Here is a 72,089-nt window from a genome sequence, read left to right as displayed (position 1 = left end):
ACACCGTTGTCAGGATTTTCGCGTCGTAGTTGAGCATTGCTATCGGACGGTACGAGTCACACCTGTCAGGGGGTTTATTAGGCTTAATTATCGGGATCAGGAGGGTCTCTCTCATGCTATCAGGTAATATCCCTGTCTCGTGTGCTTCTTGAAAAACCTCGAGTAGCAGGGGCGTTAGGGTGGGCTCGTACGCCTTATAAAACTCCGTGGGCAGACCATCGCTCCCAGGCGTCTTGCAAGTGGCTAGCGATCTAATGGCTTCTGTGATATCCTCAGTTGTGATGTCTGCATCTAGGGCCTCCGATTGCTCTGGGGGCATCTTGGGGAGTCCTATCTCTTCAAGGGTGTCCATGATTTTTTCTATGCGGATCTGGTCGCTATGAGAGTAAAGGCGTTCATAGAAGCCCTTAAAGGTATCGTTTATGGCTTGCTGTGTCTGTGCTAGCCCCCCTTCCTCGGTTTGTACCCCGGTGATAGTGTGCCTGGGGTGCTCTTTCTTGCAGAGCCAGGCTAGCATTCTGCCTGGTTTGTCCGCCTCCGTGTGTATTCTATTAGTTTTGGTGGCATAATCAAATTTGGCGAGCCTATTCCAAGCTAAGGTAGAGTTAGTTCTAAGTACTTTGAGATTGTCTTCCCTTTGTTCTGTGGCATCCGGGGCTGCTTCCAATTGTTCTATTTGTTGCTCCCAACGGGTCAGCTCACCCCTGAGTTGTCTTTTAATGCCCCCTGCCTTTGCTATTATTTCCCCCCTCGTCACTACTTTTAGGGCGTCCCACATCGTGCTTAAGCGGTCTACGCTTCCGGTGTTTCTTTCTATGAAGGATTCTATGAATTCGTGCAGGTCTTCTCTAAATGTTGGGTCTCCCAGGGCATCTATCGGCATTCTCCACATTGGGATAGGAGGTCTGGGGCCAGTGTGATTCCAGCCCACCAGGAGTGGCGAGTGGTCGGAAATGGTTCTGCCCAGATAATGGGCTTCTTCTATTTGTGGCATATGCTCATTGCTTATGAAAACGTAGTCCAATCTGGTGTGTAGACCGTGCGGAGCGGAGAAATATGAGTACCCTCGGGCGTCAGGGTGACACTCTCTCCAGGTATCTGCCAAGTGTAACCTATCGACTAATAGGGAGAGAGCCGTTGTAGCCGCTGAGGGCCCTTTTGGGTGCGGGAGGGACCTATCGTGTATCGGGTCGTGGACACAGTTGAAGTCTCCCCCCCAAAAAAGGATTTCATGCCGATATGGCGCAATCTTAGCGTACATGGAGTTTAGGTACGATGGGATGTTGGTATTGGGGAGGTAGGAGTTCACTATGCAAATGTCTGTTTGTTCTAGTCTGCCCCATAGTATTACAAACCTTCCCTCTGGGTCTGACTCGGTCTTAGTTATCTGGAAAGGGAGTTGTGGGTGAATCCAAGTGTATACCCCTCTTGCATACCTAGAGTACGAAGTTCCGACCCCCTGGCCTCCCCAGTGTTCACTTAGCCTCTCTAGGGATTCAGCCGTGCAGTGTGTCTCTTGCAATAACGCTATCTGTACTCTCTTTCTGTTCAAATAGGACTTGACTCTATTCCGGCGTAGGTATGAACCCAGACCCCTCACATTCCAGGTCAATATCTTAATATTTGTTTTAGCCGCCATGATATGGTAATTGAGTAACACTCACAGTTGTCCAACCCCTGTTGGCCTCGTTTGTCCTTCCGTCCTGTCCTGGTCTTCTCCCCACCTGTCCTCTCGTTCCGGGCCCTGATCTTTCGTTGGTTGGAGATTTTCGAACTTGTGTAGATCCCATTGTGTTCAATGGGGTAAAACTAAACAAAACTTTCCAAACTGACCCTAGCAGCTGCTTATAACTTGCAGCGCTCAGGGGCTCCTGAGCCTTCCAGGCCACTCCTGGCCTTCCGGATCGGGTTGCGTGTGAGCAAACTGCTTACACCTTTTCTGGTGGGGTGGGCTGCTTGTCCGCCGCTTGTATGCTCCTCCGATCTCGCGTCCGGTGTTGCGAGACTAATAGTAGGACCTACATAATGATTCGTTCGTCTACGGTTCGTGTTCATTTCCTTTTGTTGTCTGTGGGGATTGCCCATTGCTTGCTTTCACCAGGGGTGGGTGGTCATCCCCGGTCTGAGTTCAATGATTCTTCCTTGTCGTCCGCCAGATTGTTATGCTCAAGCCACATGTTAGCTGCGGCTGGGGTCTCTAGGAACGTCGCTTTCCCTTTATATAGAATCTTGAGACGTGATGGGTATAAGAGCATATATTTCAAGTTGAGCTTCCTCAACCGGGCTTTTATTGGAATGTAAGAGTTTCTGGCTCGTTGTACTGCAGGGGTGTAGTCCGGGTATATAACTATTATGGAGCCGTTTCTTTTTATCTCCCCGCCTTCTCTAGAGAACCGCAGTATGGTTTCGCGGTCTCTAAAATTCAAAATCTTTGCTATGATTGGACGTGGATGAGATCCAGGTGGGGGACGTTTCTGGAGAGACCTGTGGGCCCTTTCGATGGAGAATCCCTGGGAGAGGTTTGCCACCCCTATTTCTTGCTGTAGGAGGGTTTCAATGAAGGTCGTCGGGTCTGGGCCTTCTAGATCTTCGGGAACCCCCAGTATGCGAATGTTATTGCGGCACGCCCGACCTTCTGCGTCCTCAGAGCGGGCCTGTAGCCTTGCTACCTTTTGCTCCAGATCTCTGACCGTCGTCTGTAGATCTCGGGTGTTCTCAACATTTTCCTGCAGGGCAACCTCAGTCTCCGTAACTCTTTCTGTTAGGTTGCGGGCGTCCTGCCGCATGAGCTGCATATCTGACTTCACCTCTTCAAGCCGTCCCTCGAGTGATGTGCGGAGGGCAGCTATTGCTTGGAGGACTTGCGTGTGTTTGAGGTCCTCCTCTTGTTGTGGCGGATCGTCAGGGAATTCTCGATCTTGTTGTGATGACTGCCTTTGGGGTCTGACTGTCGTAAAGGAGTCCATCATGACTAGTTTTGGCTTGGTCCTGGGGGGAGACATCTCCTGGTTTGAGGTCTATAAGTGCAACCCCCTGCAGAGATCTGTGGACGACCCCTGTATCAAGAGTTTTGTGTGGGCTACGAGGGAGCTATTGGCCCAGGGATCCCACCCTAGTTTTTCGGTTGTTTCCGGCAGCTGGTGTCTGCACAATTAGGTTTCAAAATCTTGACCAGTGGTTGTGGGCTCAGGTTGTGTGGGGAGCCTTGTTCTGGAAGTCGCTGTGGTGCCAACAGGTCCCGGGCTGCGCCTCCGATGAGCTGCCGGCAGGCTGATGTCGTCCCGCCACCTATGGGTCAGGCTCCCAGGGGCTCCCAGTCACTGTAGTAGTCGCCCTTCTCCCTCTCGGGCCTTAGTGCCATGAGTGGGTTCCTTCCGCTGGGGACTGCCTCCCACGAGTCTTCTCGCGTATCAGGCAGCCTCTAGGGCGACCGCTTTGCTCCCTCAGGCCGCTGGGGGACCGTATGAGGCGTTTTCAGGTGGTCCCGTTAGGGAGCGTCGTGAGGAGGGACCCGGCCCCGCTTTTTGCGTTAGTGAGGGGCCCGCCGCCTTCTGTACTGTTCCCCGTAACTCGCTCAAGTGCAGGCTGTGAGCGTGAACAGTCTCACCTTCACGCCGCCGGGACTGGTAAGTGCTCCCAGTTCCAGCGTCCGCGGCGGACACGACCTCCTCCTGACCGCGCCCATGCAGCGGTTCCTCCTACTTCCGCGGCAGTCACCGGCGCCGGTCTCCCCCCGTCGAGTATCCACCAGCGGGGCAGGGAACAGGTTCTTCCGCAGCGGCCACCCCAGCTGCAGCGGTCCGCAAGATGGCCCAGGGGGCCGAGGCTGGCTTCAACCTACTCCGCGGCGGGCGCCGCCATCTTGGAGTCCCAGGGGGCTCGGCTTCGAGCTTCCCGTTTTCCGTCGTCCGCACTCCGATTCAGCTCAATATTGTCGCCGGGTGTTGGCAATCGGTTCCCCCACGATATTCTGGCCTCAGGTCGTGTCGTAGACCTTAATTCAGCGAAAGTAAAGCATTAGTTTCAGGATCACGGACGGAGCTCCGTGGAGGTCTGTCTTTACGGCATGCGTGCTGGCCACGCCCCCCTTACAAATTTCTATTAATGATGTTTAATGTTCATTGTGATTTATAATTTATAATCACACACAAATATCACTGAAAATGTAACCCCACTTAAAAAATCAAAACTTCTTCTCTTTTTTAAGCTTAAATTATGTGTTTCAAATTGATTACCTCTGTATGGTATGTAAATATGAAGACATGTATAATTACAGTATTTGAATTGCAATGTGATTCTTATTCAGGAGTTGTTGGCCACAAAGCAAACACATTATGTAAGGTGTTTACAAAGAATGGCTGTGCACCTCTAATACTAATAAGTATACAAGCCTTCCACATGTTATGGCAAAATATCTACATGCATCAAATGCCTGTGTTATGCCCATTCTGTGGTGCATGTCGAATCATTCTTACACGTTGCACACAGCACATGTCATCACTCTGGCCTCACTGATTTCTGCCTATAACCCAACAACACCAAGTCAATGGTGCTGCACTTCTCTTTTCTATACTATTCTCTTATTTGGTATAGATTAACTGTCATGTTGTTTTCCATAGAAGTGATATGTTAGCTGAAGTTATACAATGAAAGAAACCACAAGGCTTACTGATGGCCCGACTCAAGCTGGAGTCATGGAGTCAAGCCAATTTTTTTTTTTTATATTAGTGATCTTCCTATATGAGGTACGGCCTATGTGTAAAGTGCAGAGGTACTTGAGACAAATCTCGATGACTTGTGATGCTCTCTCCAAAGCTCATCTGTCATTTGTGAACCTGTTTATCTTATGCATAATAAGAATTGTTTATCTACCAATCCGTGCTCATCGCATGTTATGCCTTGGTTGTCTTTCATGTGATTCTTGTATTCTTTATGATCACTACACTTACATAAGAAATCATTTGATGTTCTGTATTGGCTTGGCCAATGCTGGCATTGTTAGCACTCCAGTGAAACCCGACAACAAGATGATCTCATGTTCAACTCACAATTGTTGTGGGGTGGTTACTACCCCTGGGATTAGCTGACATCATGAGAAATCCATAACACCCCTACACAATCACTATGTTTCACATAACAAGGATGATCTTGATAAGCCTTCAGTTAATTCTCCCACCCACATGAAAATATTCTAAATAAAATACATGTTTAAATTCCAGAAGCCTGAATCCACAGTGTTTTGCAAATATTACAATCTGAACTGACCACATACTCAGAGTTCTGTCTTCCAAATTGCCATATTCAAAGAGCAAGAATGCACTTCAAGGGTCACAACTTGACATCAGTTAAGGAAATAAAGACAACCAGATGCCCGTAATGGAACAATGAAGAATGGCACATCAAAGAGCTGTTTGAATGAATTATGCTTATGATGCTGCATGAGGGTTTCACAATTAAAAATAATGGAGTTTAAAGATGTAACAAAGCCTCAGAAATGACTTAAAATGTTTGATGTATACATCAATAACTATATCATGTTGAATTAAAAGGACAATTGTGCCAAGACCGTGAGAGCATCCTCTATCAAATTAGTCTAAATTCTACGTTTGTAGGAAGACTAATAATTGATCACATCAGAAATATTAATAATGACCCTAACTTTTAACATGTTTTGAAAATATGATCAACCTCTGAGGATTGGGAGCTGTGTTGTCTGGGAGTGTTTGCCAAGTAAGCAAGCCAATTTGAAATATTTGACAAATCAAAAGGTATGAGATAATGATGACAATTATAAATTACAGTTATTAAAGTCGCAATGCGCTCGCTTTGGATGCAAGACAATGCGGAGCAACACAGGTTCGACTCCCGGGTCTGTGCTTAGATACCTATGGGTATTAAGTGTGTTATAAATAACCAATTATAGTTATAATTATAATAGTAGCACATCTGTGCATGGGGCTCAGTCACTTGCAACAAAAACCAAGTAAATCAGAATCCTCCAGTTTTCAAAGGTATAGTCAGCACCTGAGGCTGTGAACTGATGCACACTCATTATAGCCTGACAGAGAATTAATAAATCAACACCTGTGAAAGCCGTAGACATTTAAAAAAAAAAAAAAGATTGGAGTCAAAGGGAGGTTATCATTGCATTCCTATAGGAAATATGTACTTACAAATGAACACTAAAATCTCGCCAATGACCTTGTGTTGAACGGAGAGAAGCTCTAAATTAATACACCCAAATAATTCAAGGTAGCTTGGGGTGTATATTTGTTCTCCTTTCAAAAATTCAGATTATGTGGTGGAATAAATGTGTAGATAAATCAACAATTTGTGTTCTAAATTGATAGTACAGTGTCCTGAAGCACATGCCTAAAGATCCTAATTCAACCAAACAGAGTTGTAGTTTTTACATGATTTGGCTAGTAACCAACTACATCACACTACAATGTACATGGAAACACATTGCTAGTAAGAAATATATAGCAAATGTATTTGATGTGTATTTATGTCTGATACCACTACTTGTTTTTGATATTGGAGAACATAAACTAAAATATTTTCAATTGACATATGCAAAAATAACATTTGAATACACTGACTGATTAGTGCCAATGTTGTCATAAAATGAAATGTACTGCTTAGAGATGGCATTGTATTATTTAGGATTAGAAATACAATCATTTTATATATTGAGTGACTGTGTGTATTCTACATTTAGTGAGACTGTTACAGGCAGGGCGATTTTAGTTTCTTTGGCCAGCCATTGTACTACTACGTTATATGGTGACTTCCCCCTGCATAAAGTTAGAATACCCACTCTGATGTTCTTTTCTTTAAAGAAATGTGAGTTTTAGCTATAACTACATTAAATTAGGGGATGTGCCTTAACCATATCCATAATTGAATCCATGAATGTTCAGACAGCATTTCCAAATGAAAATATTGGTCTTAATAAAAAGAAGCATAATATAAAAGGGTTACAAAAAGACAATTTCATGAATTCGATACAACCTTGGGGACGTTTCCATTGTCAGTTGCAAATGGTGTCTACTGAAGCTTGCTGCAACGTATCCTGTCTTCAGATAGGGCTAAAACAAAAATAAACAAGGCTAATACTACTTAAATAATCCAAACTGTAACACCCATATACCTTGACAAACCATGATTTGTCTGCCTTTGAGTCTCTATGCTGCATTTAATAATAAAAACTCACAAAACGTAACTTATTTTGAAGATCAAAAGCAAGAAATATATATTACAATGTTAAAAAAACGGCATAGATGTTAACAAAGTACATGTAGCTAAAATATTATGCCTTTTATTAAATGCATTTGGAACGTACACCTATGTTTTATGAATACATGTTTTAATTATTACTTTTTAGCAAGTACATATTTAATGTATTAGCACCAGAGTCCCCAACCCATCGATCACAAGCCTCTAGTAGCTTGCCTGGTGCTTCCCAATATCTGCAGCATTTCATGATTATTCATCTATCATTGTAAAATCAAGAGTGTTTCCAGCTGAGGATATACAGGCAATGCTTCAATTATGTTTATACTGACTGCAGCCTAGCAGTTCATTTAAAAAAAGAATGTTGCTTAATTTACCACATTTGGTCTCTTTTTCCTCCCCTGCTTACCTCGGTGAAGCAAATGGGCAGACATGGATTCTGATGCATGAACCTTGGTAGTAAGGACTACAATTTAGCAGCAGGCCAGCCATGGACATCATTTGAGGTTGCCCTAGGCATCAGCTGCTACCCCTGTCTTCCTCCTTGATACCTCTGTCTCCGTTCTTGCAACTTCTATATCAGACAGAGGTCATAAAAGAAGAGCCAATGAGAGAAATCAAAACAAGACTCAGCCATCAGTGCACAAAAAATATTAAGGTATTTGCTTCTTGTATTTTATTATCTGTTTATGCTGTTGGTACGAGCATCCTAAGGAAATGTGAGATCCACTACATACATGCCAAAGATCACATATTTGTCATGCAGCATCTATCTCGCAGTCCTAAACTACATTATCAAAAATCTACATCGAATACAGAACACAGCAGCAAGAGTACTCCTCTGACTCACCAAGACAGATCATATCACACCAGCAATGAGAACCATACATTGGCTAACAAATCAAAAACAGATCTTCTTCAAAACACACAGATCAATCCCTGGCCAAAGAGCAGAATTTTTACAGGAACAAATCTTGATCTACAAACCAAATCGAATACTAAGGTTCAGCAACAAAATTCACCTTAAACCTGAATAATATTTAAAAGCTAAATTTGGGGAGCAGCATTCTCCTGAATCACAGCAAAACTTTGGAATTGGCTCCCTAAGGAATTATGCACAACAGAAGACCACCTGAAGTTCAGAAAACTGCTCAAAACATGGCTCTTTAACTCACTGAGCTAAACTGGAAAAACAAACAAAGGAAACTGCCAACACAACACAATGGAAACACCAAAAGAACCGAAACAAAATGAACCACAACATAACAACCCAACGAAATAAAAAGTTCTACCACAAATCACCACAGAATAGTATGAACTTGACAGATCGACATAACCATTGAACACAAGGACCCAACTCAATTTCAAGTAACATTAGTAAAAACAATGTTCGGCATATACACTGTCAAACTCTAAACAAACACGCTCAAATGCTAAACAAACACGCTCAAACCTCTACCTCAGCAAAAATCTAAACCCACCACAAACTGCACACACTCTGCATCACCCAGCGGGATAATAAACCCACTACACACAAATCACCCATACACACTCATACATCAAACACCACATAACAACTATCAACTAAAAACAAACCAGCATACAGTGACTGTTTATTCTGAACTCAAGCTACCTACAACACATCAAAGTTCTATTGTGCTTTTTCCTCTAAATCCCACTAACTCAGCACTCCCAGCCCTCCTTCCTTTTCAGATCTGCCAGAGCTCTGGGAAATGGCAGTGGTGTCCAGTACAAATATCAACAACACAACATGTCTGAACGGCTCATTAATAGCTTTCACTTGTAGATTAGGGTTGTCCCATTTATGCAATGGCAGCAAAGCTTTTTCTGAAGCATTTCAATAAGGAATATATAAAGATCTTCTCTGTCACATTAAAAAAAATCTAACTTTTCTTTTCAACATGAATAGCTTGCATTGGAGGGAAAACATACTTCACAGAAAGAGGAACTAAAAGCTGATTGAGAGCATGCATTTGTTTTGCATTGGCAAATATTTGCTACTGCATATATGTGAACCAGCTCATCCATTCCTATTTTTTCTTTGCATTATGGGACTTGTAGCACAGGATTTATAATGGGAAAAGCAAATTCCCAGAGTATAAAAAAAAGACTTAATGAGCATCTACCAAATTACAAGGGCTTGCCAGGCTGCATACTGCTAATGCATTCTACTGATAACAAGCATTGGCAAAGCCAACAGTTTTGGCTTTTGTTTTGGCAAAAGGTTCTGCACTGCCATGATGTTACTACATGGTTATAAGCCAGCTGTAAAATGGTTCTAGTACCTGGGTATATAATGGCAATGCCTAGCAAGTGCCTCTTTGATGCGTATACAAGAGACACCGTTTTTTGGTTTCGTGTGTCGGAATAGGAATTAAGTGCAAAATATCCTCTTTTTCTTGAGCTTACCGGCACCCTTGTTTCCAGACCATCAACAGTATAATGAAGCACAGTGTCTTTTTCTAATTCATTTGGGGGTATACTTGAGGCTTTTACTGTAAGATTCAAATCTGGTCAGTATTCAATTAAATATTAGCACACACATGTCAATGTGAAAGCAGTACTTTTGGAAGCTACTGTTTCATTAGTTCATAATGTTGAGTTTTTTGCTAAAAAGTCATCATGTAATGTGGACTTCAGTTAAGATTTGATAAACTAGAATGGTCAAAAGTGGTGGCCCAAAAGTGAAACAACTTATTGAGACGTCATGTTTTGATTTTAAAAAAAAGGGGCCTCATTACACGGAAGGCGGTAATGGTTAACGGCCACCGTTAATGGTAACGGTGACCGTTAACCATTACCGCCTTACTACGAGGTCCCTTAGCGGGTTGGTGCTTTAACGCCTGCTTTTTGCAGGCGTTAAAAACCAACCCGCTAAGGGACCTCGGAGCTAATTACGGCACCGCAAAATTGCGGTGCCGTAATTAGCGCCTTCCCCATTCCCATAGAGCCCTATGGGGCAGAAATGGGAATGGGGAAGGGCAATGGCGGAAGGGGGATTTACCGCCCCACCAACCTTGGAATGGGGCGGTAAATCCCCTTTCCGCCAAGGCGGTGCCGGTAATTTACCGGCATGGTCCAGGGTGCTAATAGCACCCTGGATCACGCCTTCCGTGTAATGAGGCCCAAACACATCTATGTTACCGCATAGGTGCTGCACTTTCTTCCTGGTCATGTTTTCTATGATCCGTGCCACATTCTCATCTCACCTTGTGATTTGCAGTCAGGCTGCATGTACGGGCTTAGCAAGGGATGTCTGGAATGACCATACACATCCTTCATAGCTAATATAGTTTTTTTCTTTTTTTAAAAAATTAGCTACAAGCATCATCCATTGGTTATCTCTTTAATCAATCGAACAGTGTACATCCTCTCAACAAATGTTGCCATCTTGTGGCAAACAGAGGATATAGTTGGTGGTTTCATGGCAGTCTTGGAATCAAAATGCTTTGAGTTATCCCTGCTTTTCTTGTATGTTCTATTTGCGTAGAATTCTCAAGTTCTTCAGGAAAATATGTTGGACTTTCAGTATACAAGATATCCAAATTGCAGAGGTTGGAGATTTGGTACAAGTGAAGAAAGAAGATGTGATAAAGAAGGGTGATATGATGTATTCTGAGCCGGTGCAGGTATCACAGGTGTTGAATGGGGCGGTTAGAGTATAAAGTGGACAGCTTGGGCACATCTCTAGAGTTGTTAAAGTGGGTAAAAGTGTGCATCAGAGAAGTCGGGTAGGATAAAAGATTGTTGTGTACTTCTGCATTGGTTTAGAACTTAATTGTTTTGCATTATAAGTTGTATTGTAGTGGAATATAAGTGTTATAGAACATGTATTTAAGAAAAAAAAGAACGTGTTCAATGCCAAAAATATTTGTAATTATTTATGGAAATGTTTATGAGTGTACTGTGATATTGTGTTGTTTAATAAAACAGGGAGGTATGTTGTGTAATGCTCTTGGTGAGGGGAGAGAGAAGTTAGTGGAAGGTTATCATGGAACATGGTGTTTAGATTCTTGAAGGGAATGTTCAGGAGCTGACGGAAGGCAGTTGGAAAAGGGAGTTGAGAGATGAGGTTGGGGGTCTTTACTTACGTATAATTCTGCATAATAAATCATAAGTACGCTTCACTCAAGTGTCACAGCTCCTCCCTACATTTCTCTCTCCCCTTGCAAAGAGCATTACACAACAAGAATCTAATCAGCTGCCATATGCGTGGATCTGATGTGCTAACAGTCATTAATGTCTAATATTATTGGAAACTAGCAGTTACAGAGTGCCCAGACATGAAACAGTCTACACCCAATATCTCAAAAAAAGTGATTATCTATATTTTCCACCACTTTCAATACTGTTCTACTACCACATTGACCAGTTAAATTCAGTATGTGGGAGTAATGATCTAGCCTCTGTTTTGATTAAAAACAATACTGACTCTGTCTTTCATCCATAAACGGTGAAGGAATTCAGTAACAGTTTCCATCAGCTACTGAGACAAATGACAATCTGCTTTTGTAGGCCAATCCTTACCCACACAGTTCTTCTCCTGGCTTTGTCAAAGCTTTGGGAGTACTCACAGATTCTGTATGTATACATCATCCAGTCGGAGTTGTTTTTAAACTGGCACTTCAAATACTGTTCTCGAGCAAAGGTATCCCCGAAAATGTGTGCCTATCCCAAGCCACCCCACCACCAGCCATGGTGTGTCCAGAGTGTGTAGTGTGTGTCAGGTTGGTGAAGAGGAATTGCATGAGGCAGTATGAAAATACAGAATATTCACTACCTATAATAATATTTATAAGCAGTTCTGGCATTTTTGTAGGTGGGCCCACAATATGTGTACACACTCAAATAACACATATCGAAGAAATACAAAAGCAACCATTTTTTGGGAACATTTCATCAAACTATTATGGTAAGTAAGGAATGTAAATATGTGAGTTTTGGAGGCTTCACATCCTGGTGCCTGGTTTGAGAAATGTGTGTTGTGTCTCACAATGAGCATCACCCTGGATCACTTTCTCAACATTTCAGATCTATTCAAAACACAAATATCTGTACAGAGAAAGAAATGCCCTTCAACAGTAAAAGGAATATGTATAATGTTACACATGCCAAATTTTCTATTGCCCATATGATACCATTTTATTCATGACTTCCAATGAAATATTATATTTCTTATTCATCCAGTTCTCGTACTTCTATTGATGTATTAGAGTCCAGCGTGTCTGCTGATGGATAGACACACACGAAGATCAGTTGCCTTAAGTAAATGACTTTGACTGTCATGTTCTGTTTGTTTATAGTGATTGCTTTTGACAATGTATTGCTTTAACAAATTGTTAAATGGCCCAGATGGCACATCATTTTGCAAGACACATCTTCATAGATGCCACTATACTGCTTCATGTGACATCTTAGATTTATGCTGTAAATTACTTACTGCTGTACCTTATGCTCTTGTTTTTCATTGCATACTAAAAGTATACCGACTTCAAAGACATTGCATAATCTGCAAGCACTTGCCACTAGACATCTTGGAAAGGGTGCATGTTGCTCAAAAAAGCCAGATGGTTAATATACACAAACATAAATGAATAGACCATCCAGTCTACACATACATGTCGAATAACTATGTCAAGAGAACACAATAGCAGTTGCTAATTGAATTCAGCAGGATGTCCCACTGGGTTATGGTACACGTCTTAGAAGATGGCACAGCAGTCCTCTCCATTTCCTTCTCAAAGGGATACAACCGTCAATGACATGTCAATATCTTCCCGCCCACAACGAGACACCTTTACATACCTTTACAGCTGTCATGATATTTGACACTCTCCTCCCTGAGGGCTATAAGATCCTCTCAGGGACCAGAACAAAGTGGCCCAGAGGTGGAGTGGCTCTGATCATTCTGGAGTGGGTCTCTGCATCTGTCGTTCCTATGCAGGCATACTCCTCCTTTTAATGCCTAGTCTGCAGGCTTTCTATCTCTGCTGGTCTCTCTCTGACTGTACCCACCATCTACAGGTCACCTGGCCAGGTCACCCTCTTCCTCTCAGAATGAGCTGACCTCTTTTCTTCTATACTTGCCTGAAGCTCTCAACATCTCCTCCTTACAGACCTTAACATCCACCTGGATGCTTCTAATCCCTCCTCTGAGCTCTTCCGCAATCAATGTGATTCTCTCACTCGTTCCTTTCTACCCTATGGTCCGACACACTCTGCTGGACACACCTTGGATGAGCTCATCTCCTCAGACATCCCCCTCTCTAACACTCTCACCACTCCTCTCTCTTGGACTGACCACTTTCTGCTCTCCTCTCACCTGAAACTTCTTACCCCTCAAGCAAAGCCTATGCCAGCACTGCCACCTTCCTTCTCGGTCATTCGGCCCTTGAAGCGAGTGTCAGTGGACACCTTTGCCTCTACTTTCTCTGCTCCTCCTATTCCTGTGGCTGATTTTAACTCTGACACAGCCCTCTCTAACATGCATCTTTCTATTTCCAACACTCTGGAAATCCTTGCCCCTGTCATCAGAATCTGTCTGAAACCTACCACCAAGTGCAACTCTTTGTATGACTCCAACCTTGCTGCCCTGAAACGCAATTGCAGGGTGGCTGAGAGTAAGTGTAGGGTTTTGGTTACATCCTCTGACAAACTGGCCTGCCTCCTGCTCCAAATGCTACAGAGACTCTCTGAGCTCAACAAGAAGAGGGTCCATATCCAAACCTGCATCTCTGCGGCCTCTAACAACATAGCTGAACACTTTAAAATCTGCAAGGAGCTGGCCAATCCTACAGCAGTCTCCACATCTCCTGTTCCCTCCCAGGCCCCCTGTATGGCTCTGGCCTCTTATTTGACCACTACAACTCAGGACATCCTGTCCTTGCTTTCTTCTTCCTCTCCCTCTCCCTCTCTCAGGCCCCCTTGGCCGCCTCTCCTTCTCCTCTTCCCTTTTCCTCCGTCGTTCTGATAACACCTGATAATGTCTCTAGACAAGTCTGATCTATGAAAGCGTTGTCCAAACAGGTGCTGCCCTGCTCCCCCAGAACCATCAAGCACCACATTGCCACCCTTCCTGCAGCCTTGGCCATTTTCTAAAATCACTCTTTCACCACTGGATCTTTCCCCTCTCTCCTCAAGCATTCCCTTGTGCACCCCCTCCTAAAAAAGCCTTCTGCCGATCCTACATATCCAGCAAACTATCACCTGATTTCTGTCACTCCTTTCCTGGAACAGTTGGCCATCTCCCAGCTTACCCTCCACACTGAATCTATTAGCTGTTTCCATGGCCATCAGTCTGGATTCTGAGCAGCGAGAGGCACGGAAACTGTTCTCCTGAACACCAGTGAAGATCTTCTCTCTAACCTCGACTCCAGCTCTCCCTCTATCCTCATCCTCCTTGACCTTTCCTTTGCCTTCAACACGGTCAATCATGGCACCCTGATCAATTGACTCTGTGTGTACCTCGGCATCACAGACCAGGCCCTGGCATGGCTGATCTCCTTTCTCCTGGATCGTCCCTCCCAGATCCAACTTGGGTCCTTTCTCTCCACCACCTCTCTCTCCAGATATGGCGTCCCCCAGGGCTCTATTCTCTCTCCCTGGTTCTTCAATGTCTATCTGGCCCCTTTGGCCCACCTGATCTCCACCTTCTCGTCTAACGTTCAGTGTTATGCGGATGACACTCAGCTCTCCTTCAGGCTTCCGTCAGCCTCATCTCCTCCCTCCCTCATTCCTGACTGGCTATCCGTGAATCAGGATTGGTGCGCCACCAGCGATCTTTGCCTTAATGCCATTAAAATGGAGATCCTTCTCATTGGGACCCCTGCTCCCACTTTCCCTCTCTCATGCTGGCCACCCTCCTTGGGCCCTCTACCCTCGCCTTCCTGTGAAGCAAAAAACCTTGGCGTCACCTTTAACTCCACTCTCTCCCTCTCGTCTCACATCATAGACCTAGCCAAAAAGGCCCACTTCCAGCTGCACCGCCTCAGAGGTATTCTGCCTTTCCCCCTGAAGCTCACTGTATCCAGACCCCTGGTACTCCCCAGGCTGGACTACTGCAACAGCCTCTTTCTCAATCTATCTACCTCTACTCTTCGCCCCCTACAACTAATCCATAGCAGAACTGCAAGACTTATCCCTGGTCTCAAGCCCAGGAACCATATCTCTCAGCCCTGAAATCTCTCCACTGGATCCCGGTGGCTGCAAGGAACAAGTACAAGACCCTCTGCATTGTCCACAGGGCTTTCTGGGACCGGGCCCTGAACTACATCCAACTCTCTCCTCCGAAATACCCTCCTTATGGAGCCGTTTGCTCAGCTACCTCCAACTCTCTGAGGGACAGACGCTTTTCCCGGCAGAGAGTTGGGGCTAGACATCTCTCCCATGCAGGTAACTCCCTCTGGAATGGTTTCCCTGCCCCTCTCAGACTTGAGCCAGACCACCTGAAGTTCCATAAGCAGCTCAGGACCCTCATGTTCTCCTTTGCCTTCTCTCTCTAGCAACCTTGCTAATTTGCCTTTCTGCTGGACTGAATGTTTGCTTAGTTCCCTCAGAGTCTCCCTGGGTACCAGGCTCCTCCATGACCAGTCTTCCCTTGCGCTACCTATTGGCCTACCGTGCACCTAGGGGCTGTAACTGTAACACTTACATCCCCCTGCCTCCTAGCACGTACCCACTTTCCTCTCCCTTGCACATCCCCCTTCTCCTTCCCCTTGCGCTTCCATTGTCTCACGAATGGCACAAGGCCTAGTAGGATTGTTTGTCTTGTCCTCCCTATGTCTTGTCTTGTGGTGCCTAGAAACACTCTGTTATAAATGCCATATCATATGTCATATGTTCATGTGATACTCGTGATACTCCTTCAATTACATGGATCTAGTTTAATTCCCACTCACATAATATGTCAAAATAGTCATCATCTACAAGTGAAAATGTTGCCTGAGTAAGCAAATCTTAAAAACATCAGCTGCTTCATATAAAACAATGATGTCCATTGATATGCTGCAAACAACAAACTATCAGGTTTCTTTGATCTATTATGTAAGCACACTTGAAAAACCATGTGCCTCTTATGTTTTTATTCTGTGTGTATGACTATACAATGAATACTGAAATGTCTTCCAACTTGAAAGCAGGACTAGTGCACGATTTGGCATTTGCCTCAGTGGCGCTGTTGTGAATTTGTATAACATAGCAAATGCTTAAAGTAGCAAAGGCATTGAAATACACAAGGGTTCTTGTAGCAGCGTTGGTGAGCAAGGCAGAAGGAAAGCCAGTGTTCCCAAAAATGTATTGATCTAACCATTTGATGCCAGCGCTTGCATCATGTGTTGTGCTTTCATTAAGGAATTAGGCAGTCCCCAGTTCGTCATTGTTGTTATTTTTGAAGGATAGATTCATGTTAATGAACTGAATGAACAGCTATTTGGGTATTTTTTTTTTAATAGGCTACAAATAAAAAAATGTAAACATGCAATGTGTTCTGTGAATCTCTCACTGGTCAATAACGGGTGTTGACATTTGTTGCAGTGAAACAGATCTTACATTGGAGAAACATTGGAGTTCTTTAAACCAATGGTGTCCTACAGTTCCAAATGAAAAGCAAATTGTATACAATAGCTGCAAGGGAGCGCAGAGAGTATTGATGATATATAAGAAATATAACAACGAGTGTGATTGAGAGTGTGCTTTGTTAATCACATAGGTATGAGAACTAGAAAAATATTTGTTTCAATTCATTGGTGAACGTCTTGAGAGAAGGTGGACACCAGAGAGAAACTACCTAAAATGGATTCAATAACCACTGTGTAAGTGCAAAAAATAATGTTTGCCCATGTTTATTAATAGTGTGGCCAGCAGGCCTTCTTAGAAATAAGTATATGCAAAATATGTAATAGAAAATATTTGATTAGTCAATGCATTGTCTCGAGAGGATAGCTCAGGGGCAATGTGCTTGCCTTGGAAGCAGGATGACACGGAGCAACTCAGGCTCGATCCCTGTGTCTGCACTTAGAAACCTCTGGGTATTATGCAGGTTATAAATATCCTATCACATCATAGCTCATAGGCATGTAGCACTTTCTCATGCATGATACCTCAAGCCCGTCCTGGTCCTTCTTTTTGCACGCTGTGTAAATGTAAGTTTATTTTTTGTTAGAAACAGTTGGGCACTAGGCTTGGACTCCACTTGCGCTACAATTGAAAGTTGCTGGTGTGATTGGACTAGTTTTCTGCGAGGTCACGGTTCGTTTGTAATTTGAGCATATTTGAACCTGGATACCTTGCGCTCGAAAAGCATTCCAAAATAATGTTTACTCTTAGACTCTTTGTTTGTAGTAGGTTGCATGCATTTTATTTGCATGATTTTGGTGGTCAGCTGTCATGTGTTTCGACCTCTCAGGGTCTTTATCAATACTATGTTTTTGGTGGTCACTGCCTGCTGGTGCTACTGGGTTGGACGTCAGTTATGATTCATTGTTTACATTGTTGTCACCCTGTTGGACAATTTGTCTTGCCAGTCGAAATGCCACTAAACATACCACCATGACTGACATCTGGAATATAAAACCAATGTAACTCACTCAGAAACGTTGCAGAAACATACCACAGACTTTGTTGTATTGGACTTTGCTTTTCACAGCAACGTAGTTTCAGACTAGCAAGAATAGTACACAATGATGACATGCTTTTTTAATATGCGGAATGATCACTGTAAAAGAAGCTTCTTAATAACGGTGTTGGACAACCACAACACCATGTTAATATACATCCATTAATGAAATTACTGTGTTGACAGTTTTTTTTATTTAGATTTAATATTATTCGAAAAATGAAAGATTTGGAGATGAACGGAGAACAGTAATGTTGCTTTGCCTTACTAGGGACAGCGTTCTCTGCATTTGCATGGCAACACGTTATCTGCAGGGGTATTTATTTGTTCTGATTTGTGCTGCCAGAACACACAATGTTAGCTCACCCATGTGTGATTGTCCATTAAGATGGCCATGGCAAATAAGATTGGGTCACAGATATAAGTGAAGCGAAAATTGCTGTGATGCCTAGAGCCGGTGTACTGATGATTCATGGAGAAAAAGTGTGAGGGTGACCATTCTTTTAAGGATATGACCGTATTTGTGCTCAGTGTTTAATTAACAAAGTGTGAATGTTATGTATTGCAAAAAACATCTTTTGTTGTGTGCAGAAATGTGCTGTTTATATTTTTTCCAGCCATTTTGCATATGTTGTTGTTGTAGGCATTTGTGTAAGCGCACGTTCGGCCGGAGGCATCTTGGTGCTGAGGAGGGAGAGACATGCTGCCAGGAAGTCGTTAGAAAAGCAGAGTTTTTAGTTTCCGGCAGAAAACAAGGTGATCAGTAGTATCACACAAGAAGAGGGGTAAGGTATTCCAGGCTTGAGTGACGGCCACCGGAAAGGCGTGACCTCCCTTGCGAGCCAGCTTAAAGCGAGGTACGGCCACCCGCCGGGTAGTTTGGGAGCGTAGAGTGTGAGCAGGAAGATAAGGGGTGAACTTAATTTGCAGCTATTCCGCTCCCACACCATAGAAGGCCTGATGGACAATACACATGGATTCAAACAAAATCCACTGGACGACAGGGAGCTAGTGTAGTTGTCTCAGCAAGGGAGTCATATGGGCTCCAAAAGGCAGGCGAATGATGGATCTCGCAGCAGCATTTTGAAGTAGCTGCAGACTTCTAGTAAGATAGCCAGGTTGCGCCAATTAAGTGAATTACAGTAATCCGTACATGAGAACTAAGGCTCCCACCACCGGAGCCTGGCAGGCTAGCGCTATAAACGGAAGAACCTTCAGAAGAACCCGGAGTTTGAAGTGGCCAGATTTGCAGACCACGCCAACCTGCTCATCCATAGTCAGAGTAGCAGAAAAACGTACTCCCAGGTTCCGTGCTGATAAACCAGGTATGGGGAGAGGACCCATTGATGACGGCCAGAAGTCGGGTGTCCAGTACAATTGAGGTGTAGAGGTCCCTACAACCAGGACCTCAGTCTTGCTACCATTCATCTTAAGCCAGTTTAGTGTCATCCAAGTTCCAAGTTTCTCCAGGCATTGTTTTAGCCTACTAGCAGAAATCAGATTTTGTTAGGTCCAAATGGACCAGAATCTGGGTATTGTCAGCGTAAGAGTAAAAACCAAACCCATGTGATTGGATGAGGAGCAGGAGATATCTTATGTAGATATTGAACAGAATGCGGGACAATGCCGAGCCATGAGGGACCCCACAACAGAGGGGGGCAGGCGTCGAACCGAAGGGGGGAAGAGAAACTGACTGAGAACGATCGGTAAGAAAAGCTCTGAACCAATCAAGGTCTTGGCCGGAAATACCGGCCTCCATAAAACCGAAAATAAGAAGAGAGTGGTCGACGATGTCGAAAGCAGCCGACAGATCTAGTAGCAGGACTGCTCCGACACCGCCCTGGTGAACCAGGCGCAGAGGATCGTCCATCACTGAATTAAGAACCGATTCAGTGCCTCTGCCCGACCGGAAACCAGATTGAAATGACTCAAGAAACTTGGAAGAATCCAGGAATGTAGACAGCAGGGGAGATACCAGGGCTTCTAAAACCTTCATTCGGAAGGAAAGTAGTGAGATAGTGCGGTAGTTGGCTATCACTTCATGGTCGAAAGAGGGCTTTTTGAGCAAGGGGATCACTAACGCATGCTTGAGCGAAACCGGTATGGTTCCATTAGAGAAGGAGATGTTAACTGCTGAGGTTATATGATTAATCAGATTGGCAGATGTCTCCTGCAAGAGGGCAAGAGGTATGGCATCCATAGGTGAAGCCGATTTTAGTTTTTAATTTTTTTTTATAGTGGATAGAACTTCCGTGTTGGAAAAAAGAGGAAAGGAAGACCATGATCCTCCTTCAGCGGCACTGGGCGGCTTTAATTGCTGCAGCTTCAGTGTCAATGTTATCCCAGATGATGATAATTTTAGAGAGGAAGAAAGTAGAAATGGAGTCACAGAGCTCTTGAGAGGGTGGAACTGCATCTTGTCCTATTTTAGGCATGGAGAGGGATTGGACTAGGTTGAATAGCGCCTTAGGTTTATTAATGGCTCCTTCCACCGTCTGAGCAAAATGGGCTTTTTTTGCATTTACCACATCTGTGTGGTAGGCGGCAAGAGGGCTCCGGTAAAGGGTTTTAGAGTTGGCGGAGTAACTATGATGCCATTTTCTCTCAGTTTGCCTACAACAGAGTTTGCTGTCCCTGAGTTTTTGAGAGAACCAGGGTTCCAGAGGGCGACTGCGTTGTTTAGACAGTTTTGTAGAGTGCCAATGCATCAGCTGTCATGATGAAGGCATCTTGTATTGTGGTAAGAGAGCAACTTTCCATATATTGCCTGCTTCTCAGCAACTGGATCCTGCAAGGGCCAATTTTGCAGCATTGTTGTAAATATAGTCTGCAGTCTCATGCTTTTCACCCAAAAGCAGGATGTGCTGGTGTAAATTCCAATTTAACTATTTCAAAATTATTTCATGTGAATCTAGCTTCTCACAGATGGGTGATTGAACATCTGAATTCCATTCAAGAAAGCTCAAAGGGTCAATATATTTCATCAGGTAATTTCCATTATCAAACACATGTGGTTCCAGAAGAAATCTCTGATGTCAAGTGATATGGAGCCATGTGTGATATGCCACCCTTGCCATGGCCAGACTCTGCTGTCTCAGGTTTTTTACTTGAAGCCAGCAGGGGTTCATTACGAGGTTGGCGAAAACCTACCGGTGCGAACAGCAGAGTTGCTACTAACCCTGCAATGCTGAATTCGGCGCCTGACTTCCTGATGCTACCGGGACATTACAAGTCCCGACGGCACGGGAAGTCAGGCGTCGGAATTTGTAACTTCACATACCCACAGTGTCCCATAAAACTCTATGGGAGTGGGGAGACGGAAGCACCACCACTGTTGCTAACCGTGCCGGTGCTTCCATGATAAGTCTGCCTAGTCATGACTAGTCAACATACCAGCACCCTTGTTTCCAGAATGCCACACTTGTAATGAGGTCCCATGTCTTGGTGGAAATTCACTTTACTTGTCCGAAATAGTTTCTCATGTACCTATTTGCTAACATATAACTTTGTGTACATCTCTAGGAACGTCTTAGTGCTTATTCTTCTCCGCCCTTGTGCACTGCACTAGCATTCCTCTCACTCGTCAAATATCTGAAGATAAAGCCAAGAAAGCTCCACTGTTTGCTTGCTAATCACTATCTCTATTTCCCTCAGTCATCTTCACAAGTCTTTACCACTCTCCCCTAATTGCGTCTCTCTACCCTCCCCCTGATTTCCTCACTCCTCATCAAGTGCTATTTCATTTTTTATACCGCTCTTCTTAAGGCGGTCACTGTTTTCTGCACTTCTAATTTTGACACACAAATGAACTAAGGAACAAAGACAGAAGAAGGTAATTTGCTCAGTATACAGAGGCATATCCAGGATTGTTTACCAAGCGGGGACTGAAGCTGGCATAGTTGGGCCCACCCCGAGGGGAGTCTGCAGAAAGAAGGAGTTTATTTTATTGGCTGAATAGGTGGGAGCAACAGTGCATGGTGAATGTGCTTGAAAGAGCCAAAAGCGGTCCAGAGAGTTTTCGTCCCTAGAAACTTCTTTAAATAACAGATTAAAATGGTTCATTTTACAGCACAGTTTACAGCACAGTTTCTCTGAAAACACTGATTAAAAGCCACACAGTTTATACTCAGTTGTGTAGAGTAATGCATGAAAATAACCCATTAGATTCCAAGTCACCAACATGAACATTTTCAAGATGTGTTTGCCCACTATAAAAACAACTGAACCAAGGTATTCCAGTATTCCCACATAAAAACACAATCATGTTGGCTTTGCCCATAAAGCCACTAATGACACCATAAGAAAACATGTTCAGGTTGGCCCTGCCAATATATGCTAGTATCCCCACGTTGGCTTTCCCCTAAATGCCAATAAAGATATGATGCCACAGAAAGAAACATGTTCTTGCTGGTTCCACAAACGCCCTCACCAACGGAAGAACACTAATTATGTTGGTGTCATGATGCCTGCCCCCGGGAAACCAGACCAGGCCCAGCAGCCCCGGAAGCAGGCATCATGCCACTTGGAGCATGCCCAAAAGCCCCAGTTAGGGGCTGTTTGGGTGCAGTCCTGGCGCCTATGGCGCCAGGCTCATAAGGATAAAGTCAGTCCTGGCGCCATGGGAGCCAGGCTCATCAGTGATAACTTACCTGAAGCAGACTATGCTGCATACTCACCTGATGCAGACCATGCTGCATGAAGACCCAAGCCAAATGAGGCTTAGGAGGGACTATTTTACTGAAGGGACTATTTTGTTACTTGGGTGGGGCTGTGGAAGAATACTTACCTGGGACTTCTTCCTTGGCTATTTAAGCCATGCCCGGACAGCCTCACGTGCTTCGCGTTATTCTGCTTGCTGCAGCGTAACGCTCACCGTGTCTTCAGCAGCTCCAGTCTTCAGCCACGCCCGTTTCAGTCCTGGGACACCTGAAACAAGAAGAAAAGAAGGATAAAGGTTAGAACAGGAGTTTTAACTTTAATCCTTACCTGAATCCTGATCCATCTCGCCACGGAGCTGAAAGACAGAAGTCTTTGAAGCATCGCTTTGCATTCCTACGCGCCGCGCTGAACTCACCTGCTTGGCGGTACTTCAGCATTCCATCACGCTCTCTCCATCTCGCGGCCGCCCTCCGACACCTAAGGAGACAAAGATAGCAAGGTGAGCAAGGGGACTCTCTAAGACTATACAAGCTACCCCCAAAGACTTACCTGATTTACCACGGGGGGTACTCACCTCATCTTGGGTTGGCGCAGTCAACTCTGCTTCATCGCCGTACCCCGGCCCCTAAGGAGAGAAAGCAAAGACAATATAACTTACCCCCCCAAAAACTTACCTGATTTACCACGGGGGGTCTCACCTCATCCCGGGTCGGCGCAGTCAACTCTGCTTCATCGCCGTACCCCGGCCCCTAAGGGGAAAACCACAATAGACTTACATGAATCTTACCAATTGCCATTTGGAAATCTTCGAGTGGTTAATCGCCAACCTGCAAGGAATCGGACAGAGTGAAGATCAGACATTTGAACTCTTATGAACAATTGGACTTTAGAGTCAATACTGGAACTCACCAATTCCTCTACGCCAGTGAAGTAACTGGTCATCAAAGCGCCCCTGCGTTCGACGCAGGATGGAGAGCTCATCCTTCCAAACCATCAGGTGAGACTAAGGAGGGGACATCAAGAGTGATCTGTGGGAAGACAACGGGAGTGGGGAAGGTGGGTTGACACTCAATTCCACGGGTGGTTAATTCCCTTTCTCCTTTGCAGAAGAATATTCCTGCGAGCCAGACAAACTAGGCTGAGCGGGCCAGTCCAGTCAGTCATCTCGGCGCTAAGCGTCACGCTGGTGGAAACAACAGCGGCCCAGTTCCGATCGACGCCCCCGTGGGAACCAGGTGAGCGTAACAGTTGGCTTTGTCCTTAACGCCAGTAAACAATGCATGCTACAGTAAGGGCACATGTCTTTACTGAATGCACAAATGTCCTTCCCCGATGTAAGAAGAGGCATGGTAAAAGCCAGTAAAAAAAATGGCATGCCACTGTAAAAAAAACCTCATATACTTGCTGGACTCACAAATGCCCCCCATGTAAGAAAACTCATGTTGACTTTGTCCTCAATGACAATAAAAAAGATATGCAGAATAAGAAAAAAATATATCCTTGTTGGCAGCACATATGTGTCTTCCACCCACATAAGAATACACATCATGTTGCCTCTGGACTTCACACCAGTATCAAATGCAATGTCACACTAAAGAAACATGTACTTGCTTGATTTAAAAATGCCACCAATTCTTTAAATAATAACACACTTCATGTTTACTTTCTGCTTAATGTGATTATAAATGTCATCTAGGCTACCTGCCTCAATCCTTTCTCTATGTAATAGTACTTATCAAGTTGAATTTGCTCACAATTGCCAATAAAACTTGACATATCACTGTAGGTAAATGTCCATGCTCTAAATTCCCCCAGGGCCGCAGCTTCATATGCCCACCCACACGCATACCTTTTCACCCAAAAGTCACTTATCCATACAGCTTCTCTCTCAAACATTCAAATGCATACTCCAGGGAAGGGATTGTATCACAAGTATGACACTGACACAATGGATAGAATTTGTAAAACCTTTTGGGGTTGAATAAACTCCTATTTTGACCTATAACTAAGATGATAGTAGCCTCGAACATCAAACGATAAATAAAATAGTCCTGGTGGAGTCTGCCAAATCAAAATGGCCAATGCTTACAAAGACCTAATGCCTGCTCTATCTCTTTTACAAAAAGTGCAAAAATGTGAATTCTATGAAAAGAAAAATTCAGTGTTAAAAAGAATAAAGGTAGTTGAAACAGCCTTCCAAACCTCATGGAGTAAGGCTGTCCTTGTAGGCAGGATGACACACTCTGGCTCGACTCTGGCTCGGTTTCTGATACTCTAAGCAGTTCCAAACCGTTGATTGAGGACCGCCTGGCCTTCCACCAGGTCAGGTCTGACCTGGTGGGTTGAACACCTCCCGCCTGCAGGCGGACGTGGAAACACCAGCACCATCATGAGATGGTGCCGGTGCTTCCACTTCCCCATTCCCATTGAGTCCTATGGGACTCAATGGGAATGGAGATTTACACCATTCCGCCTCCGGGATTCCCAGGACACTAGGGTCGTAATGCCCTGGTATTTCCGGGAGTCACAGAGGCGGAATGGTAATACGAGTCCAGCGGTAACCAGGCAGTTTTACCACCGCGGTTACCGCCGGACTCGTAATGAGGCCCAATGTAATCTTCACTTGCGTGATCTCGCCTTCTCCACATGACATTCATGGTCTGTTGGAGGCAACAACATCCAGTAGGGAACCCTTGGGGTTTTCAACCCACTTCTCTTGTCCCTTGGCCCTTTGCTCAGCTCCAGTAGGTGTGCCTTTATCCCAGAAGTTCTGCTCAGACTCGTGTTTCGCCTTGCTCAGAGTGTGTCGCTAGGTGTTGCCTTTTATTTGTGTGAGGAGAGCTAACTGGTATCAGGTGTATGCACTTAGTGTAAAGTGCCTGAATTTGCCTGACCCGAATAACAGGACATGTCCAGTCCGATGTGAGAGAGTTTGTCTGGTTACTCTCAGACACCCTCTGCTTCGGCCCAGTGTTTGTTAAAAGAGGGGGCAGTTGGGACTTTGGAAAATCCTACAAAATAGGATGTGGTTGATGAACAAAAGAGGGGCAAACCGTGTCTCACCATTGGCTGTCTCACCCCCACTCTCTGAAGACTCCTCAACCAGGTGATACTCCCTCACTGGTCCACCGGGGGAAATGGATTCAAAAGCGATGACCGTATCCTGGCCACCTGGATAACAAGGTCCCGAGGACTAGTGGGTGAGACACCCTTTGGTTTCTCACAATACCCAGAACATTCACACTGCATTCTCCTTCACATGTGCGCTTACACCCACACATGCACACCATTTACACTGCACTTTCATTTATAAATGCACTTACACAGATATACCCTCTCATGCGCACTTGCATGCATACATACATACAAATACATGGTACACCCTCACATACACACACACACATAAACAGCATGTTTCCCCCTAACTTGTTTCCTGGCCAGACTCAGTGCACCTGCTCCTATGCTCCATGCAGACAGCAATCAGGAATCCGAGTTTCTTGGCTCTTAGCATCTCACCACTTTGCCGGCACTGCTTCTCAGCTCCAAAGTAGTCATTCCGAAAGTTGGGCATGCATTGCCTTCTCAGGCCCTAACCTGTTTACACCGCTGCTGGGATCACACAATATTGATATAGTGGGCAATCTAGCTCTCCTGTTTCCAAATTGTGAACCTGCACCTACAACAGTCTAACACAAATGTAAATTGTCATATCAAGCAAACCTACCATGGCTCCCACACACATTGGGTATACATGATTAATATAACTGATTGTTTAACATGGGGAGAGAATGCAACATATGTTTCAGAGACCCATCCACCACTGACCACCCCAACCTGATAAGCAAGCCTAACATTTGTTTGAGTTTTCTTTGAAACATCTGGGACACAGAAGTTAACCTTTCCATATATAAGAGGTTAGGAAAACCTGTTGGGCCACGGAAGGATGCTTCACTTTTAGAAAAGAAATGAGCACTACAGAGAATCTACAGTTTGCAAAGGCAACAGAGTGGAATAGGTTGATTACAGCATAGTAAATGTTTTTGATATTCCCGAAAGTAGAATGTCCAATGCATTAGGGGAAATACATTTGGGAAGGTGAAACAGTTCATATAACAAAACCTACTTTTCCACAGCAAGCTGTGATGAACTGCTACATTTTAAAATGAAAGGAAACCACTCACTCTAAAAATCAGTCCCAGGTTATGTAGCTTCAGTCATCTGTAACCAGTTGAAGCTCCAATGCACCGAATGTACCCTCTGCCCCACAGTGTGATGATCACGAGGGCACAGCAGTCCAAGAATTGAAAGAAGCCAACTAATGAATGGATGACAGTGTGTAGAAAGTACAACAGTTTTGCTCGGGATGCACTGTCAGATTGGCACCCTGGGTGGATGCTAATGTCAGCCCTGCGGCATAGACAATTACAGCGATGCCCTCCAGCTCTCTCTACCATGCCCCACTCTGCCCGTTCACAAGGGGACCTGGAGCAAAGTGCTTCCCCTGCTCCTCTATAGTAATGACCCTGCATCCATGTGGTGTTAAAATTATCAGATAATGGTAATTACGCGCGCTGTGTCTCTGTCTCCGTGCCGTGTTACAGTAGGTCCTGCACGACACTGTGACCTGACGTAGAGCACAGAGCATGAGTGGGTTTGGGAAAGTGGGAAGAAAGGAACATGTCATGCAGGACAGTGATTTCATCCCCCCATCCGGCTCCACATATCTGTGTATTATATGTACAGGGAAAAATGTTTAAACCATTTTATTATATCACTATATTTCTGTGGTTGTGTAAGCTACAAGGTCCACTATATGCGCATGCATTGTGCTGTCATTGGATGTTTAGACATGGCTGCCTAGCGATATTACCAAGTGCTGGCATATAACAGTGGGCACTCTATGCAATTACCATGGAGTGCAGATGGCTTTAAAGCGTAGTCTCTTTTCTGTGTTTTTCCTACCTACGTGATCAAGCGTCAGGATAACGCGAAACGCGTTGTTTGCTACCCAGGCTTTTCCTTCTCAGATGCACATTGAACAATAAAGTGATTTCCGTGCTGCCTGGATTTGCTGTCATGTTCATTTTTTGTTGAGTGAAGACTGCAATCACTTAGCTGCTTTCAGGAGTGCAGCCGTCCGGATTTGCCTTTCCTTAAGGATTTTCATTCTTTGAAAAAAAAAAAAATATTAAAATAAATATATATATATATATATAACCTGCAACCAGGTGTTGGTGATTCCAGCAACACCAACACCTGAAAACCGAGAACAACAGAGAGACATAGGAGATAACAAGCTAAACCTCATCGGCAACATGCACAGAGTGAGTCAGTCCACCACCAATTGTTCTTCAAACCCCGGATGAGCCAACCATTCCCCAGGCCCAAGGGAAATCCCAATTCCACGTGTAGATGGAGGCCATTGAACGTACCTAATTCATCCCAAAACATAAATCAGCGCTGCTCAGAAATATTTTAGGGAAGGAAGGCCAACTGCTTTCGCCCTAGCCAATATTGCAAAAAAAAAATCAGATGGGACAGCACACAAAGATGTATTTGAGGGAGCGTTGGCCAGGTTAGAAAACAGGTTCATGAATATCCCCAATATTCTATTGGAACAACAAAAGGTCCAGACGAGGCAACAGTCAGTATCTGTGTCAATAGATGATTTAGTCAAGGGGTTGAAAGCACTGGCGAGCATGTGTGCTTCCGGCACCATGGCAGACCAACGTAAGAGAGGCCAACTCATTGTCCATCCACGGTCACAAAACCAAGCTTGAAGAGGCGCTATGGATGAGCAGATATTCCATCCTTGATGTTAGGGAGAATTCTCTCTTTAGGCTGAATTTCCTAACCTAGTGAGACCCCAGCAGCTTTGCTGGATTTCTGGAGTTTGTTTTTTTCTCCTGCCAAGAGTGAGACTCTTTCTCTCCCACTCTTGGACATGATTTATGGTGTTCCTTTGACTGTTAATGTGTTTTATGGGCTATGGGGTCCTTTACACCATAGGGTCTCATGTGTTTTTACTATGTGTGTTACACGGCACCCTCCGTGCACTACACAGGGGTGTCATAGTGACACCCCACCATAGACTCCATACCCTGGGACTGACTACTGTCTCCCAGGGCATGTAAAGTCACCATTGGCTTTACTAGTCCCAAATTATTAACAGAAACCAGTACAAACCATCATATTGTGGATGTACTGGTCGGGGCAATTCGATTGCCCCGGGGTTTGTTAGTCGAGGGGGCATGTCTCCATCCCCCCTGATCGAGTTTTAGCTGGTGGCAGTGGATACTGCTTTTTATATTCGACCGTGAATATATCCCTATGGGATTTTCCCATTGTTCTAGGCTACCAACTTTAATTATTTAATTCTCATAGCCTCGAACATACCACCGGTTTATTTATTTAATATTAATTCACCAGGGTTGGTATTTTTTGCCAGGACTCGATTCTAAAATGGCGTTTGTGTTCTCTTCTGTGACTCCAACCCAAGTCGAGCCCTTTGTTCCACTTTTTGGCGGGCTTCTCTACAGAAGCCTCCTAAAGTGGTGCCACTCTGTCTCGGTATCACAGGGCGTGTGGGATGGGGTTTAGGCACCCTGGACTGAGCTACCTTGGTAACTCAAGTCGCACTCTTGTGTGATTGGCCCAAGCATGTTTGATTGACAGCTAGGCTGAGTGAATGGGGGTGTGCTGCATAAAAGCAGGGCTTTGGGGACTGGAACTTCAGAAGTCGCCACAGGACCTGAGAATCTGATGAGGGAGAAGCTGAGCCAACCTACCACGACGACACCACCGGTGGAGCCCTGCGGAACCGACTCACCACTTCCCGACGACAGAGAAGATCTTCCGGCTGGAGAGGCTTCTTCCCCTGACTGGTGGGCACAACCAATTTACCTTCTTCTCTTTGCATCCCAGGCCATCTTGTGGTTGAATTGCCCGTGCCAAGCACCCCGGCAACCGGATAGCCACTTACCACTGGACCGCGAATAAAAGGACCGCTCCTTTTACCTGAGAACTCCGCGGCTGGTTTCTTCCCTGGCAGTGCAACGGACTCCTGTCTTCCTCCCTGACGAGATCCTCTCTTCCCCCAGACCAAGCACTGCTGCCAGGAACAACTGCCCCTGCTGGAGTATTCTCACCACTTGAAGGTACTGTGTCTGCCAGGCCTCCCTTTCCAAAGATTGCTACAAGGTAATAATATCCCCTTAACCTTCTGGACTGGGCTGGCCGCCTTGACCCTCTAACTGGTCCCTTTCTTTTGGTCCAACTCTTTTTGAACCTTTGCAAGACTCTTGTGCACTGCAACCGTGTGACCTTGGACACATTTCGTTTTGATCCTCTTAAAGTGGATCCGGCCTACTGAACTCTAAACTCACGGTTTTACTTTGCCTTCCTCTCTTGTTGTGTTCTTAAAAAAGTGTTGGGGTCTGTTTCAGTTTATACTCTGCTTTTCTCTCCCTTTTAAAACAAATTATTAGAGTGCCATCTGCGTTAAGCGTTCACCGCTTTCTGGAAATAAGTGGGGCTTTATTAATTAATTATATAATATTCTTTTAAGGGAGTGTCTATCTTTTAGTGACTGTGTTTTTGAATTGCTTACTATTAGTGCCTGTGTGTTTTTCTAGATGTGGTTTTAAATAATTAATTATATCTCTTTTACACCAAGCTCTGGTCAGTGTTTACTTGTTCTACTGTGTTCTTTTGACCTATTGTAAATACTCTGTATACTGCCTAACTCTTCTTGAGGGAAGTCTGACTGCTCAGCCACAGCTACCAAGTTAATCTGTGTGGTACAGACTGCTACCAAGTGGGTTTACGGCCAAACACCTGTTGTCTTAAATCTTTTGCAGTGGTCCCAGAGGGAACTGCACAGGTTTCTGCCTAACACTGGTGTACAGTGGTGGGATTTGTTTTGAGTATACACTTTAGAGTGCTTTTTGAACACTTTAGGACAACTAACCACAGAGCTTAGCACTAAAAAGCTGATTTTCTAACTATGTCTGCTATGGAGAGTTATACCCTAGAATCATTGTCTGCCAAAATTGCTGATTGCTTAAAAGTATTGTGTAGACATAAGAATCTCTCTGAGAAGGGCAAGAAAATGGAACATATAGAAAGATTGTTAGAAAACCAAAGTCTGGGTGGTACAGAGGAATCTACCCCCACCCCCCAGCAAATGTAGAAAACATTGATGGTATTGATCTAAATCAAAGTCTTGATAATGAGTCAGAAGAGGAAAGTGAACCTAATGAAGTTAGCCACTCTGAGCCTCTGTCTGCCTTACCTACTGTACCTACTGGGCCTATACCAGGTCCTACATGTAACCCTGCTTATTTTGAACTTGAAAAAATGAAGCTCGAATTAGAGTACAAACATTGTTTGGCTCAATCTGAAAGAAACCAAGAGCTAGAGTTCAGGAGAATGAATGTGCAGGCTGAGCAGAAGCAAGCTGAGTTAAGACTCAGAGAAATAGAGCTTAATCATGAACTAGAAATGAAAAAGTTGTCTGTGGAAAATGCTTCTCTCTCCTCTGGTTCCTCTAGGAGTTCCAGTCCCAAAAGACCCCGGATGCCTAAGGAATTAGTGGGTATGTATGAACCTAAGTTGGATGTGTTGGATTGGTTAAAAATGTTTCAGTATAATCATGGGCTCCAGGACATCACAGGGAAGGAGTTACTTCCCTGGTTGTTCTCTAGGCTTCCCCCTGTTGCAACTGATGTGGTAATGGAGTTGGGGGAGGTGGATAAGAAGGATTATGAATGTGTGAAACTAGCTTTGATAGCTAGATTTGGGAAGACCCCTTCCCAGTACCTTAAGAGGTTTAGGACCCTCAATAAGTATGATGGTACCCCTTGGGGTACCTGGGTGAGTGAAAGTTTGAAAAACTTAGAGGGATGGATTAAGGGTTACAGAGTTAACACTTATGAAGGAATGAAGAATCTTGTAATGTTGGAGTCAATTTATGATGCCTGCTCTCCTGAGCTCAGACAGCACTTGGCGGATTCAAAGGAATTAGATTCCAGGAAGTTAGCTAAGGCTGCTGACTTGTGGGTTGCCAACAGGGCCACTCACAAGGATTCTGGGGCTACTCAGAAAAAGGATGAGGGAAAACAGCCAAAAAAGACTCCAAAGAGAATTCTAATAATTCCACTTCCAAAGAGGGCCCCAAACAAAACCAAAAGGGTAAGCTTCAAGGGAAACCAAATCAGGCTAGTGTACCTCCTGGTGCCAAACCAGTAGGAGGTCAGAACAAGCCACCATTCCAGAAAGCATTTGGTAAATACTTTGTTTGTGGCTCTACTGACCATGTGAAAGGAGATCCCAGATGTAAGGGTAAACCTTCAGGGGTCCAGCGTGTCTCCTTAGCCTTCGCTCCAGAGGAGGAAGTACAAATGGCAAGTGGAAACTTTCTATTACTGGCTGATGAACCCATTGGAGTCTCAGCCAGTGTTTCTTTAGTTTCTCTGGGTTTGTGAGAACAACAGAACTTAGATGTCTATAATTCTATCCCAGATAATACTAAAGAGTATTATAAGGACAGTGTCCAGGTGAATGGTCAGGAGACTCCTGCCATTAGGGACACTGGGGCCAGCATAACTGTGGTGGACAAATCGTTTTTTCAGGCTGAGGATGTTGCTAAGGCACCCAAACGCCTCACCAAGTTAGCTGGAGGGCCTGTGCAGATGCTTCCCCAATTACCAGTTCTCATCCAGTGTAATGACATGATTGTGAAGATACCTGTCAGCATACAAAGTGAGGTGCCAGGAAGGGCTCTGTTGGGTAATGACTTGAAAACTCTTGGAGTAGTGTCACATACCCTCAGACCTCCTAGTAAAAGGTTACAGGAGCTCACCAGACCTGCAAGGGAAAGAACCATGAGAGGTACTCCCAAGCAGATGATGAAGAAAGAGATCACTCCTGCTCCACTGGAGATGTCAGCCGCTGTCTCTAAGAAACTAGAAGAAAAAGGAAAACCTAAAACTTCTAAAAAGAACCTCACAGCCAGCACTCCAGTGCAGCCAACAAGGACTTCCCCTAGGTTGTCCAAAGTTACACCAGTAACTCCCCCTCCAGCTGAGGCTGAGAGGGAGGTACAACCCTGTGTGGTTGAACTAGACTCTGAAGAAGAGCTAGTGGAAGGCCAGGAACTCATTGGAGATCTGGATCCTGTTGACCATCCTGAGCTGCAGTCTTTACTGGCAGAAGGTGGACCCAACAGGGCAGACTTCAGTAAGGGACAGAGAGAATGTCCAACTCTAGAAGGTCTTCTCCACCAGGCAGATGCTCAGGCTGAAGGGCAAGAGCCTGGGAAATATAGGTTACACTGGGAAGATGGCCTCTTCTACTGTGAACCAACCGAGTCTGCACCTGGGGACAACAAACGACTTGTAGTACCCCAAGAGAACAGACCACATTTCTTGCAGTTAGCCCATGAGATTCCTCTGGCTGGTCACTTGAGTTTCAAGAAGACTAAGGAAAGGCTTTCACTCTACTGTTATTGGCCAAAGATGGGGGCTGAAGTAGATAAATACTGCAGGAGCTGCCACACCTGCCAGACTTCTGGTAAGGTTGGCTTCAAGAATGTGGCACCTTTAGTGCCTCTCCCTGTAGTGGGAGTCCCATTTGAGAGAGTAGGGATTGTCATTGTTGGTCCCCTTGATCCTCCAACTTCCTCAGGCAACAGGTTTATACTTGTTGTAGTAGACCATGCTACTAGATACCCTGAGGCAATTCCTATGAGGACTGTTACAGCTCCGGCTGTGGCTAAGGCCCTCCTTGGTATTTTTACCAGGGTTGGGTTTCCTAAGGAAGTCATCTCTGACAGGGGGTCGAATTGTATGTCCCACTAAATGAAAGCCATGTGGAAAACCTCCAGAGTTACTTACAAGTTCTCAACCGCATACCACCCTCAGACAAATGGGATGGTTGCAAGGTTCAACAGAAACATGAAGAGCATGATAGGTGCTTTAGAGGACCCCCTTAAAAGAAAGTGGGACCTTCTACTGCCATGCCTTCTCTTTGCTTATAGAGAAGTCCCTCAGGAGGAAGTAGGTTATTCTCCCTTTGAACCTCTTTATGGTCATCCGGTCAGAGGTCCATTGGCCCTGATCAAGGAGGGGTTGGAGAGTGTTCCTTCCCCCAAGCCAGTCAGAGTGACTGACTATGTGATAGGTCTCCGAAGGAGAATGTCACAAATGATGGCAGAAGCAAGTGATAACTTGAAAGCTGGACAAGCATGTGTCAAGCACTGGCATGATCAAAAGGCTAACATGGTCGAGTTTACTCAGGAACAGCTAGTTCTCGTTATGATTCCAACAAGGCAGAGGGCCTTGCAAGACAAATGGATGGGACCCTTCAAAGTTGTGGGTAAACTTGGAGAGGTCAACTATCTGGTGGACTTGGGCAATCCCAAGGAGGCTCCAACCGTCTTCCACACCAACAGACTAAAAGCGTATGTCTCCAGACCTGATGTAGGAGCTTTGCTTCTAGCATCATCAGAGGAAGAAGAAGAGAGTGAAGCTCTTCCTGATCTCCTCAGAGGCTTACCTTTAGATGAAAAGATTGAAGGAGTAAATCTCTCTTCAAATCTGACACCTGAGCAACAGGAAGAGTGCTAATCTATGTTAAATCAGTTTGCCTGTCTGTTCTCACTTTCACCAGGCTTGACCCCTTGGGGACAGCATGACATACTCACTGGTGACTGTCTGCCAGTCAAAAGCAGAGGATATCGAATGTCAGAAAATGTAAGAACCCACATCAAAGGTGAGGTCAACAAGATGCTTGATCTCGGGGTAATGGAGCCCTCTACTAGTCCATGGTCTAGCCCAGTTGTGTTAGTACCAAAGGCAGGATCTAAAGAACTTAGATTCTGTGTGGATTACAGAGCTCTTAATGCAGTCACTAAGACTGATCCTCACCCTTTGCCAAGGACAGATGAGTTGGTGGATAGACTTGGTGCAGCCAAGTTCCTCAGCACATTTGACTTGACGTCAGGCTATTGGCAAATAGCCCTGACAGACCATGCCAAGGAGAAAACTGCATTTTCTACCCTGGTTGGCTTATACCAGTTTAAGGTTATGCCTTTTGGATTGAAAAATGCACCTGCTAGATTTCAAAGGATGGTAAACCAGGTTCTGAATGGGATGGACAACTTCTGCATGGCATACTTGGATGACATAGCAGTGTTCAGCAATTCCTGGGAAGAACATGTGGACCACCTGAGATATGTTTTGCAGGCTCTTGGAAAGGCCAATCTGACCATAAAGGCAAGTAAATGCCAGATTGGACAGAGTAAAGTGGTCTACCTTGGACATGAGGTAGGAGGTGGAGAAATAAGGCCTTTGCCCAGTAAGATTGAAGCTGTGCAAAATTGGACAACACCTACTACTCAGACCCAGGTAAGAGCCTTCTTAGGTCTCACTGGGTATTACAGGAATTTCATTGAGAACTATGGGTCCATAGCTTCTCCACTGAATGTCATCTCCTCCCCTAAATTCCCTAAAAGGTTTAGGTGGAATGAGGAATGCAATCAGGCCTTTGAAACCCTGAAAAAGGCTATTTGCCAAGCCCCAGTACTCAGAGCTCCTGACTATCACCAAACTTTCATTGTGCAAACAGATGCTTCAAATGTAGGAATAGGTGCAGTCCTCAGTCAACTGGATGGGAAAGGTAGGGAGCACCCCATTTGCTTCATCAATAGAAAACTGAAGGATCCTGAAAAAAGGTGGGTAACCATTGAACGAGAGTGCTTTGCCATTGTGTGGGCTCTGAAGAAGTTTAGGCCATACTTGTATGGTTATACTTTTGTCATTCAGACTGACCACCAACCCTTGAGATGGTTGATGCAAATGAAAGGGGAAAACCCAAAACTATTGAGATGGTCAATCTGCCTGCAAGGGTTTGATTTCACCATTCAGCACAGGTCAGGGTGTCACCACCAAAATGCTGATGGTCTCACTAGGATGTATGTCATCGACTAGAGGTATAAGATTCATCCAGAAGTGGATTAAATCCTCTTGTCCCTTAGTCTGGGGGGGGGGTGAGTGTTAGGGAGAATTCTCTCTTTAGGCTGAATTTCCTAACCTAGTGAGTCCCCCAGCAGCTTTGCTGGATTTCTGGAGTTTGTTTTTTTCTCCTGCCAAGAGTGATCTCTTTTTCTCCCACTCTTGGGCATGATTTATGGTGTTCCTTTGACTGTTAATGTGTTTTATGGGCTATGGGGTCCTTTACTCCATAGGGTCTCATGTGTTTTTACTATGTGTGTTACACAGCACCCTCCGTGCAGTAACAAAGGGGTGTCATAGTGACACCCCACCATAGACTCCATACCCTGGGACTGACTACTGTCTCCCAGGGCATGTAAAGTCACCATTGGCTTTACTAGTCTCAAATTATTAACAGAAACCAGTACAAACCATCATATTGTGGATGTACTGTTCGGGGCAATTCAATTGCCCCGGGGTCTGTTAGTCGAGGGGGCACGTCTCCGTCCCCCCTGATCAAGTTTTGGCTCGTGGCAGTGGATACTACTTTTTATATTCGACCGCGAATATATCCCTATGGGATTTTCCCATTGTTCGAGGCTACCAACTTTAATTATTTAATTCTCATAGCCTCGAACATACCGCCGGTTTATTTATTTAATATTAATTCGCTGGTTGGTATTTTTTGCCAGGACTCGATTCTAAAATGGCGTTCTCTTCTGTGACTCCAACCCAAGTCGAGCCCTTTGTTCCACTTTTTGGCGGGCTTCTCCACAGAAGCCTCCAAAAGTGGTGCCACTCTGTCTGGGTACCGCAGGGGTCTGGGAGGGGGTTTAGGCACCCTGGACTGAGTTACCTTGGTAACTCAAGTCGCACTCTTGTGTGATTGGCCCAAGTGGTGAGCCGGCCGGCTCACCACTTAGCATGTTTGATTGACAGCTAGGCTGAGTGAATGGGGGTGTGCTGCATAAAAGCAGGGCTTTGGGGACTGGAACTTCAGAAGTCGCCACAGGACCTGAGAATCCGACGAGGGAGAAGCTGAGCCGACCTACCATGACAACACCACCGGTGGAGCCCTGCGGAACCGACTCACCACTTCCCGACGTCAGAGAAGGTCTCCCGGCTGGAGAGGCTTCTTCCCCTGACTGGTGGGCACAACCAGTTTACCTTCTTCTCTTCGCATCCCAGGCCGTCTTGTGGTTGAATTGCCCGTGCCAAGCACCCCAGCAACCGGATAGCCACTTACCACTGGACCGCAAATAAAAGGACCGCTCCTTTTACCTGAGAACTCTGCGGCTGGTTTCTTCCCTGGCAGTGCAACAGACTCCTGTCTTCCTCCCCGACGAGATCCTCTCTTCCCCCGGATGAAGCACCGACTTGCATCCGCTGCCAGGAACAACTGCCCCCGCTGGAGTATTCTCACCACTTTAAGGTACCGTGTCCGCCAGGCCTCCCTCTCTAAAGTTTGCTACAAGGTAATAATAACCCTTTAACCTTCTGGACTGGGCTGGCCCTCTTGACCCTCTAACTGGTCCCTTTCTTTTGGTCCAACTCTTTTTGAACCTTTGCAAGACTCTTGTGCACTGCAACCATGTGACCTTGGACACATTTCGTTTTGATCCTCTTAAAGTGGATCCGGCCTACTAAACACTAAACTCACGGTTTTACTTTGCCTTCCTCTCTTCTTGTGTTCTTAAAACAATGTTGGGATCTGTTTCAGTTTATACTCTGCTTTTCTCTCCCTTTTAAAACGAATTATTAGAGTGCCATCTGCGTTGAGCGCTCACCGCTGTCTGGAAATAAGTGGGGCTTTACTAAAGAATTGTCTAATGTTCTTTTAAGGGAGTGTATATCTTTTAGTGACCGTGTTTTTGAATTGCTTACTATTAGTGCCTGTGTGTTTTTCTAGATGTGGTTTTAAATAATTAATTATATCTCTTTTACACCAAGCTCTGGTCAGTGTTTACTTGTTCTACTGTGTTCTTTTGACCTATTGTAAATACTCTGTATACTGCCTAACTCTTCTTGAGGGAAGTCTGACTGCTCAGCCACAGCTACCAAGTGAATCTGTGTGGTACAGACTGCTACTAAGTGGGTTTACTGCCAAACACCTGTAGTCTTAAATCTTTTGCAGTGGTCCCAGAGGGAACTGCACAGGTTTCTGCCTAACACTTGAACAAGAAATTATCATCGTGAAGACAGTGGAACGCTCTCTTGGATCAATTGAGGAAGTGAGCCAAGTGCAAGTCAAGCAGGAAGTAGCATTGTGAGACACTAAACAGAGAGAGGGAACGTTCACAGGAACTGCAAAACCTCTGAAACTCTAGAAGAAGGCATCCTTCAGAGCACAGAAGACTAGCCCAAGCCAGCGAATGTTTCAAGCAGAAGTCACAGCCATATCACCAGTGATAGGTCATGCCCAGCAACGGGAAAGGAATGCCTATAATGCCACAAGATAGGGCATTTCACATCCATGTGCAACACCAGAAAGAGACGCACTGTAGCAGCGGTGCAAAACATGTTGGACAATATTGAACTCAGTGAACAGTTGCAACATATAGTCCTCCGGGTCAACGGAACCCAGATAAATCATAGTAAAGCATGTTGGGGCATGAAAGCACCCAATGTCCCCACAGCAGTTTTAGCAAACTCGGGTTCTGACTACACGATTCATACACGAGAAAAATATTTCAAACTTTTTCCATGTCGCAGAGATTGTTTACATTGCTCAGACAGAGCACCAAGAGTTTATGGTGGACATAAGATTGAATTAATCGGATATAGGCACAGCACGATCCAATTCAAAGATTGATCAGTGGCTGTCAAAGTTTATGTATAAAAGAAAGGTCTGCCAATTTTAGGTTAGGATGACCCAAGGCTTCTGGAAATCAAATGACATCCCTGCTCCACTGAACAAGTGCATTCTGTCCAGCAAAGGTCTACTAGATAATCATTGTGACATCTTCCGAGACGAGGACACTCAAACGGTAGGTATACAAGATAGTTCTGCATGCAAATGCGATACCAGTAAAACCTAAGACACAGACCATTCTGCTTACTGCACGCAAATAACTCAAAAAACCTCTGGAGGAACTCCTTGGACAAGGCATCATTGAGTTAGGGGAAGCTTAGCCCTATGGTACTTTACCCAGAAGCAAGGCATTAAAAACCGTTGTCTGTGTGATCTGAGAAGCCTGACCATGAACATCGTCACCGATACATATCCTCCTCTGAACAGAACTTATATAGCAGGTGCAAGATGAAAAAGTATTCAACAAGCTAGACCTCAAGAGCGCATACCGTCAAACCTGCCTTCAACCTGACTAGAAAGCTCTCTCAGCTTTTGTCACCCCTGGAGGGCACCTTTTAAAAAACCAGAATGCCTTTCATTCTTTCGTCAGCAGCTTTTGTATTCCAACGACTCATCACAAACCCTCTAGAAATGTACCAAACACTGCCTATTTTAAAGAAGACATTCTACTCTATGGTCTGGACCCATTGTACAACACAAAGTTCTAAAAACACTAGAAGACAGCAGACTCTATGCAAAGAAAAGAATGAATTTGAAAAACCCAAAGTGGGGTATTTGGGGTGCACCATCTATGACTCAGGGATTCACCGCAAAATATCATTGGTTGGCGCAATCACAAATTCCCCCAGTACCGTCAACAAGGAACAATTATTTACTTTCATTCATGGTGTTATCAGAATATTGTGCTAAATTCGTTGATGTGTTTTCAGCCAGAATAGAGCGACTTCAAGGCCCTCCTCAAGAAGAATGTGTCATACGAGTAGACTGTTGGGTCATGCAGCTTTTGACACCATTAAATCTGACATAACTGGTGCCCCCACTCTTAGCCCATTTGTGCCAGAAAACAGCATTATCAACACGGACACAAGTGCGTATTGTCTACATGCAACTATAATGCAAGCAGACACAGGTGGGCTTTCTGTAGTCACATTTTCACCTCAAGCACTCATAGATCCTGAGAAGAACTACCCGGTTATCAAGAAGCAAATGTGTGTACCTGCTTGGGCCATTTCTGCAACTACATATAGAGATGAGCCTTCATGCTTCGCACAGAGCACAAACTATTAGTCCATATACTAACGCCTAGGGGTACCAGCAAAGTGACATCACAATTGGTACGCTTGGAAGCTAAGTTACAGGGGTTCATGTTCAGGCTGATTGCTTGTCATGCCTTCCACTACTTCAAAAACCCAATGAAGGATGCAACGTGAGCAATTGCATTGTAGCATCTGTACAAGATGCGGACGAAAGCACTGAATCCAGCATTTCTGCTTCTGTATCGAGGAAAGATGTACAAGAAGACAAACATTACAAATGATAGTAGGCTACACCAAGAAAGGATGGCTCCCGGAAAAAGGACCTTTGGCCCACACCATAAGCGGTCATTAAGATGGCCGCCGGAATCACAGATCAAGACAGACTGTCATTCAGTCAAGATAAACTCATCATTGCTGGATCTGTCACTGCACCCTTTTTGTCATTGCCTTTTTGTCATTGCCCATTATTTAGGGAGTTTATCCAACACTACTGGTGGCCAGTAAGCAACAGTGACATGGAGAGACATGTTGTGGCCTGTGCTGAATGCATGGAAGGTGACAATAGACTTATCACACGGACCCTTCCAATGTATTCAGTCGAATGGACTGGAGTTCCAAGACAAAAGATTGGCATAGGCTTTATAGGGCCCATGGAGCATGTGCCCTTCGAACAAAGGTTTTGGTCAAATACACATCAAAATGGGTTGAAGCAGCGTTTATACCCACAATCACTGCAGCAACCACCATCCTTGCTCTCACAAACGTTTCAGAAGGTAAGAATGTCCTGAGGTATTCATTTCAGACAAAAGAGTCCAATTCTTATCCAACAAGATGGAATGTCATGTAATGTAATAAGAACATATACAGCACACCTACACCAACTATGGCATCATGGGGTTAACAAGGTAAAGGGACTAGACAGAAAGAAGCAAAAGAGGAGAATAACCAAGAAAAAAAGATCGGGGAGTTAAACTGTGAAGAAATAGGTCTTCAGGGCCCAGCAAAAGGAAAAATGGTCCTCATGGCACGCAAGGACTGAGGGATGGTATTCCACAGCAGGGCCGCTGCAACTGAGAAAGAGCGGCTGACCACACGAGCAAGCTGTGGAAGCCGCACAGTGTAGAGACTGAGCAGGGATTTAAGGTCAGAATTTAGCCTGCAGGAATTCCAGACCTTTAGTACCGGTGGACCACACAGAGGGCCTTGAATTGAAAACGCTTGACCACTGGAAGCCAGGACTTTTGTAATAGAATCGGGGTAGCTTTTAAATTTGGGATATTCTCATTGTCAGTCAAAACAAAAATCTAACCTAATCATGTCAGTAAACCAAAACAAGTTGCTCAGATATGTGATGTCATTAATGATGTCATCCTGGGTGTTAGTCTTAGCAGTGCACGGTGGTGGCGCAAGTTATGGTTGCTTAACCTACCATAACTGGTGAATTTACGAGATTTTTCCATTTTACTTGTAACCATAACATCCCTTTAAGAAAGTGTTTCTTTAAATTTCATAGGTTTTGATAGTGCAACTTAATCATAACGTCCCTTTAGCAAAGTTTGTTCAGTGAATTTCATGGGTTTTTACCTGTGCACGCTAATTTCCTACAACTTACTAATATCATACTTAGCCCAATATAGCAAAATTTGTGTCCAATTTGTAAAGTTTTGCCTTAAAACTCTGCCATTTCTCACCTTCTAGCATAATTTTTAACACTTCTATACACTTTTTGCAAGTTTTTACACTGTTTTGTGTCCGTCGACTTTTGCAGATTTTCGGATAGTGTAAATGTCAAGTGACCATGTGTTCGCTCGCGGCATGCTGACGTGTCCGTAAATGTGTCAGCACTTCATGAACGGTTCTGTGTTTCACAGACAGTTCGGAACTGCATTTTCTGCTGATCTAAGAATGTTCAAGCTCTAAATGTACCCTTGCACAGCCCCTACACCTATTCTAACTCATTATCCATTAACAATATAGCAAAGAACACATACTTGGAAGAATATTAGCAAAGCTGCTATTTATCTTAAAACTGGCATCAGCTATTGCCATCCCTCCTCCCCAAGAGCCACCACCTCCACCACCACAAGCTGGAGGACTTACACAACAAACAAAGCGCAGTACTTCCAAAGGCAATGAAACGGACCAAGAAGATGAGGTAGAGGAAGTGCCTACCTCTAGCACCCAGAGAGAATCATGAGTGTGGCATTTCTTTACCTCTTTTGGGAATGTAACAAAGGCTAAAGCTACCAGAGTGAAATTCCCTGAGTCCAGCGCTGTACTCAGTCGTAGACTACCTGCACAGTACTCCTATGTGACTACCTCCAATGCGCCGCCACACCAAATACAACCACTGCAATGCTCTCAGAAAGATTGTTCCTTTCTTTGTGAAATCAGAAAATACAATATTAAGACTTTTACACCATGCAAAGAGAAATACACCAACATGGGCTTGTAAAGATTCCCAGAATCTTTATTGCAACACTGAACAGTTTACAAAACAAAGTACATAAATAGCTATTTGGCCGTCAGTACTTCACAGAGACCACCAGCAGGTTCAATGTGAGCAGTGAACAGGAATTGCTAGCTGGGCATCAGCATATTTATACAGTTTCTTCGTAACGATGTCCAGCCTCCTACAAGTTAATCATGTACTGGGCTAGGGTTCACGCCAGGTTAATTCCTAATTTACATATCTTGTGCATGTGGTTTACTTCTTAATACATTTACTAACAAGTACTATTATTCTCTGGATGTGACTTTACACTCTTTACACATTTGCTTCAATGCAGGTCAAACAGATGTTTCGCATTTCATGTTTAAATAGCATTATTGTTCTTGTATACTTGTAGGTTAACATCGCTGATACAAGTAATCTCCTGATCCCTAGGTCAAGAAAGGACAATGTCTACATGACCCTAACATATAGCCTGCAGGCAGGTTGGACATTAACTCGGCTACAGAGGTTGAAGAGGTTAAAGTGAAAACAAGAGGACACCGATCGGCCATTTTAGGCCACAGGGTGACTTTGCATGATAAACCAAAATGGCGGTCTAACCTAAAATGGAGGCTTGATTAACTTAAGGTCACGACCTTGCAATACGGATTTCCTCGCAAAGCGACTGGGCATAGGCCAACATATACAAAGAAGACGAAACAATATTATATCAGTTTCGACATCTTTGCGAGTAGTAGGCTGTCTTCCTCCAACTCATCTTCCTCAACCAATACTGTAGAGACACAACCTACGTATGTGGGACACAAAATCCCACCAACTACCTTGCTAGCAATAAAAGAGGCTGTTGATATATATCTTTCGAAGACAATGGTACTCTGTATTTACTGCAACACACTGATCTGCAGGGGGGATCAATTTCAGAGTGCTTTTGAAGCTGTAATCAGGGTGCATGAGAAACACTGTCCCCTACCTTAGATGTAACACACGTGCAACATCTTCCCCTGTCCACTTGCCCCTCCATATTAGTGGTTGGTGCCTCTTCCCTCATTTCTCTCCCTACCTTACTTTCTGACCTCTCCTGCCAAAAAAACTAAAAAGGTCCCTTTTGGAGCCACCTTTCACAGTTAAAAAATAGAATTAAAAGAAATGATCTTATAGACTACATCTACTTTACATTTCTTAATAAAGTAAAGAGACTGAAGAAGATTCTCCAACATTTCCATTAGCATTTTGTGATATGCTAATGGAAATAATGTGGCATTCATCCCCCATTCCAGAGGCTGCCAAGTTATCTGCCAAGTGAAGTGCGGCAGATAACAAGGGCTCTGACCCGTTATCTCCATTCCAGCCCCTGCAACGGGGGATGAAGGGCATTAGTACCCGGGGTTGCCAAAGTGGTAAACCGGGGTGCTAAACAAAAGATGGATATCATGGAAAAGGAAGAAAGGGCTCTGTTTGGAGTCCATATTCCCTTTGCATGGCAGCCTGCGGGAGGCAAAGAGAAACAATTTTCTGTCCCAAATACTTTTCTCTAGCATACAATAAGGACCATAATCAATGGACCTTTATAACTATCCATGGTCTCCACAATCCCCTTTCCAGGCCATAGATCATTAAAAGAACTGGATGGCACATCACGTCACCTTGTAGACCAATCAGATGCCCGTCCACGGACTGGACAGGGAAGTGGGTCTGCAGACAGAACCCAGATATCACTATTTAATTTTTACCTACTTTTTGGCCTTTTTAAAAAGAAATACTAGATGGATTTACATTAAATTTACAAAAGCATGCTTCTGGGATGAACCTGCCGCAAATTTGGTGAACATCTGTCCAGCAATTGTGCTGAAAGCGTGAGCAAAAATGTATTTCCATTGCATCTATGGGAAAACCCACACATTTTGAGACTGCCCTATAACTTTGCCCCCCCTGCACGAAACATCACCAATCTAAGCAGGATCAATCTAACAGGCCTATAAACGTATTTTTCAAAGTTGTGTGAGGACTTGTCCAGTGCAACCATAGGCCATGTAGTTATGGTTAAGTTGCTCAACCCAAAGGAAGAGCACATTTTGGGCAGCTTATAACTTTACCCCCCAGGACAAATCCTCACATACCTTTGCAAAAATAGTATATGCCCCCTTGGATTGATTATGTGAAGTTTGGTGACTTTTTCTCCAGGGGGCCAAAGTTATAGAGGGGGGTCCCAAAATGTGTGTTTTTCCTCATAGACACAATGGATTTTATTTTACCCATGCCTACAGCCCAAACCGCTGGAAGGATTTTCAAAAGATTTGGGGCACGAGCGGCAGCTTAGTCCAGAACATGTCCCTTTGTAAATTTGGTGTAAATTGATCCAGTAGTGTTTTTTTTATTTTAAATGGCCAAAATGCAGGTACAAAAAGATTCATGAAATCTGCATTCGGTCTGAGGACTCACTTCCTTATTCAGTCCGGGCACAATCCCCTGATTGGTTCAAGGGCCACTGTAAGGGCTGCGGACATCGGCAGTGTCTGCTGATTGGATGGTGAAAATCGTGAGGTGCATCATATTTTTAGAAGCAGCCGCCATGTTGGATCCAGGACAGTGGCCGGTGTCCACAGACAGCGCACTGGGGAAAATTCTGGAAAACACATTTTGGATTATTTGATGGCCGAAAGAGGCTCTGTAAAGGGTGCAGGAGTGGAATAAAGATGATATGTATCTGTTTTTCTGAATAATATGCCATGATTTGCATTATGCAGAAGCTGGTGAAATGGAATGGATACGCAATTTGGTATGGATACATATACAATTCGCTCATTAGGGATGTGCCCTTGTGAAACATGGTTGCAAAGAGGGCATGTATTTAGAAGGGTTGTGCCCCTGTGACTTATTATATATCGGCAAGAGCAAAAGAGAGGTGAGGCAGCGTATTTGTGAACACAGATCATGTCTAAAAAACGCGGTTGAAGATAAACCATTGGTTGCCCACTTCAGTAAACTTCAGTAAACTCAAACATAAATACACAGACTCCCAGTGGGCGATCATCCAAACCATAGATGAAAAAGAACGAGGAGGTGACAGAGACCTAGCCCTGAGGAAATTGGAACAGAAATGGATCCACAAATTCGATACGGTGAAAAATGGATTAAACATTTGCATAGAGTGGAACCTCTTCTTCTAATACATAACCAACCGATGTACACCTCCATACAATTATCTCCCAGCACTGTACTTCCCAACCTTGCCCCTCCCACCATCAATCAATCAAGCTGCAGAAAGTGGTACAATGAGGTTACAGCAAGGAGAAGCACGCCTGGTTTTTAAAACCATCTAAAACCACTTCGTGTGTAGTGTTAAAAATATGTTCAAAAATGTTTTTTCAAAGTATCAAAAGTCTGTTTATCTAAACATGAACATGCCTCTATGAATGAATATACATGTTCAGTTCTATATTGTTGAGATTCAAACTCATAATGTGTACTGTGTTGTGTTTTTGTTGTTTTCAAAATGAACACTCGGACTACACAGACCCCCTACATACAGTGCAATTATGGGACTAGTTCCACGCCTCCCTCTGACGCGACATAGCAACAGTAACTAAGCCATAAACACACGTAGGCTCTCACTTTCTCCTCCCACGCACGCACGGCAATGCCACCACTATTCGCTCGCGCATGCGCAAATCACTAGCTCTCGCTTTTTTCTGATCGCTCGCGTCCCCGGCATGACACAACGCATGCGCGGTGCACGTCCAGCGACGAACAGAATACACAGCTCACTTCGGGAGCTCTTCCCAGTACGAGAAGGTAAGCATACTGCTCTCTCCTTCGGGATACTGCAAGTACTGGCACCATAGGGACTGTTACATTTGACTGTCAGCCCCCATATATAAGAAATTTTGTTTCTCCTATAATAAATAGAGATTACCGAATAGGACACTCGTCCTCGCACAGTTAGCCATACTGTCTCACGATCTCTACACCGGTCAATAATAAGCCACCAGCACTTATTTTTCACGTGCACTTTGTTGTCAATTACATGACACAAGTAGGACACTTTTCTCTAACACATGCTGTGTCCTACGTGTTGTAGTTGATGCCTCTTCTGCTACTCAAGAGAACAATCTCTACTTGGTCTGGCACACTTGGATCCGCCATTCCTCACGCATCATTTCGCCCTGAGACAAAATACTGTTGAAGACAGGTATGTCTGAGCACTGCATCATGCATTTTAGTTACTTACCTAGTAGAACCTTTTAAACAACACAAGTTCCTCTTCTTGTTCCCTATCCACAGTTCTTTTCTGAGCAACACACGAAAGACTACTCGATTCCTTCTCATTTTACAGTCCTGAGGAAAGCTATAGAACAACCCACCATCAACACCTGCATTGTTACATAGCTGGAAACACATTTGAGTGTCGACTCTTTTTCAGTGCATGCGCAGTAATATTTCACTTGATAACCTTGTTGTATTAACAATCATGTGTTGTTGACATTATATGCCGATACAATATAATGGAAATGCAATTTGTGAAAGTGGACTTTTAGTTTGTCTATCTATTATAAAAAAAAGGAAAACTTGTTGTGTGTTAAATAAAGAAGTTTTAGCACCTGTGAAAAAGTGATCTTGGGTTCTACTATAAGAAATACAAGTCCTACCAGTGTAGACTTGGTTTCATGTATGCCAGTGTGACACCTGTTAGTGTCTCAGAGGAAGAGGCAGCCAGAGTCCACCCCTTTTTTCTGCTGTTTCCAACAATGCCATAGTTTCCAGTAGGGGCGGCTGCTGACAGTCATGGCTATTTCTGCTCCATTTAGAATGAGTGGTTCTCCAGGTGGTCCTTGGCTTACTTTACAGGAAGGTTAACTACCCTCAGGAGTGCCTTTATCTAGTTGAGCTTCAATTTCTTTCTCTTGTTGGTGTCATTTTCCAACATTTCTTTGTATTGTTTGAAATTGGCATTTGTTGTACTGCTTTCATTTGCTTTGAATGCAGTTTCAAATGAGTCACAGTCACCTAATAATTCTTCTTCTTTTCTCCAAGGTTTAAAAGGTTGCAGTAGGGCCATGTAATACAGTTATCTATGTTGCAGATATTTAAATGATAACTTTAAATGATTAATTATGCTGGTTTTGGTACATTTTACTCGGCTTCCTTCACGAGTTGAGACTAAATATTTGCCAGTTGTCTCATCTGGAACAATATTGTTTTTGTAGGAGTAGTTTTGGGCTATGTCATACAGGCACATGTTTTCCACAGCAGTACTTTTTTTTGGGTAGTATGTGTCAATTACATTGTTTTTTAAAATATCCTGGTTGTTGGGATAATTTGTGGCTATTGATCTCTTGGTAGGATTTTGGTACTCTTTTTCAGGATGAAGCTGGACCAAGGTTTAGCCAGACAATGTGTTCAGATTTGCCATATAGGGCTGTACCTGTTAAACGGTCTGCAGCACCCGCATTACCTGTGGGAGAGCATTTTTATACCAAAGCTGTACAATTCTTATGATAGTGTTTTGTCAGATGATATGTCATCCCAGAGGTCTTTTACCTCTGTTTTCTCAGCATTGGTGAGATAGGCTGTGACATATCTTGCGAAAGCAGTGGAATTGTTTGCATTGTATTGTATGTCTGTGTTTGCCTTCCACAAGAGGGCAATGATTGCATTGTAATCATTAATGTACTTGGATGCTTTGTCCCTTTTAATGTTTTATGTGTTTTGAGGGGATTTGCCTTTTACACTGTGTCTAACAAAAGACATGAACTTATTTACTTGACCCTTTTTGAAAATTGGTATAGGGAAGCCAAAGCAACATTTGGAATACTATTTACCTTTGTTTGTGTATCTACGTTGGCAGTATTTGCCACACTTATTTTTTTTGAAAGCATAAGATGTGTGTACGTAGGTCACTATCTGTGGTTTCTGAAGGGATGTTGCAAGTTATGTATTTTTCAATAAGCTGTAAAATAGTGGAAACACTGTCATGTGAGCATCTTTTATCCACAAAAGCATATGGATGTCTGCTCCTCTGGATTGATATTCTTTTCTCCAAAAGAAGTGTTGCACTTTTCAGAGCCGAGGGGTAGTTTTATTGCAGATGAAGTGCAGCATGGAAATGAAGCGATGGGGAAAGCACCTTGATACATTGACAGGGTCAAAAGAACAGAGTTCTCCTAGTGTTTTTATATCTTTTCCATCTTTATTTTTGTTTGCGATGTGTGTGAAGTCGTGCAAGTCATCCCATGCGTACTCTGCACAGTTTAAAGTAACAAACCATGTGGGTGGGCCTAGGTTCCTTAGCATATAACATATATCAGAGTGATATCAGAACCAGTATTCTTTTGTAACATGCATGTTTGCCAACAGATTTGTGATACTTGGCTGCAAAACCTCATCTTTCTCTTTTGTTTTTTTAAGCATTTGAGTAGCAAATATGTTTAAAACTTTAGAGCCTGGTTTTAATGTGTGTGCCACTTCATAACATAGACTTGCTAGTTCACTTTCAAACAGGAAGTGGAAAATGTTTTCTACATTTTGTCTGAATCTGGGATCTTCAAAATACATTTGTTAAGAGCGATATTTTGATGCACTAATTTGTGTGGACCTTTCGTCATATCTTCCTCCTTTCCCAGTAGGAAAGACTAGAGGAAGAAACCATGATTCTACAATCTTTCCCGATATGATCATTGAGGATCCTTTGGCATGACAGACTTGATATGTTTCTAATGCATCTTCTATGGTGTCTTTGCAGTGTAGTGGGTGAATTGTATACCGGTCTAAAATGTTGGCTGCAGTAACATGATCTACACATTCAAATTGACCAGCTGCTGGTGAATCTCACAAGATTCGCTATAGCGCAATTGTGTGTTGCTAACATTTTGATGCGGTGGAGGTGCTTTTGCAAACAGTTCCCGAAATGCAGGCTAACAAATGTCCTTGCAGACCAGTGTGGCTGCACACTGGGCAGGAGTCGATGGTTTGTAAAGTTTTTATTCTACTTTTGTCTTTTAGTTTGCTATAGTGATTGAGGAATTGTCGTTAACATGTCCCAGGAGGATAGCTCAGCGGCAACGTACGCGTCTTGGAAGTAAGACTACATGAAGCAACACAGGTTCGATGCCCGGGTCCGTGCTTAGAAACCTCTGGGTGTTTAAACACGTTATACGTAACTAAGACAAACAAAAAACAATTACGCAACTAAGAAAACAAACAATTCCTGTAACAGTGCCTCGATGCCCGCAGGCTGTGTGAGCGCTTTAAAAATGTAAAATAAAAATAAATAAATACATTTGAAAGATTGTTGGCTTGCGTTACACATTGAGCTGCATGTTCATTTGTACACCGGATGGTTTGTTTGGGTGAAATGAAAGTTTGTTGGGGGTATTTTTTTCTATAAGAGTTTATTTTGCCATAATGGTGTCTCCTAACATTTCATACCTTCTGCCATCACTGTCTATGGCAATTGTTTTTTTTTATTCTTGTTTATAAGCCTCTTCAGTGAAATTATTTTCTGGGCTGCTTGTGTGAATCCATTCACATTCCCAGAAGTTTCAAAAGGTATCTATATAGGCATTGAACATGTTTAAAAATACTTTTTGTAATGTATTAATTTAGTTAGTAGTTTCATTCTGGTTAAAATCAATAAAAACTATTTTCTATGCAGCAAAAATGTGCTGCCAGTTAGAGATTGAAGGATTAGTCTCCTGGTGTAGGTTTTAAGGGTAGATTGTGACTTTTTAGCTTTTATGATAAGATTGTCAAGAACTCTATGGTGGAAAAATGTTTGTAACATTATTTTTTTGGATTGCTTTATAGAGGTTATGTTAAGACTAGTACATTAGTAGGTTTGCTTTTCTTTCTAGATATTATTTTTCTTACATTTTTTCCAAGAGGGCCTTTGCCATTTTTTGTTGTGGCTGTTTTAGTTTTTTTTAGTGAGGTTACTAGCTCTTTTGTTTTAACGTTTTCTATACATTGTTTTAGAGGTGCATGGGTATATGGCTTGCTTTATTTTTATCTGCTCTATTTTTCTTTCTTTTCTACAGAGTTGCTTTTTAGTAGGCATTGTGTTGTGTCTGTTGGAAAAAAGAATGTTTGGGTTTGAAAGTTGTGTAATGTATATGAATGTATTGTGCATGGGTTTGATTGTAGAGATGAATAGCGTGTTGTGTGATTGTATAGTGGGATGATAGTTTTGCTTCGTAAGGTTCTAAGAGTTAGATTATGTACAGGTGTGATGGGTTTGGTTAAATTAGTAAGAGAGTGGTGGTGCAAATGAATAAGTAGGGACATTGTGAAGTTTTGAGGGAAACAGTGGGTTTTATACCAGTGGTGTTGAGATGGGAATAGAAAGAGTGGGCATGTTACAATATAATGGGTAAGAGTAAAATAAATGTTGATTTGAAAAGAATACTCTAGGCTACTATATAGTGACACCTACATTGTTACAATAGTAGTGAGATGAATATTGTATTGATGTACTTACTTTGTAGGATGTGAAGAGTGTTCTTTTTTCGGTAGCTGTGTTTGCGAATTTTCATTTTTCAATTATTTGTAATAGAAAGTTAGTAGGTATATATTGTAATGGTCAAGCACTTTTAGTAAGAGAGGTTGGTGTTTATGAAGGTAGGAGGAGTTGTTGGAAATTAAGTTGTGTTATGGATGGTGTACTGCAGTATGTTAAGTATGTTCTTAGAACAATTGGAGTATCAGTAGCAGTGTTTGGGGGATTAGAAATAACACGGCAGAAATGGGCATAAGAAACAGGTGCATTTGTAGATTACTTTAGTGCTGCTGACTATAATGAAGGAAGTGCTGTGTTTGTGGGGCCATGTATTTGTAATGTGTTGCAGTGTTTTTTAAGAATAGGGAAAGTGTGGCCTATTGGTAATGCAATGGAAGATTGTTGGTGTAGCACTGTTTGGTGTGTTATAGTAGAGGTTGTAAAAGAAGAGTACTTTATATGTAAGGTGAAATGTATATAGATACTTTGGCGGTATACACATATGTGTGAGCAGGTGGACAATGGTGGCAGTGTGAGTGTTGTAATGAGTGAGGTTGGAAAGTGTGACATGTTTATGGAATGGAAAATGTTTCTTTTTAGGAGCATTTTTATGAAAGTTAATAAAGGCATATGTGCATTTATATGAGCACTGTGTGCAACAGTTTTCTAAAAGAAAAGAAAAGCAGATGGAAAGGATCTGTAGCACTTGGTGTGTGTAAATTTAATATGTTGGCAGTATATGCATACTAGCCAACATATCTATTCCATTCTGTAGGTGGTTATGTATTCCTGTTTTTTTTTCTTTGCCTTGTGGGATTTGTAGTTCCACTTTTCTCATTATAAAACGTAGATTACAAGTTCTGAATTGCACAGAAAAACGCAGAACTGGATAAGCACCTGCAATATGCTTATACTCCAATATATTATACTACCAAGTGCAACTTAAAAATCTTGTAGAAGGGTTTTGCATCTGCTTTTTCTTTCTTTTAGGAAAAGGTTACACACATTGCTGCTATAAATGCACATATGCACTCTTTAACTTTCATGAAAAAGTAGATGGAGTCTATAAGATTTCTTTTGTTCTATTGTATCTACGAAGCACGGTTCGATCACGAAGTGCAGACGTGTTCGCAAGCGCATCATCATGCCGCGGACGTGGTCATGTGACACTGTCTGGAAAGTCCGGGATGATGTCAGACGTTCGCAAATGTTGACAGACACAAAAACAGTGGAAAAAGTTGCAAAAAAGTGTATAAAAGTGTTAGAAATTATGCTAGAAGATGGGAAATGGCAGAGTTTGAAGGTGAAACTTTCTAAATTGAACAAAAATGTTGCTATATTGGGGTAAGTATGATATTCGTAAGTTGTAGGAAATTAGCATGCACTGGTAAAGACCCATGAAATTCACTGAAAAAACTTTGTTAAAGGTACGTTATGTTTAAGTTGCACTAATAAAAGCCTATGAAATTCAATTAAAAAATGTTGTTAAAGGGACATTATGGTTACAAGTAAAACCGAAAAACCTCAGAAATTCACCAGTCTTGGCAAGCTAAGCAACCATAACTTGTGCCACCACTGTACACTGGTAAGACTAACACCCAGGACATCCAAGATTACATCACACATGTCATTGATGACATCACTGATGACATCACATATGCAATTAATTTTGATGAAAAGTCCCTACAAGGGATTGTGTTTATGATGTCGGTAACAAAATGTCAGGAGAAATTGGTAGACCTATCATGAACTACTTAATTTAGAATGTACTCATCTAAACAAAACATTATATTGGAGTGTTGTTGTTAATACAGGAGCCTAATCATACATAAACATAGGCAATGGCTGCAGCATGCACCATATAAGTACAATATTTATAATCTTGTAATTTTGGATAGTCAAATAATGGATGCTATCAGAGTTTAGGGCAGTGGTCTTCTAACTTTTTAGGTCTGGGCCTCCCCAAGCAAAATGTGGGCAGGCCGGGCCCCAAAAAATGCTAAATGGACAGTAAGTCCAAATGGCTATGAACTATTGTGCGCCGTCACTGCATCCTACTCCCAGTATAGTCCCTGTGCTCCACCACCTGCTCCCATCACAGTCTCTGGGCTCCTTCATCCCATTCCTAGACAGTCCCTGGGCTCTCCCCACCACACCACAGACAATCAGCTCTCCCCACCCTGCTCCCACCACTATCTAATGGCTCCCACCCATCCTGCTCCACCAAAGTCCTGGGCTCCCCCACCATGCTCCCAGCATAGTTCCAGGGCCAGTGTTGGCTAGTGAATTTTTTAAATGGAGGTGCATAAGTATTTCCCCCAGATATGCCATAGCGACTGAGCGTAGCGAGCGAGCCCAAACCAATCAAAGGAGGATCAGGGGATTCTTTTAATTGGTTAAAATGTTGCATTTTAGAGCATACATTTAAAAGAATTGGGAAAGAGCCAAACAGTTTGCATTGGCACTGGGAGGTCCTGGGGGCAGGCATGATATTTTTTTACTTGACGCCTATGATAGATGTCCAGTAAAAAGATACCATCCCTGTCCCCTGGGAGCCAAAGTGCCTAACACAATCAACATGTGATAATGTGTGTATGCAAGCCGCTGGGTAGACCAGGGGGAAAGCACAGTATTTTTGACTGGACATCTAGAACAGATATTCAGTAAGAAAAATACCATCCCTGTCCCGTGGGCTCCACACCACCTCCAAGGGAGAGCTGATTTTGGCAGGTGGACAAGAGGATTGTGCAACAAAGGCATTTTTAAAATGCCTTGACTGTACAACCATCCTCCCCCCACTCACCAAAATCAGCTCCACGGACCAACACAAACACACACACATTCACACAACATTCACACAGCAAGCACTGTGTCATTCACACAAGCATCTATCATCATACACTCGCTCATTTCACAAGCTTACATGCATCCATATACATATTTAAATAAAAAATAAATGAACATAAACGTACCTTCTGTCCTGGTCCTGAAGTTTTGTCCCCAGCACTCTAGCTCCTGCATCATGAACAGGAATCGGCAAGCTAGAGCTTCCTGCATATGGTTGCTGGAACGCCCCACTCCAGCTGCTCTGTCCATATGTGCAAGGAGGCGCATGAGTTCCCCCTCATACATGCAGACATGCAGTTCCCCAGGCAGCATTTCCAATAAGCTATCTAAGGTTTGCATGACTCAGTGAGCATGTGCCTCTGGAGAACTGAACTGTCAAAGGGAAACAGTGTTTCCTTCTGACAGTTCAGCCAGCCCAGGAACACTCCCTCACCTGGAAATAACAGCTGAGGGAGTGCTCAGTGTTTCACTGGGCTGGCTCCTCGGCTCCTCCATAATGGGTGAGGGGGCCACTGGGTCGACGCCCCTCGCCCATTATGGATGAGTGACCAGGCTCAGACTGGCCTGTAGGGCCGGAACAAAAAATGCTAAATGCTAGTGTTGCCCAGTTTCTCTGGTCTAAATGGGGCACTTTTCTGGCCAATGTGGGACAGTTTGATGAGTTACTTCAATATGCAGCTACTAGTTTTGACCATTGTTGCTGAATAAATATTCCTTAAATATCACAATGTGCTTACCTTTTAACAAGAAACACACCCTTGGGTACTATTCAAACCGTCCGTCACTAAAATAATGAATTGCCATTTGCAATGGTGGGCCACTTTTTCATTGGTGCCCGAGATCGTTTTATGCTCCAGTCCGACCCTGTGAACCGCCCCTGCCCAGTGATTTTACCGGCACCTGCAAATGGGCAATTACTGGGTCATGCCGAGTTTGGCGAACCCGGTAATTGCCCATTCGTGGGTGCAGGTATAAGGGACTGCCCATCCCCATTCGGCCCCATAGGGCTGAATGGGAATGGGGAGCTTGGATGCACAGGCACCGTTCATAACCTGGCAGGCAGAGCGAGACCCACAAGCACAACTCGTAGTATGGCGGTACGGTAGCAACAGTGCTGGTAAGCTTACCGGTACCATTGTTACCATACCACCAGGGACATAATGAGGCCCATTGTGTGTTTGAGACCTGCTTATTGCCTCATGTATGTGCACCATGAGCTGAGACCAAACCCCAAGGAAGTTACTTGAAGTACATATGACAATGTTAACATCTAGATATATAGTACCTTTTTAATTTTAATATTCTGACTGTCAGTGGACAAAACTACCTGACCTAGATATGTCAGTCCACAAAAACAAAAGGCCCAGATATGTGATGTCATCCGTGATGTCATCAATGACATTTGTGATGTCATCTTTGATGTCCTGGCTGTTAGTCTTAGCAGTGCATGTGGTGGCACAAGTTATGGTTGTTTAGCTTAGCATAAGTGGAGAATTTCTGAGGTTTTTCGGTTTTACTTGTAACTATAAAGTCCTTTTAACAAAGTTTTGACATTGAATTTTATAGGTTTTTATTAGTTCAATTTAACCATAACATCCCTTAACTAAGTTTTTCAATTAATTTCATGGGTTTTTATTAGTGATATGATATGGTATGATGTGGCATTTATAACACGCCTGTACACAGTACAACTTAACCATAACGTCCCTTTAACAACGTTTTTTCGGTGAATATATATATGCCACAAACTAGGTGTTTGTGACATCAGGTCGAGACTAAAAGAAATCCAGATTCAACACAGCAAGAGTCTTCTTTATTACCACCACGGTAATCTTCACAATAACCCTAGAAATGTCTACTACTTCAGACAGTGGGGTACGACCAGGGCTGCAAAGCAGTCAGGGCCCAAATGCATTTCATAGGTGGATATTACTGGCGTTTTTTCTATGCTTTGAACAAACACTTGAGGGCTTGCACACTAGCACAGCGGCATGAAGTAGCATTATGCACTTTCCATTAAGAGGAAAAAAGAGTGTGGTTAACCATACAATTCTTAGTAAGTAAACAGTACACCTAGATGCCCTGAAGGCAGAAGGGAGTAGCAGGTAGGCCGTGCCATAGTAAGCGAGTTAGGGATGGAGAGAACATGTCGAAGAGATGAGATGGCGAGCACACTTAATGTTGCAGACTTAAGTAAGGAATGCGCTACCCTAATGCGTTCCTGGAGACAGCTTTCCTGTGGCATTGTTATTATCAAATAGCATCCTGCCGCAGAGATGATGTCTGGAGTAACGGCGAGAGGATGTCCTGTCAGTGAATACACCATTGTGTTTCGAAAAGTACCTGTGTGTATTTTGGGCTCCTTTCAATAGCCCCCTGTTGTGAGTGGGTATCCGGGATCAAACTTTAAAGAAAAGCAAAAATAAAACAAAATAAAACAATGTCAGCTGTTTGTTTCACTTCTGTCAAATCCCTAAACACAAAGCACTCTTCCGAGTAAGTCAAATGATGATTTCCCAACTGGACTGGAAATAGAGTCACTCCATCCACGGGGTTCTGTACTCTCCCACTTTATGGAGAAGAAAACCCATGCCCTTGCTGTAAACATATAAGGCAGCTCGTGTAACCAGTGATCTTTCTCCATTTTAGGGCGGCACCTTCCGCTTGTTTCCCTCCCTCTTCATGTAGCCGCTGTCTCTCTAACAATCTATATTAGACGTAAGAGAGGCTCCAGAACCCTTCGTTCCTATTATCCTGCTTGCTTCAGCGGAGGCTCCTTCACTGATTGCTATAAAAATGACTTCCTTTTCCTCCTCTCCAAAGAAGTTAGCTCTTGACCCCTGACCCAGCCCTGCTACTCCAGAATTGAAGGCCTTGAAAGCAATCGTTGGCCTTCTGTATGTATCCTATCCCCCTGCTGTATATCTGGTCTGTTGTTACCACTGAAAATCGCTCCGTTATGCATCTGTGATGTTCTGCACCTTTATAAAGCGCTCTGTTATGTATCTGTATTGGTGTATGCCTCTGTAATGTGCTTTGTTATGCATCTGTGATGTTGTGCCCCTCTGTAAAGCGCTCTGTTACTTATCATTATTGGTGTATAACTCTGAGAAGTGCTTCGTTATGCATCTGTGATGGTGTACACCTCTGTAAAGCGCTCCGTTATGTATCTGTATTTGTGTATACCCCTGTAGAGCGCTCTGATGCTTCTCAAAGCTAGGTCCACGCTCAACTGATACAATAATATTAATAATAATAATAATAATAATAATAATAATAAATCAGCTGAAGAGCTTAGTTCACCAGCATTAGCACTTGCAGAGGGACTCTAACCCCAGGCTGGAAATGGCAATAAAAGCCTTCGTTTGGTGGGTGCATGCAAAGTGGCTGCTCGACCTTCCCTATTTCAACAGGTACAATTATCCCTCTTGAGTCTGCATGCACTCACTATTCCACCACCCTCTCCACCCAAAGGCAGAGAAAGAGGAATCATCTACGAGCCCCAGGTGCACGTCCATGATGGTGAACTTAGGGCAGAGCCGTCTTTCCTTTGATGAATGGGCACACAGGGTGCTTGTGCACCTTCATCAAAGAGAATGGTGTTTAAACATTATTGAAAGGCACTATTATCAGCCTGTTAAACATAATTAATTGTCAAATCGAATGTTTGAAGGTGGTCTTGACCATTAAAAGCCCTAATTCCTTGCCAGGGCCTTCATTTCCATCGTCGCCATCCATTTCTGTGAACGTGAGAATTAACACTACATTCCCTACTGGACAAATCAGAATCTATATTTTTTTGTTGTTTTTTTTTTGTTTTTTACAGGAGCAACAAATCCTTTAGGAAAACAGTTCAAACTATATACATACATCTAAAAATATATACAATTCACAACTCCACCCCATCACCCACCCAACAAGCAACAATATGAACAAGACATAGTGAAACTAGTACAGGTCCAAGAACCTCCCCCGTTTTTTCAAAAACATTCAATTTCCTTTCCCGCCTGAAGATTGTCCTTCCATGTCAGCGACTTTATTCATTTCATTAATCCAATCCCCTATAGGAGAGACCCTATATTTCCACCCACGTAAGATCATTTTCTTACCAATCGCAGCACCCCTAAGAAGCCATTTCTTCTGAGAATTTGTCAGATCTTCCTCACATATTGTGCAATCTTCCAGCCAACAATCATGCACTCTTATGCAGCTCCACATCATGTGTTCCAAAGTACCGGCCTGGTGTACACAGCCCTTGCATTCATCAGAATCAGAGAGACCTCTTTTAAACAAACGTTCAGGGCTCCAATAAACCCTGTTTAGAATTTTAATTTGCCTAGATCTTGCACCTAGATTAATGGAGCAAAGATTGACATTTTTGCACATTCCCTGCCAGATTTCAGCAGTAAAATCGCTGCCCAGCCTCTGACCCAATTCTTCCCGCAAGATGTAATTCTCTTTATATCTTGCAACAATCAATTTATAAATCTTGCTGGCCAGACCACCTTCCTTCTTTTTGGAGTTGATAGTAAAAAGATCCAGACTCAGGCCATTTGCCCAATCCACCTCTCCCACTGCGTTTTTCACCCGTCTATAGGCTGAGTTTGAAAAGCCTAAAATATCCCATTTTGCTTTCACTTTGTTAGCCATAAGCCATTTCCCTTCCTTTATGAGATCTGAGATCCACCTGACCCCTTCCAGAAACCATTCTGACTAAAATAGTGTTTTTCCATTGTCTCTATTCCCAGCATTAAGCCAAAAAGAGGCACCTGGCGTCTTTAAGGCATCAATTCCCAGTAGGCTAAGTAAATCTCTCCAAGCACTGCACAAGAATTCAGTGGTTGGATTCTTCTTGCCTCCTGGATTTGCTAACGTAGATAATATTGCTCTAGGGGTCAATGGACCTGCAAGACCCGCCTCTACAATCGTCCAGTCATCGGGATTCTTGTTAAGAAATGACACAAGGAAATGGGCTGTAAATGCCAGATGATATGCCGGCAAATTGGGAACCCCAAGTCCACCTTTATACAAAGGTAATTTAAGCTTCCAAAGTTTAAGCCTAGGTGGTTTGCGATCTCAGATAAAGTTCTGAATCAACCTATCGAACTCTGTCCAGTAGTGGGGGCCAATCCTCAATGGTAACATGCCAAGAACATCATTGATTTTTGGAGCAGAGGTCCTTTTAAGGGCATTTTCTTTCCCCCATAACGACAAATTTAGGATCGCCCATCTTTCCAAATCCATTCTGAAGTCTCCACAAAATTCCTCTAGATTTTCATCCACCATATCCTCAATCATAGGTGTTAACCAAATGGCCAGGTATCATAATCTTTCTCACACCACCTAAAACCCAGAGCCGTATTCAATGATTTATTATACAAAAAGGTTAATGGCATTACATCAGATTTCGCCAAGGTAATTTTATATCCAGATGCTTCATTGAACCTGGACAAAAGTTCCATCAAGATGGGCAGTGATACCTCCAGATCCTGCAGGACCAATAGGAGATCGTCTGCATAGAACCACATTTTCTGCTCCACCCCCCCCCAGCAACTTACTTCACTTAACCCACGCTTGGATCTGAGAGCAATGTCCAATGGTGCTATTGCAATGATGAATAAAAGCGGCGAAAGAGGGCAACCCTGCCTAGTGCCGCTCCAATTTGAAAGATTCCAACAGTAACCCATTGGTTTTAATGTCTGCTGTCGGATTAGCATATAGCAGAGTAATCCAAGATATATACCACTCACTCAGGCCCATATTGCGCAATACTGAGTAAAGGGAATTCCAATTTACGCAGTCAAAAGTCTTTTCGGCATCCAGGGATAGCACTGAAATATCATCTCCAGAATCCATGGCCTGAGAATTTGTTTGGATTAGCGTGAGTATGTTACTGGAAGTTCTTCTATTTCAAATGAAACCAGATTGATTTTCATGCATTAACTTCGGAAGCACATTTTCGAGTTTCATAGCAAGAACCTTGGACAGTACTTTGTTGTCGGTGTTAATTAGGCTAATAGGGTGATATTTTGATGGGAGGCTCTCATCCTTCCCTTTCTTGAGGAACACCGGAATCATGGCATTATTTGTCATGTGGGGCAGAAGGCCATCTCTTTGTGACGACTCGTACATATCTTTCATCAATTTAAAGCAGAATCTGTGAGGAATTTGACTGGGAGTCCATCCGGTCCCGGTGACTTTCCCATATTCTATTTACTTATTGTTCTCTTTAAGTTGACGACCGACAAATCTGTTTCAAGAGATATTCAATCTGCATCTGAGATCTTAGGGACATCTATACTCCCAAAGAATCGATCCCCCACTCTAGATGATCCAGGTTCATCACAATATCAATTCATGAAGTCATTTTTTAAAATTTCATGAATCCCTTTGAGGATTAAATGTGGCCAATCCGTTCACTAATCGATGTTCTGGCCCTTTCAGAGTTCATTCTCCTTAGTTGGTGCGCTAATCACTGATAACACTTTTCCCCTTTTTCAAAATAGGAACATCCTAGTTCATATAGATTTCTTTCAACTCTTTCATTCAATATAGTGTTCATTTCTTTTTTCAATTTCTGTAATTCCTTTAGTTTCTCAGGATGGATTTTCCCTATCATCAATTCCCGAGATAGAACTTTGATCTTTAGTTCCAAGTCTTGTTTTTCCCTCTCAAGTCTTTTTTCTTTTTTACTGCTGGATAAACCATGTATCCACCCCTGCATGGTACACTTAAAAGCTTTCAATACGGTCTTCGCATTAAGCTCCCCAGAGTGATTTTCTTCCACGAAGTGGTCAGCTTCTGAAACGATATTCACCAGAATCTTCTCATCATATAGTATTGATGTATTCATCCAAGTAAATGTCCTACAGAGATCAAAATATAGCTTCAAGTGCATGATCACCGGTGCATGATCTGTTAATAGCATTACCAATTCTGCTAGAACGATAGTTTTCAGTCATTTTACCAGCCGTAAGCATCATATCCAGTCTAGAATAAGTATCATGGCCACCTGAATAGAAGCTATACTCTCTTACAGACGGATGGTCCAGTACCCAATTATCCTTCAAGTAGTGTTCCTTAATGAGAGACTGAAGCGATAAGTAATGAGAGTCGTTTTTCCTATGTGTTCTTTTTTTATTTTATTTTTTTCTAAAGAGATAAGAGTAAGTTCTGCACTTACTTTTATCCATAGAGGGGTCCATCACCATATTAAAATCGCCTCCCAACAGAAGGTTCAGTGTATTCAAGTCCTGAATCATTTGAGTCACCCATCTGAAGAATGACCCATCATCTACAGAAGGTTCATAAATATTACAAAGGGTCATAACTTCCCCCTGAATTTATACTAGTAAAGCTATTATCCTTCCATCTCTATCCAAACACTCTTTCAAAACCTGCAAAGGTGCATTCTTGTGAAATAGGATCACAACAACTCTAGATTTAGAATTGAACAATGAACCATTAACTTTCCCAACCCATTCCTTTTCCAAGCTGCCAATTTCGCCTTTCAATAAGTGAGTTTCTTGTAGGAAGAAAATGTCGATCTTCATGTCATTTAAATAGTTAAAAATCTTTGGCTTCTTGACCTCATTGTTAATCCCATTAACATTCCAAGTCGCAAAACACAACTCATTTCCAGTTTTTCCAGTCATACCCCCATCCATTCTTGCACATTCAAGAAAAAGCATCAGTCTCAGTATCAAGCAAAACAAAAAGCAACCCCACACCCTCCCTATTAGGAAAACGCTGTACCCCGCACAGCCTTCAACTTAAAATTAACTAAACATTTAACAGGTCCTATGCCCTAGGTCCATCTCCTTATCACTAATAAACTCAATCAGTAATAAGAAATACATAGAAATCGAAAGTATGCTCTTTAGGCTCTCCTTGCTGGGAGAAAATTATGACTACTATCTGCTTAAACTCTAAAATGTGAAAAAAAATAAAACAAATCATGGCCAAACACAGCAAGAATCTACCTACGTTGAGACAAAGAGTATTAGTTTCCAAGCACAAATTGGTATCCGTCACCACTTTGGCCTAAAAGATGTTTGATCCAGAATGGATTGAGGCATATGTATGTATCAGGCCCAGTAGAAGCCTGGAGACTATAGCCCACATTTAGATTTAGTGCAAATATAGATATGGACAGCAGTAAATTAAATTTGTCACCAAAAAACAGAGGAACCCAGAAGGACACAACACACTCATACATTGTTTCCATAGACATCTAGGATTGCAATGATAAGTATCAAATCTAAAAATCCACAAACAGTAGCCATTAAAGAGGAATGAATAATACAGATACAAATGCAATAGCCATACCAAATATTAGTTACCCCGCATATCCTTATAATGCAACCTAAAGTTATTAGAAGAAATCAGGGAAGTATTTTGAGCTTCTATGTCAGTTTAAAAATGTCGGATGTACCAACTAACTAGTCATTATACTTGGAAAATAAAAGTGGAAATTATAAACTTGCACCGAGATCTGTAAACCTGGTATCTGCTACATAAGTCTATGTCAGAGCATCAATCATTTGGGACAATAAATGAATAATAAAAACAACCGGATAAGTGAAGTATGGGACAGAACAGTAATCATTATCAGAGTACACTAAGCCCTTAGAGACAAACGGTATAAACCAGTGATGGTATTAACTGTGGGTGATCCTGCACTCTAAGTTCACAAATGCATCAATGAATACCTATCCGCATAGATATAGATCTAATCCCATAAAATAACACCTAACATTTTATAAGATCGTTGAGTCAGTTTGAGAAGCAAAAGAAAGGAAGTAATGGAACATCAGGTAAATATATGTTCGAAAAGACAATGAGGAAAAATAAAATGACGGTCACACAATTAGCAGGTATAAGAGTAGCCCTTCCCCTAGAGTACACTACCGGATTACACCAGGCGAGGTGGTTCTGGAAAACCAAGCCTACTGTTACATATACACAATGGAGTCCATACTACCTGTGAGGACCAGTAAACCTGAATTGCAGACCAACAAACCAGCAATAATGATCAACATTCCCCTAAATATGAGGAGCACTCCGAGCCAATTTGCATAAAGCAAGTATATTGGGTGCGTCAGTAAAGTAATTAAATGCAGCTCGTCTAACATGTGTATAAATATACATCATGTGATGTAATTTAGGCTACAGACCAGTATGTCAAATAGAGCACCTAGAAGAAATAACAGAGTCAAATTCAGGTCATACATATTCTACGAAGTCTAAATAGACTGTGAGGATCTGGCTAAGAAACCAGCAAAAATGAATATTCCCCCAAGCATAAGGTGAAATCCCACTCAATTTGCATAGAACCAATAAATGGATGTATTTGCAAAGTGATAAAAGGTAGCCCTTCAGACATGAGTATATATACAAAATGTGTAAATCATTTGAAATCGCAGGCCAGCAAGTCTAAATAGATCACATATGGTTAAGAACAGAGGAGATTGCAAATCGTCACTGACTAAAGCAAAGCAAAGTATGGCATACATCTGAAGTCTGAGGTGTGACAGGGAAAACAAAACACATTGACGTGAATTTAAAAGTGAGAGTAATACCAGCCTCCATTCTTAGGGTACATTCACTACAGCAGTCGTGGTGCAAGGGAGGGACATCACGTCTTCCTGTAATGGTAGTTAAACTCCTTTTAACGAGCCAGACAATAGCCATGAAAGGACACAAAGAAACTTACATATTATGCAAGAAAACGTTGTAATTAGGGACAAGGCAGTCCCCTGTAACGCCATCACAAATCTGAATCTAAGTTTTGGCCAAAGCATGGCAATGGGTTGGACCTCCTACCAATGTGGAATGACGCGCTCCATGTGGCAGATGGAGGCAAGGTCACGCTGTTCTATGCTTGCGATACCTCTGCGGCTTTTGATCCTGCCGGCCATGGATTTCTTTGGAGGGTTCGGCCTGCTTGCAACTTTCTATCGCCTGTCTCCAAAGTGGTTTCACTTGTTTCTTTCCAACAGAACCTAGCAAGCTTGCCTGGGCAATATGAATCCCCCATGGTATTAACTCTCTAGTGGTGTTCCCTGAGGCTCTCTCTTTTCCCACGTCTCTGATATATCTATTTACATCCTCTCTTTCTGTGATCAGGAATTTTGAGGTGACTAATAAATAATAGGCTGATGTCACCCAGTTTTATCTCAATATTTCTGACTACCCTCCTCAGACGCAGGTGCCGGGCAACTGCCTAATTGGCCTTATAGATTTCATGAACAAATATTAGTTTCCACAGAAACAAGAGAAAGCTAAAGTGATAGTCTTTGGCCCCCCAGGGAGCCCATCTCAGAACTTTAAGCTTTTTATATTGCTCTTTCTGTCTCAAGACTGTATCCCCCTCTTCTCGAGCGTACCGGCCCTCGGCTTATATTGGATGTTCCCCCCAAATCAACAAAGTCAGACATTCCTGCTTCTTCCAATTGAGGAAACTCAAGCTCATTCCTGCAATCGTACCCAAGGTGTAAAGAGCCATCTTAGGGGAGTAACTCCGGGAACAACTGTCTCTTGTGCACACACTGCTGCTGTCTGGCACAGTCTTGGTCTCATGATGCACTTGCGTCCTGCAACAGACTGGAATCATTTTAATATGCATAATATAACTCACAACACTCTTCTTTGCATTATCCCGCTCTATCGCTTAGGAACAAGTTGGCATTATCTGCCCTCTCAACCCTTAAAATCGGATTAACCTATGGGGCCCTCAACACATAAATAAATCCATGCCCTTCAAAAACAAACCATTCCCACTTTGACTTTCCGTGAAATGCTGCTTCTCAGGGGTTGCCACAGCTGAGTCCTTGTATTCTCTCAAGGTAGTAAAGAACGGTACCAAGAGATGCTCTAGCCCACAGTGAGCAATAGCGCCCAACTAGGCGGCTGCGGAAGGTTATTGGCCCTACCCATTTAGGAATCAAGGGCGGGAAGAGCAATTGCTGGCGACGGCCACCTTCAAGCCATCCATGACATGAGAGGGGCTGCAGTTTTAAAGAAAGACTGGCAATAACCTTTCTATCCACAGATTATTTCTTCATGGTAGTGAAAATGCACATCACACAGCAGACAAATCTCATTTTAACAGTGTGACTGTGTGTCATTTATACTTCAAAGCGAAATATCCAGCTGCTGAGCACATTCGTCTTTGCTCAATGGAGCCTTTAAAAGTATATTGAAGGAATAATCACTTAAGATCCTGTGCTGCGCTCAATAACACAGCCCTGAAACCCCTCGAAATAATAAACTGTTACAACGCAAAAACGATTTCTTAAACTGAAAACTAAAAGTTGATTTCCTTAACTTACTGTATGTTTCATTTTTTTTGTGTGCATGCACATTGTATTCATATCATGGTTGGCAATAAGATGGAAGACTATCATGAAGAGACTAAGAGCAGGTGACTTTATCACTCAATGATAAGAGAGAAAATAGATCATAGGCATCTCAAGTAAAGCCATGTCATAGTGTAAGATTCTCAGCATGGCCTGGCATTCAGGCTTTCATCATATACATCAAGGAAAACGGTCCCTACTCACACAGGAACTGGGATCAACCTAGCATATGTTGTAATGTAACTCTGGAATGCTGGCTCACGTTGCTACGTGGTCAGCATTCAAGGCCGCAGACTGATGGTTGGAAAGGGGCTGAGTAGCAGTGCGGCCACAGGGTCTGTCTCTCCAATAAAGGAGTTACCTGTACCATACCCTGTCACCTCCATTACTTCACTGGCAACGAGGGTTGCGACGGTGAGGGACAGACCCTGGACTACCCACGTGTGCGAAGTGTAGCACACATAGACAGCCCAATCATTTTGCAGTACCTCTGTTTCCTGGGTGATGGCGGCAGCAGAAGGAGGAAGTAATGCGACCCACAAGGTAGCGCCCAAGAGTGGAGGCCACCCAAAATCCAGGCCATATCAAGCCCTGAGCATCGGAGCTGGGAAACGCTGGTGCTGACAAAATTACGCTAGAGCAAAGGACCTAGTGACGTCGACGCACCCTGCGGCCATCTTTGGTTGATTAGCAACTCCCAGGTAAACATTGCTATGGCAGTTGCACGGTGGAAATAGGCAGCTGGTGTTGCAGCTGAGGCACACGGCAGGAGAAAATAAAGGATAAGGTTACTGAAACCCTTGAGTAACTTGGAGTGTGCCAAACCAGAAGTGGCATATGAAGGTACTGTTATAAGGGAAAGTGCTGTGCTATTATGTCACATCAAGTGGATATGGCATTTTAATAACTAATAGCTGTACTGCAAGGGGGCACTAGAAGTGAAAGGGCATAAGAGTCAGCGAGCAGCAAGACACACAGTGCACTTCCGTGCAAGTTGCACACACATTGTGACTGGAGAGACCCTACTCAATCATGCAACACAGTAATGCCAGACTACCCCAAGTATTTTTAATGTCCCCTTGCAAACCCCTAGTCTTGTGGGATCCTAGGTGGACGCATTCAAAGTGTATTTGAGAGCGGCTGGAGGAGTGAGGTACAACGATGACGAAAAGGAGGCGCTATTATTGAATTGTCTTGGAACTGAAAGACTCAGAGTGTTCAGGGATCTTCCAGGTGAAGAGGTGTACATCGCAGGTAGTGGAGAGGGGGAGTGAGTAGTGAGTGCGTATGAAACAGCCTCAAGAAATTAGAAGAAAGATTTGGGAAGATACCCAATGTGGTACTTAAACAATACAATTTTTTCTCCAGGTCACAAGGAGTTGTGGAAGGGATTGATGCCTACGTTATGGCCCTGCAAATCCTCATGGCCACGGGCAAGTTTACAGGGGTGTAGGAGGAATAAATCAGAGACCAGATCATGATGAAGACAAGCAATGCGAAGGTCAGGGAAAGGTTATGGATAGACAAAGACCCACCTTTGGACAAAGTAATAGAAATTGTGAGAGCCATAGAGGAGTCATGTGCCAGTGTTCAGGTTGTCACTGAGAAGACGGACAGGAATGGTCAAGGGGAGTCAATCCTGGTGGTGTTGTCACCATTTAAGAAGGGCAGCAGCTTTGCCAGGAAAAGTCTAACATACTAAGTAGAGCGAACCATGCGGGTGGGATGAGGGAGGCATGCAAGAAGTACGGTTGGTCGAGTCATCCCACTGGGGCAAAGGAGTGCCCGGCATGGGCTATGGACTGTAGGTGTTGTAAGTCTATAGGGCATTGTGCCAGGATGTGCAGGATGAATGGGGAGGATGGCAGTGTCCAAGGGAGACAGACTGTCAGGATGATTGAAGCTGACAGTGTTGCAGGGAGCGCTGGGACCCTTGACAGCAGTGTGATGAGGGAAGGGGTCATAGTGCATGTTGAGGGGGGTCAGAAGGAGCAGTGGAACCTGTTGATGGTGAATGGTGTTCATCTGTAAATGTTGGTGGACTCAGGTTCCCCTTATAGCATGATCTCTCCAGAAGTATACAGAGAGAATTTTGGGAAGGAGGTGTCTGCTCTCAAAGCTCCGTATATTAATCCCAGTGCATATGGTCAAGTGCCCATAAGAGTATTGGGGTATGAATGGGTGCAAATTAAATCCAAAGGACGCAGCATGGAAGGAAAATTGTATGTGGCACATAAAGGTACTAGCGTGTTGGGGTGGGATGAACAAGTACCCCTTGACATAGAGATACATCCTGGAAAGAGTGTGTCCGTGCTGAGTGTGGAGGAAGTGTCTGGAGATGACATGTCTGCACAACATTTATGTAACAAGTATCCCACAGTGTTTGCGGAGCGACTAGGTATGTTGCAGGGATTCTCACACAAAATTGTCCTACAAATGGGGGCAGTGCCCAAGGTACACAAGGTCAGGAGTGTTCCCATGTTGGTCAGGGAAGGGTTGAAGTTGGTATTGTAAAAGATGAAGGAGGCAGTGATCATAGAGGAAATTGAGAGTTCTGAGTGGTTGTCCCCTGTGGTGTTAGCACAGTAACAGGACAGAGGTTTAAGAATGTGTGTGGGTTTTAGGGACCTGAACTCCAATATTTGGGTTGATCGTCATCCTCTCCCTAATATTAATGAATTATTCTTTATCGCAATTGCTGGTGGAGGCACTTGAGGTGCAGGGGGAGTGTTATGTGGGCACTCAGGTGCTGTGTGTGCTTCACGCTGTGTATAAGAACAAGTGAGAAAAACAATAATTTAAGGATTCTGAGTTAGTGTGGATCAGAGAGGGTCTAGGTGTTGGCTGGGAGGTGGTCAATGGCAGGGAAAAAGGAAGGGGGTACATGCATGTTTTGGGTGAACTGGCAGAGGGACCATGGGATATCACGAGAGGGGATAATCTGGTGCCTCCTGTGAGTTTGAGAGCAAGGCTTGTGGAGCTGGTGCATGAGGGGCATTTGGGTAGTTCCCTAACTAAAAGTATGTTGCGGGAGTCATATTGGTGGCTAGGTATGGATGATGAGGTGGAGGAGTGTGTGGCATGTGCCACGAGTGATAAGAGCAGAGTTGTGTGCCCGCAACCAGTGTACCCAGTGGATGTTCCAATGAGGTATGGTCCAAGGTGGCATTCGACATTATGGGCTTCATGGATTGTCTTGAACGTGGTTTGAAATTTGTGGTGGTGGTTGACTATACTTCACCGTGGGTCGAGGCTGCTGCTTTTGAAACCGTAACCACAGATAAGGTGATTGCTTTCCTCAAAAAGATATTTTACAGGGAAGGTGTGCAAGTGAGTATGGTCACAGATAATGGGGTGCAATTTGTGTCCCATTATATGCAGGAGTTTCTGAGAAACAATGGAATCAGGCATCATAGGACAGCTTTATATAACCCGTTGCCAATGGGTTGATGGAAATGATTAATGGTTTTGTGAAGGGGGACATTCAGTTCGCCATTGCCAACTGTTTGTGTTGGCAGGAGGTGGTTTCAGAGGCATTCACTGCGTATAGACAGACACCCTCAACGTTTACTGGCAAATCACCATTTGAGATAATGAGGGGTAGGAAAGCTGAGTCGAGGTTGAGGACGGCTGCCCTTGGTGGGGGTGTTATCACGCAGGTGAATATGGCGAGGTGTTGGAAAGGGTGTGAGTACACCATATCGCCTGAGGGCTCAACAGAGCAAGAAAAAAAACATTGAAGTCGAGGTTGGGGAGCTCATGAGGGGCAGGAAAGTTGGGTCAAGGTTGCGGAAGGCTGCCCTTGGTGGGGGTGTTATCACACAGGTAAATATGTCGGAGGTGTTGGAAAGGGTGCGCGTACATCGAGAAAAAACCCATTGAAGTCCAGGTTGGGGATCACATTTGCATAAAAATACCCTAGGTTTGTCCCAGTGGAGGAGTACATGCATATCCCCCCGTGTTGTGGTGAGGGTGGGATGGGGTATGTGGTTCTGGATGATGGGACAAGGTGGAGCAATAGAAGAATAGTTGTGTTGTGGGGTTTTAAAATGGTGCCATCAGTTCAGGGGGGGGTTCTGTTTTGGAACCTCATTTAAGCAATTTATTGGTGGAACAACCAGTAAGTGGGTCCGATGGTGGGTTGTAACCGGGAGGCAGTGAAGGTTCCACTGGTGACGAATGTGGGGATGGAGTGAGTTTGGTGTCTGAGGTTTGTATTCTTCGTGCATCGGTTCGTAGCAATGCAGGCGTCTACTGAGCGTTCGGGTACCTATTGTTAGAAGATTATGTCTGGGCGAGTGGTTGTGAGTAGGGCATGCAATAGAGTTGAGTAGTGCATGCATTTGAGTTCTCTAATTGCATTATGTTCCCATGGTCACGAATTTGCTGTGTGTCCCCATGGTGTATTGCATGGTATATTGTTTATGCATTTTGTTGTTCTCATTTGTCCCCACACTATGTTACATTGTATATGTTGCATAGTTCTGTGGTACTTCCTGTCACCAGGAAGCATTTTGTTTTCCAGTTCCATCCAATGTCTCACAAATTGTGGGTTTATTCTGGTCTAGTTGTTGTTGCATTTTCTCTTCTCTGTTATTCGTCATTTTGGTATGTTGCTAAGGGGAGGAGAAGTGTCGTAATGTAACTCCGGAATTCTGGCTCGCGTTGCTACGTGGTCAGTATTCCAGCCCACAGACTGATGGTTGGAAGGGGGCTGAGTGGTGGTGCGGCCACGGGCTCTGTCTCTCCAATAAAGGAATTACCTGTACCATACCCTGCCTCCTCCATTAATTCAGTATACAACAGAGAAGGTTCCTTGTGGTGGATACAACTTTCCCAGAATTACTTCTTGGTTTTTAGTTTTTTCTCACAGTGAGTATGTAACTCGTATTCTTGGACATACCTAGATATGTGAATAAAGCACACAGACATTGGGTTGCTAAGTCGTTATTAGTTACATTTATTGGATGAAGCAATAGATCTCAGTTCATTCACTATGTAAAAACCTAGTCATTCATTAGAAATATGGATATATACACTCAAAAGAAGTGATCAAACAAAATATGAAGATAAGTGTGATTGAAAGAAGTAATCAAGGAGTTGAGAAATACATGAATAAAACACATAAAAATGCAGTTGGAGTATTTACTAACAGATAAGTCCATTGTCATCACCAAAGCATAATTAGATCCATTTTGAAGAAAACATATTATTTAAAGTGCTGTGAAGAGGTATGTATGAATCAAATTATCCAAGCTAAGGCATGTACAAATCAAACTTTCCAAGCAGGATCGTGTGGCACATTTAAATGTTACAAGCGCACTTGATTAATGTTTTTCATGTTTCAGTATAATAATTCTAAAAAGAGGTGTAACTGTTTATTACTGACTCCAAGAAAGCCACGTGTCATGTAAGTAGGATATAGAGACTCATCGAAGATGTGCTATCCCTGTTATTGTAAAACAAATTAGATAACCTCTGCTGGGAGCCAGGGAACGTGTCCACAAGATTTCTTGGCGCTACACATGAGAACAGAGGAATAGATATGATCTAACACCTCAACTGGCATATAAGGTTGCATATTTTATTATGATAACCACAATCCAATGTGGCATTGCACACCTTTATTCTATTTGTACCCACCTTCAATGCATGTGCGGTAGCCCAAAGAGGGCAAACCTAATCAAGGGGGAACCGATGTTTGTCATCTAAGGACTTGTGTGTAAAAAAGTACATCTTAGTAATGTGCCCCGAAGTAAGTGGAATTCTATTTTTAAGGTTCATACAGTATTCTTACCTTGCTTAATGTTAGTTATGTAATACCAGGGACGGTCACGGGATAACCAGCAGATGTTAAACCAGTGAGTCGCAGGCATTTTCATTGTGTGGATACATCTTCGCGTATCGCAGTACTGTGGTGATAGTCAACGGCATCCTTGCGTACGTCAACACGGGACCGCCATGTTGAAATGGCCTATGTTATTAATCAGCCATTGGAAGTGTGAAAATAGTATTTGGTGATGTTTGTAGTGCATGGAGTTGATGTTTATGCAGATCGAAAGTGCAGGTTAAATTGAAAGGGTGAAGTCTTCATTCAGTCCCTGTTCGTGAGTTTGCCTTCGATGGATCCATCTAGCCTCTTCATGTAGGAGAGCTTTCTACAGGTTGCCACTGCATTTAACAGTGTCAAATACCCACCATGTTATATCATCCTCAGTATGTCCATTGTTTCCATTACCTTATTACAAAAACGCAAGGCTCTCTTACATGTACACTTTTTAGTTTCTTGACAATCGCCTAAAAGAAAGAGTCCCAAAAACTTGTGTCACAACTTACAGTCCACATATGCAAAATATGAAGAGGATAATTGAGAAATATTGGCCTCTTATCAGACTGTCACAACCACAGGAGGAATTACCTTGCTTTGCACTTGAAAGATCTTGCAATTTGAAAGACAGATTGGTATATTCAAAGTATTCTAGAGGCCGTTCGGATCCTACCATCTGGAACCTAGGAACATTAGTGGGTCACCTTCCATGTGGAAAATGTAATAGCTTGAAATACGCACAAAAAATAATATCTTTCCAAGTAAGAAACAAAGAATTGTAAATAAGAAATATGATCAACAGTAACACCAATAAAGCCATATACTATATTAAATGCCACTGTTAAAAAAGAGATGTTGGTCAAACCATTGGATCAGTAAACACCAGGATTATTGAACATGACTCTAAAATAAGCTGCAAAAAAACAGAATGCCCCTCTAGTTCAACACTATATGGAACATGGACATACTGAGGATGATATAACATGATGGGTAATTGACACTGTTAATTGCAGTGGTAACCTGCAACAAGCAGGGCACGTTGCTTCAGGGCCCATTACATCAACCCTATTATTTTTTGTTTTAGGTCCTGAATAGCAAACTTGCAAAACCTGCATAAATTGACTTTATGTACAGGACTTAGCATTGTTTCATTTAAAGGGGGTAATGTACCTCACTCTGTCAAGTGTATTTTTCATTATTTAAGAGAGTTCTTAAACAACAGATTTAATCAATAATTATTTTATTAATTGTATTGATTTCTTTTTTATACTATATTTGACCTTCGTGTATACCCTACTTCCCTGAAGATGATAAGGATGCGAGCAGACTACCTCATTGTTTACATGGTTGAGAGTGGTTTGACGTCAACATTGTGGGTGGGGGGGGTGATCATGGTAGCCCCTTAAACTATTCTGGTGTTCCCCACAGATTTATTAAGTCAATTCCATGGTAGCTAAATGCAGGGCGACAACACACATATCGCCCATTAATGGATCAAAGAGGGCAGCGTGCCTAACCTCA

This window comes from Ambystoma mexicanum, chromosome 10 (assembly GCF_040938575.1).
Source record: "Ambystoma mexicanum isolate Mex_15411 chromosome 10, UKY_AmexF1_1, whole genome shotgun sequence".
NCBI classification, from domain to species: Eukaryota; Metazoa; Chordata; class Amphibia; order Caudata; family Ambystomatidae; genus Ambystoma; species Ambystoma mexicanum.
Note: the sequence above shows the minus strand (reverse complement) of the source record.